Source organism: Citrus sinensis, chromosome 9 (assembly GCF_022201045.2).
Source record: "Citrus sinensis cultivar Valencia sweet orange chromosome 9, DVS_A1.0, whole genome shotgun sequence".
Taxonomy (NCBI): Eukaryota; Viridiplantae; Streptophyta; class Magnoliopsida; order Sapindales; family Rutaceae; genus Citrus; species Citrus sinensis.
Window position 1 is genome coordinate 25445625 of NC_068564.1, and position 71794 is coordinate 25517418.

At 31.5% G+C, this 71794-nt stretch overlaps 7 protein-coding genes and 1 pseudogene across 10 annotated transcripts; 7 read left to right on the plus strand and 1 right to left on the minus strand.

The window, feature by feature from the left end:
* Positions 1-18292: 18292 nt before the first annotated feature.
* Positions 18293-22828, plus strand: LOC102607729 (calcium/calmodulin-regulated receptor-like kinase 1). 2 transcript variants are annotated; one of them, XM_006475225.4, is made up of 8 exons: positions 18293-18557; positions 19325-19692; positions 20278-20431; positions 20818-20944; positions 21508-21593; positions 21685-21756; positions 21871-22074; positions 22202-22828. In XM_006475225.4, exons 2-8 carry the CDS (start codon positions 19373-19375, stop codon positions 22535-22537), a joined length of 1299 nt encoding a protein of 432 aa, XP_006475288.1. In that variant the 5' UTR covers positions 18293-18557; positions 19325-19372; the 3' UTR covers positions 22538-22828. The 2 variants fall into 2 exon arrangements, with proteins under 2 accessions (XP_006475288.1, XP_006475289.1); XM_006475226.4 differs by having other exon boundaries at positions 18293-18540.
* A 374-nt stretch (positions 22829-23202) lies between these two features.
* LOC102608232 (50S ribosomal protein L24, chloroplastic) lies at positions 23203-25856 on the plus strand. Its single transcript, XM_006475227.4, has 4 exons — positions 23203-23383; positions 24417-24455; positions 24956-25186; positions 25412-25856. The coding sequence occupies exons 1-4, from the start codon at positions 23279-23281 to the stop codon at positions 25616-25618; spliced, it is 582 nt and encodes a 193-aa protein (XP_006475290.1). The 5' UTR covers positions 23203-23278; the 3' UTR covers positions 25619-25856.
* Positions 25857-27386: 1530 nt separating this feature from the next.
* Positions 27387-33277, plus strand: LOC102608808 (putative anthocyanidin reductase). Of its 3 annotated transcripts, none has more exons than XM_006475230.4 (7): positions 27387-27508; positions 28719-28880; positions 31658-31822; positions 31919-32136; positions 32222-32381; positions 32630-32840; positions 32928-33277. In XM_006475230.4, the coding sequence occupies exons 2-7, from the start codon at positions 28745-28747 to the stop codon at positions 33082-33084; spliced, it is 1047 nt and encodes a 348-aa protein (XP_006475293.1). In that variant the 5' UTR covers positions 27387-27508; positions 28719-28744; the 3' UTR covers positions 33085-33277. The 3 variants fall into 3 exon arrangements, with proteins under 3 accessions (XP_006475293.1, XP_052290265.1, XP_024953193.1); XM_025097425.2 differs by lacking the exon at positions 27387-27508 and adding an exon at positions 29254-29354 and having other exon boundaries at positions 28732-28880; XM_052434305.1 differs by lacking the exon at positions 27387-27508 and having other exon boundaries at positions 28611-28880.
* A 1670-nt stretch (positions 33278-34947) lies between these two features.
* LOC102608520 (uncharacterized) lies at positions 34948-37365 on the minus strand. Its single transcript, XM_006475228.4, has 2 exons — positions 36162-37365; positions 34948-35697 (listed from the first exon to the last, which is right to left on the minus strand). The coding sequence occupies exons 1-2, from the start codon at positions 36856-36858 to the stop codon at positions 35066-35068; spliced, it is 1329 nt and encodes a 442-aa protein (XP_006475291.1). The 5' UTR covers positions 36859-37365; the 3' UTR covers positions 34948-35065.
* Positions 37366-42781: 5416 nt separating this feature from the next.
* LOC102616009 (hypothetical protein) lies at positions 42782-44020 on the plus strand. The gene is made up of 3 exons (XM_025097821.2): positions 42782-43348; positions 43460-43662; positions 43819-44020. The coding sequence occupies exons 1-3, from the start codon at positions 43244-43246 to the stop codon at positions 44018-44020; spliced, it is 510 nt and encodes a 169-aa protein (XP_024953589.1). The 5' UTR covers positions 42782-43243.
* A 4759-nt stretch (positions 44021-48779) lies between these two features.
* LOC102609655 (histone H2A.6) lies at positions 48780-50077 on the plus strand. The gene is made up of 2 exons (XM_006475233.4): positions 48780-49065; positions 49676-50077. Exons 1-2 carry the CDS (start codon positions 48877-48879, stop codon positions 49889-49891), a joined length of 405 nt encoding a protein of 134 aa, XP_006475296.1. The 5' UTR covers positions 48780-48876; the 3' UTR covers positions 49892-50077.
* A 10155-nt stretch (positions 50078-60232) lies between these two features.
* On the plus strand, positions 60233-61738 carry LOC107176581 (uncharacterized). Its single transcript, XM_015529365.1, has one exon. It carries the CDS (start codon positions 60233-60235, stop codon positions 61736-61738), a length of 1506 nt encoding a protein of 501 aa, XP_015384851.1.
* A 6319-nt stretch (positions 61739-68057) lies between these two features.
* The window catches only part of LOC102616284 ((E)-beta-farnesene synthase-like), a 5430-nt pseudogene continuing 1693 nt past the window's right edge, over positions 68058-71794 (plus strand).

Below are 71794 nucleotides of genomic sequence, written 5' to 3' on the forward strand. Positions count from 1 at the left end.
ACTTTTTATTATTCTATGCTAATTTATAAATTTATTGTAACTATTCGTGTGAATGTCTATCCATATAAAAGAGTAAAATAATATATATATCAAGCAACAAAATATCAAAAATCTTAATACATATATTTAGTAAAGAAAATAAAATAAAAAATAAAAAAATGCAGCAATAAGCTTATAATAGAAATCATTAAAATTGTATGCTAAGAAGATCATTTATGAACACATTTTTATTTTAGTGATAGAGAATGTAAAATACTTGAATAATTGAACTTACTAAGAAGAAAAGAACAAGTATATGTAATAGTGAAGGAAATAAACTAATAAATTATGAAAATGATATTAATTCTTACTATATTGTTTTGTAACTTTATAATATTAATGATGTTATAATATATTGGCTAACTTTCTTTCTTTTTTTTAAGTTAGACCAAACCATTACATTGTTTATAATAAGTTAAGGCAATAATAACATCCTAGCCTGGTAGTAGCCCCTAATGATTTTTGTTTATTCAATAAATATATAATTTAATTATTTTATCAACTAAGTCTCTAAATATAATTGAAAAAAATTAAGTTGAATTTGGGACATACTTGAAAATAAAATTAAAATTTTGTTATTATTTGAAGAATTATAAAAACAAAAAGGATGTAAACTCGGTTTGCTCCAGGCATAGGTCTACCATTGCCCGTCTATTGGGGTAGATAAAAATAGATATATATTGTCATATGTTGAAGCAAAGATCTCACCTGTTAGTAAGCACAAATTGTAAGCTATAGTCAATAGATTTGTTGATTGAATCATAAAGTGTAGAGGTAGGTATATCTTCTCATATATTAGGGTAGAGATGCCACCTCTTGGTACGCATAATTTCCTGAGTAATGTTTAATAGACTTCTAGGCTTAATTATAAAGTGTATAAATTCATATTCTCATCCATTTCAGATTGTAAGGGTGTGTTTGGTATTGTTTTTATATATAGTGTTTTTTATTTAGTTTTGTAGAACAAGAATGATTGGCTTTTGATAAAAATAAAAACATGTTTCGTAACTCGTTTTTAAACTAATGTCTGAAAATGATAATTGTAAAAATGTGTTTGCCAGTTTTTCTGAAAAAATAATAAAATTCATTTGGCGTATATTTTTTTAAAAGTTATATTTTGATAATTACATTATAAAAATATATGTACTTAATTTTAATACGTTTTCAAAATAAAAATTTAGATAAAATTTAAGAAAAATATTATCCATTGATTTTGTAAATTACCTAAGTTTTTAAAGAAAATAATTTTGCATTTAAATGATTTATGAGAATTTTAAAGTTTTATTTATATTAATTATGCTAAATTTATTTTTTATTAATAAGATAGTTTTTTATTATTTTATTGATATATGCATAGCATTTTTCCATTACAAATATACTATATTAAAATAAGCTATTTATGTAACAAACACGGGGGAACTATTAGATTTTTGTTGTAATTATTGCATTATAAATATGGGACCCCTAATAGCATAAAACAAAAAGGTAAAAAACGCCAATTTAGCATTCTCTACATTTATAAAGAAAAAGTGGAAATCAAGAAATTTTTATTTTGTATTTTTTGTTTATGGTTCAAAAATACATCCACCAAACAAGTTTTACACTTTTAAGTTTTCAAAAAAAACAAAAAACGGTTAGCCAAAAAATGATACGAAACACACCCTAAATATCTATATATTGTTTACTGTTTAGTATAAAAGCATTATTTTGAACATTACTCAAATTTATATCTGACTTCAAATGATTAGTTATTGTTGTTTTACTTGTTCAGGAAAACTTGCAACATTATCTTGAATCCACATTTTCCAAGCTACTCAATGTCATGATCGACTTGACTGTTCGTGGGTCTTACTTAACAAGTTACTGTACTCTTTAGTTAATGAAATTTCATAGTTATTTTACCACGGCAAAAGAATTGTGCTTCATTTTATCAAATCTCATATATATCGTCAATTTAATTCGCAATATATATTCAATAAATACCGAGTTACCCACATGAATTTACTTGAATGCCTCGGGATGGTCATAGTTAAAGAAAGTGATTAAAAGTTAACATCCCTAATCCTGGTTAAAACAAATTAAAATTAATCACTGTTTTTAAAAGAGGAGAGAGATGACCACGCGCGGGGATGGGCGGAGTAGCCCATGGGTATTGTCGTATTTGCCCCTTGAAGCACGCAGAACAATATAAAATTATAAATCAGTTAAAGCCCAACGGCTCAACGGGGGTTGACCGACGACGCTCACGCGAAACACACGTGAGTTTCGGCCAGCTCAGAGCCTTAGGCGCGTAAACCTAAGTGATGTTAGCGAAATGCCACTAATCAAGTATGTGGCACAAGATAAAGAGACCTCTGTCCTATTTTGACTCCTTTGACCTGACGTGGCGCGCACGCGTTCACTCCCTCTCTCTCATTTTTATCTCGCAAGCGCTCACGTCACAAGCTATTATAATTGGTCAGTGTGAGCTTGCCGAAACACTGATTACGGCTAACACTTGAGACATGTGTTGTACTCAAAACTCACTGTCAGTCTATGTGTATCAATTGTCCGGGACTGGATCGAGTCAATATCTTTAAACAGCTTTAAAAACTTATTAATAATAAAGACTAAAAAGTTTATTGGAGTTTAAAAAAAAAATCTATAAATTATCTACGCTGATGTTAAAATTTTTGTGCCGGTCATTAATAAATTGTAATTTTGAAAATTATAGGAATGATAAAATCATCTACAGGATTAGAGCTTTATGTGGCCTTATCCTAAATGAGGTGAATTTTAAATAATGTTTAGAAAATGAGGTGGAAAATTAGAGAAAAATAATTCTTAGATTCTTAATGGGGTAGGATTTGGTTTTTTCTTCTTCACTTCACCTCCACCCTAATCTTCATTATATGTAAATATTTTTTTTCACTAATTTTTGTTTTTACAATTATAATATTGATTAATAAATTATCTTTTTTTTAACTTAATATAACTAAAAGAAAACCCTACAATATAATTCTCATTCAACCTTAAAACATTAGTTTATTTATAAAAGAATGATAAACTTTATGATCATAGGCTATATGAATATGATAAAGAGAAGATGAAGCCGTCAACAAAGAAGGATTTGAAACCATGCTATATAGTTTTTTTGTTTTTTTAGTTATTATTTATCCAAACATTTTATAATTTGGATATCAATTCAAAATATTATTTCAAATTTTTAGATTTTTTTAATAATTAAAATACTTTATAATAGGGCGATGATTTTATTTAACTCTCTAATTTTTTATGTACTAAAATTAAGTATTCATACTTGTTATAAAAATAATAATAAGTGAGAAATGGGTTAGGGATGTGGAAATCATTTCCTGCACGGGAATTTCTCATCCCCACCCAACTAAACAGGGAGGGGAATAGGGACAAAACTTTTAATGAAGTGGGGAATGAGGTAGGCTTCTCTACTCCCACCCCATCCCATTGTCATTCCTAGAAAATGAATCAGACTCAACAATAAGAGTTAATTGTCTTATTAATAAGTGACAGAGATTAATTTTCTCATTAACGTGTAATGCATTTTCGTGTCATTTAAGAATTTTTTTTTTCATATATTAAACTTGTACTTATATCTCAAAGGTCAAGATTTTACAATGACAAAAAAGATATGCATGGAACTTAATATACTTGAATAAAATGAAAGAAAAGCGTGTAAATCAATTAAAGAAAAGAATCGTATTAACATTTGAAAAAGCTAAAGCTTTAGGCATTAATTTACAAACTAATCATGATACACATGGTTAGGAATACGTCAATGTTCTCATAAGATACAAATTTTAAATAAGAAAGTGATTATATCATTTGTCATAGCGTTTCCGCCGCCCGGGTGGGGGGCGGAATATGTAGTATAATAGTATAAAGCGAAAATTGAATTTAGTGGTATATTTAATATTTTGGAGTCGTCTTTAGTAATATTATGATTGTTTATAAATAATCCAAAACACATTTGTATTGTTTTATCGTTTTTACTAAACTTACGTGGAGAGACCCAAATATACACACACACATACTAGTGTTTTCATGGTATATAATTAGGGTTTATTTGAGATTTTTTTAAAAAGAAAAAAGAAAAAGAACTATTTTATTCAAGAACCCTTTTCAAATAATCAAGTATTATTAAAGTATGTCTTTTTTTTAATGACTTTATATTTAACCGCTAATTAGAAGACATATCAAAAGTGAGAATCTTATGAATTCTTCTTTTGCCATCATCAAATTATAAAACAGGATATGGGACATGCATGCAAGTGGAAGGTAAATGGGACTAAAATTTTCTTTTGCGGATATTGCAAAATCTAGAAAAAGATAATCTTTTAAAAAAGAAGTTGTTCTCATTAGAAGCACTTTTTTTTTTTTTTTAATTTGTATGGTTGAAGTACAAAGGGAAGCACTTAAGTTAATTACAAGTGGCTTGGTTGTTTAAAGTTGGGTTAACACATAGATTGATGTCTATCAATAAAAACTTTATCAACATTCTTTGCACTTTAATTTTGATATTCATACGTGCGCATCCTTTAAAAAGATTTTGCTTTCAAGTTTCAACGTTATTTGATTATTATAGTAAATCTAGTAGAAATCTTTATCCAAACTAAATGAATTACAGTTTGATAAAAGTAATTAATGCATTTTTATTTCCATCGGCAAATTATAGGACGACAAATATTCATGCGCAGAATAAACATGAAAATTGTGAAACCGAATAGATAAATTACATTATTCATTTGAGAATACGCATGATTCACTTAGTATATTATAGAGAGATTTAAATGATCCAAAAAAAATGAATGAATATAATTAAATTTAGGAAAGAAAATGTTTTTTTTTTAAACCCTCCAGTAACCATCTATAAATAATGTTTAATCTTTCATATGTATTCTCATATGCTTTCTTGTACGATTTCTCTTAAAAGCATCAAAATAATATTTTTAAAATGAAGAGGTCATAAGAAATTTGTAATTTTTTTTTTTTCGAATATGTTCTTGTCTGTTCAAATCAAACACAATTAAAACGTCAAGTATTTAACCATCTCTTTAAAAGGCAGCCTCGAATATGCTAATTAATTGCATCCATACTAACACCTTTCGCATAATTTGATACAACGGCTGGTTTCATATGATTCTACTCTTCAAAAACAAGTTGATTCGAAACAAATAAATAAATAAAGGGTCATTCTATAATGCTGTAACTAAATTTACGGCATTGATGCCGTAATGGACGTGGACCGTTAGATTTGAATAAAAAATCTCTACCATTAATTCTAAATAAATAGGTAACCTGTTACCTAAGTAGCAGGTAATTACTATTTTTTGTTCAAGTTCTAGGTTACATTTACCAATTTTATGTGTGATTTACAAGTTTTATGAAACTTTTACAAGTTAATGTTGATTTACAAGTTTTATGCAATATTTACAAGTTTTTGTTTCATTTACAAGTTCTTCTTACAATTTACAACTCTAACATTAATTTACCTATTTTTTCATTAATTTACTAGTTTTATGTGTGGTTTACATATTTTATGTTTTATTTCACACTTAATATGAATTTACTAGTTCTATATCATTTTTCTAAGTTTTTGTTTTGTTTACAAGTTTTTCGTACAAATTACAACTCCAGCATTAATTTACTCATTTTTTCATCAATTTACTAGTTTTATGTGTGATTTACACATTTTTTATTTTATTTCACAATTTACTAGTTCTCTGTCAATTTACTAGTTCTATGTCATTTTTATAAGTTTTTGTTTTGTTTACAAGTTCTTCGTGAAAATTACAATTCCAACATTAATTTACCATGTTTTTTTTATTAATTTATTAGTTTTATGTGTGGTTTACATATTTTTTGTTTTATTTCACACTTAATGTGAATTTACTAGTTCTATGTCATTTTTCTAAGTTTTTGTTTTGTTTACAAGTTCTTCGTACAAATTACAACTCCAACATTAATTTACTCATTTTCCATCAATTTACTAGTTTTATTTGTGATTTACACATTTTTTGTTTTATTTCTCAATTAATGTCAATTTACTAGTTCTATGTCATTTTTATAAGTTTTTGATTTACAAGTTTTATGTCATTTTTCTAAGTTTTTGTTTTGTTTACAAGTTCTTCGTACAAATTACAACTCCAACATTAATTTACTCATTTTTCCATCAATTTACTAGTTTTATGTGTGATTTACACATTTTTTGTTTTATTTCACACTTAATGTGAATTTACTAGTTCTATGTCATTTTTCTAAGTTTTTGTTTTGTTTACAAGTTCTTCGTACAAATTACAACTCCAACATTAATTTACTCATTTTCCATCAATTTACTAGTTTTATTTGTGATTTACACATTTTTTGTTTTATTTCTCAATTAATGTCAATTTACTAGTTCTATGTCATTTTTATAAGTTTTTGATTTACAAGTTTTATGTCATTTTTCTAAGTTTTTGTTTTGTTTACAAGTTCTTCGTACAAATTACAACTCCAACATTAATTTACTCATTTTTCCATCAATTTACTAGTTTTATGTGTGATTTACACATTTTTTGTTTTATTTCTCAATTAGTGTCAATTTACTAGTTCTATGTCATTTTTATAAGTTTTTGTTTTGTTTACAAGTTCTTCGTGCAAATTACAATTCCAACATTAATTTACCATTTTTTTCATTAATTTATGAGTTTTATTTGTGGTTTACATATTTTATGTTTTATTTTACACTTAATGTGAATTTACTAGTTCTATGTCATTTTTCTATGTTTTTGTTTTGTTTACAAGTTCTTCGTACAAATTACAACGCCAACATTAATTTACCATGTTTTTCATTAATTCACTAGTTTTATGTGTGGTTTACATATTTTTTGTTTTATTTCACACTTAATGTGAATTTACAAGTTCTATGTCATTTTTATAAGTTTTTGTTTTGTTTACAAGTTCTTCGTGCAAATTACAATTCCAACATTAATTTACCATGTTTTTCATTAATTTACTAGTTTTATGTGTGGTTTACACATTTGTTTGTTTCATTTCACACGTTATGTCAATTTACAAGTTGTATGTCATTTTTCTAACTTTTTGTTTTGTTTACAATTTCTTCTTGCCAATTACAACTCCAACATTAATTTACCCATTATTCCATTAATTTACTAGTTTTATGTGTGGTTTACAAATTTTTTGTTTCATTTCACACTTAATGTCAATTTACAGGTTGTATGTCATTTTTCTAAGTTTTTGTTTTGTTTACAAGTTTTTCTTGCCAATTACAACTCCAACATTAATTTACCCCCTTTTCCATTAATTTACTAGTTTTATGTGTGGTTTACAAAGTTTTTGTTTCATTTCACACTTAATGTCAATTTATAATTTCTATGTCATTTTTCTAAGTTTTTGTTTTGTTTGCAAGTTCTTCTTGCAATTTACAACTCCAACATTAATTTACCCCCTTTTCCATCACGTTACTAGTTTTATGTGTGGTTTACAAAGTTTTTGTTTCATTTCACACTTAATGTCAATTTATAATTTCTATGTCATTTTTCTAAGTTTTTGCTTTGTTTACAATTTCTTCTTGCAATTTACAACTCCAACATTAATTTACTACATTTTCTATCAATTTACTAGTTTTTTTCTATTTTTAATTTTTTTTAATTTTGTAGACCAATTTACCACTCTAACACTAATTTATCCGTTTTACCTTCAATCTACGAGTCATACGTGTGGTTTAGAAATTTTTTGTCTTATTTCACATTTATTTGGAATTTGGGTTATTTAGTTTAGGTCAATTGCCTCAACTTAAATTCAATGTGAAAATGGTTAAAGAGTTGGATTATTGACATTTTATGATTTAGATAGAATGATATAAGGGTGGGCATGAGTTGGGTTTGATAGGGTTAGTGAAATTCTAACCTGGTCTACTTTTTAATGAGCTGAGATAAAATCCATCCAACTTAACTAAATAAACTTGTTTAACCCAATTTTACCCAAACCTTATATCGTCTGGTTAAGTTGATTAGGTTGAAGGTCAAATCAAAATTTTAAATTGAACAATGAAAATGATATAAAACTTGAAATGAAACTTATTAAAATCAAATATAAATCTTTTATAACATGAAATTTTCATTCACTATATAGTGTACGTAAAGAAAGTTAATAAATTAACTATCTTTAAATTAAGAAAATTTCCACAAAAAGCATATAGACTTTATTTCTCCTACATCTCCTTTTCCAATTCCAAATTCAAACTTTTTAGATAATTAGCTAGCATCATATACAAAAATAAAATGAAAGTGATATATAATTATGTGCCATTAAGTATTCACTAAAAAATAAAAAGAAATTAAAAACAACTTACTTTTATATTAATCTTATAAAATAATAAATTTACTTATAAGAGAGTGTGATTTTGGTTTTGGAATTGTAGTCTAGAGTAGCAGATGCAAGAATGAAATAGCCTCTTCTATTAAAAGATTAAAAAGAATAAAAAATTAGATAAGCCATTTAAGTCTTTATAATTTTGCAATTGAGAATTAACACATTATCATTATCCTTCTTCTTCTTCTTCTTCTTATTATTATTATTATTATTATAGATTTGGTTGGGTTAGACTAGTTAATTATAATTGATCCAGCCCAAACTAATTATTAATTAGGTTTGAAAAAAACAGACTCAATTAAACCACAATAATGTGCTCATGGTGCATTTACTAATCAGTAATCAGAACAGGCTACAATCAAAATCAAGAATGTGAATAAGAATAAGTTATTTATTTGAGCTGTAGAAATTGAAGTCGGAATGAGATTCATTTCCATCGATGTGTTTAATTTGTCTTGAAATCGGAATGAATTATCATAATTTACTTAAATGCCCTTTGTTGATTATTGTCAATTGGTGGTGGTAATAATAATAATAATAATAATAATCATCATCATCATAATAATAATATTTATTAAAATAGTATTATAATTATGATTACTAATTCATTATTGTTATTATTTATTAATTTCATGATTTTGTTATATGATTATTATTTATGAAAATATTATTGTAATCAAACTTTATAATTATTATTAAAATAATAAGTTATTATTATTAATATTTTATTATATTATTATTTAGTAAAAATATTATTATATTTATAATTTTGTTGTTATTATTATCAGTATGAAATTATTTCATGATTATTTATTATAATATTATTATAATTCTAATTCATTATAATTTATTAATCTTTTATTATTATTATTTATTTAATATTATCTAATTAAAATTTATAATAATTAATTAAAATATTTTTATAGTTATTATTTATTAAAAAAATTCAATATTATAACAATTATGGCACCCTCCCATATCATAGCAATGACAGGACCGGAGGTTATGTACCCAATCAGAGCACCAAAGAAAGGCTTTGACAACAAATCCTCATAGTGCTTCTGAGCAAAAGGGCGGTCCACAGTCATAAGCTTCAAACCCTTCAAAGAGAAACCCTTCTTCTCAAATCTGCTGATGATTTCAGCAACGAGCCTCTTTGGACCCCATCGGGCTTGATCATGATGAAAGTTTGTTCCATTTCTTTGAGATTCAGAGAAACCCAATTGTTTGAGAATTGAGTGAAATACCACCACTTATAGGTGAGAGAATAATGCATGCTCTATATATATACAAATTTGCTGTCTTGGTCAAAACAATGCAAATGCGATAGAGGAGAATCAGTAAAGAATGACGAACCCAGCCCGGTTCTCCTCTTGACTCCTGACGCCGAGTCGTTATCGTCGGACCGAAACCACTTCACGAACACGAACCTAGCTGCTTCACGAACACGAACCATTGTAGAGCTTCTTTCTCACTTCTTTTTGGCTCAAACAGTTTTCAAAGCAAAGATTGCAGTAAAAGAGGAACGATCGAGGAAACAAAATTCGGGTTAGCCAGCAAACCCGATTGCTTCGAAAATACAAAATCCGGCGTGCTACGATTTTTAGATTCGATTCCGGGACCTTCGAATTATGACCAGACTTTGATTCTATTTGGACTTTCGTAGATTTCAATTTTAAAATATATATAATTTTGAAATTTTAACCGGTTATTTTTTTTAAATAAATGTTTAACCGGTTGTAAACCTGTTAATGAAATTTTTTTAAATACTTTTATTATATTATAGTTATTAGGTATCGTTGATCTAATCCAATGGCCCACGTTTATTACGGTATCAATGCCGTAAATTTATTTACGGCATTATAGAATTTTCCATAAATAAATAAATGATGAATTCCAAAGGCATCAATGCATTTTTCAAATGCAGCTTAATAATTAAACTCGGATTCAACATGTTTTCTAGAAGCAGCTGCCCAACATCTGTTGAGTCGGCAATTGAAATAAATTGGATAATTAAAAAAAAACAACAAAAACTATTCATTAAAAATAAATGAGTAGCAATTTTTTTTAAAAAAAAAAAAAGAAAAAATCACGAGTATTTATGTCGGTCAACAGAGACAGCAAAAATCGCATCTCAAAATTCATCACGTGCCAAATTCGAAAGCCGGAAGTGAGACAGAACATCGGGAGAGTGCGTTCTCATTGCGCACTTGGTTTGAACAAGACAAATGAATAAATAGATCGTTGACACGTGTGAACGAGAGCTGTACGTAATGCTTTGGTCACTTGGGACCCACAATAGAGAGGGCCCAGAACTACCAAAAAGAGAATGGTAAGCGTGGGTCCTAAAAAAAATATACGGCTAAAAAACCTAGGACATGAGGCAAAGTCAAACATAACTATATGTGACTACAATATAGTCATGTACATTCTTCAACAGCAGAAGAAAATGAGGCACTCATGTCGGCTAAGATGTCCGTTACAGAATTGTCTTCACCCGGTACGAGTACCGTATCGAGTATATGTTTTTTTTTTTTTTCATTTGTTCCAATGTTAGTGAAATTGTTACTCTTTTAGTGGTTTGGGTGTGCATATAACCCATGAATTTATCCAAACTCAAATCAAATGAAATGATTTGTATTGGGTAAATTATAAAAATGAGTTAGATTTGAATTTTTATGAAAGAAACCGTTTCATAATAGTTTAGGTATGGTTTACCCATGAGTCATGAACAAATTTTCAAAATTCAAGGTGATTTGTCAGTGAAAAATAACTTAAATAAATAAATGAAAACAAATTAATTTCATTATTTTCAATTCCAAAATCTTGTATGATCTGATCACAAATTGGTCGTAGAGAGTGTAACTATTGAAGCTCCTGAACCAGAGCCCAAACAAATTAATTCCATTGCTTTCCTTTTTATATTAGTTTTATGTATTTATTTCTAAGAGCTGTAAGAAGGAATCTTGTTTTAGGTTAGATTTTGGCTATCTTTAGGTGAGAATTTCAAGCCAAATTTTTCTTGAGGCTGGACTATAAATTCGTTTTTATTTTTTTAGCTTGACATGTATGGTGGACTACAATTTTGATTTGATTTGATTTTATAATATGATCTGATCGTATAATTTTAACCAAATGTGGAAGTTTATTATTAGAGTTTATGTTCTTATTTATTGAGAAATAATGATTTTCGTGATTGAAATTTATTCTAATTTTTTAGTATTCTTTAATTTAAGGATGAAGTTATTGTAAAATCTATTTTTTATAATTTTTTATCCACTATATTTTTTCATATTTTAATATTAATTTAGTAATTAATAACAATTAATAATTATTATAATTTTGATATAATTAAATTTATCATAATTAAAAAATATTTTGATCATAAAATTCAAACCAAACCCAAATGGGTTGGTTTGGGTTAGATCTAAATTTTTATAATTTGGTTTGGATTGACTTAAAACCAAACCCAAACCAACATATGCCCACCTCCACTTTTGGTAATTGTTTCCAAAAGAAAATGTAAACAATGCATATAATGATGTATGAATTCACATGTTTTAATGATTAAGGGAGACTATGAAGTCTTTTTTTAATGATCTAAGCAATCCACTCAAAATCATTTTCATAGTATCTTTTTATAACCTATTCTATAAGGTTTTCAAATCAAAGTTAACTAGTGCAATATCTTAAGAAAAGGATAAGTCGGAGCTTCTTTGATTAGGACAAGGCATTTAATATGAAAAATTTTTAATTGATGCTTATAGATTTTTGTCATGTGAATAATATTTGCATGGTCAATTAGAGAGAGAAAGGAAAAAGATCTTCGATCAACTTTAAAGATGTTGATTGATTTTCTTTTCAAAAATAAAATACTCTAACCACTTATTAATTAAATACTTTTTTTTTCAATCCATAGCAATATTGATAACAATCACTATGATCTAGAAGAATATTGCAATTAAAAAATTGAAAAAGTTTAAGAGTTTTCATGAAAAAAAAAAAACAAACAAAAACAAAAGAATAAAGGGAAAAGAGAGAACATAATGCTCCAAAGTTAATTTTAATAGGTCATCTTGCTTCTAATGAACGAATATTAGGCTTGTTGTGTACGTGAATTCGCTCAATGTTATATGACCAATGGCCACTACATTTTGTCATGTAATGTGTCTATGTACATAAGCAGCTTAAGATATTTTTTCTTATTGCGAATAAGCATCACATATATTAAACTAAAATTCTTTTAATTAAACCGGTTGTGGCCTTTGCCTTTGCAATGGATTCAATATTCATTGAACGTCTATAACCGTATGATCGTTTAAATCCCCGGTAGGCTTTTTGATAACCCTCAAAATTTCACATAAAATTGTTCCTTTTTAATTGAAATTACCTAAATAACCAAAGTCAAATTAATTCATTTTTTGTTTTGAACGGAAATGCAATTAAACACATAGATAAATTAGTCTTCTAAAAACAAAATGTACAACCAATCCATTTCATAATTTACATTTATAATTCTAATTTTAATTCTTTTCTTTAGAGAAAATTATAAGAATTTAGAGATACAACCAATAAAATTCGAAAGGGAGGTTAAGAGCTCCATTCTTTGAATCCCGGAATCTCTCAGCCCATTCAGGCAATACCGAGACCAAATTTAAGAAGCCCATTATTATTTGTGTGTAGCCCAATAAAATGACTGGACACTAAAAACTTGGGCTATCGGCTGGACACTGTTGCTAAATCCTAAACTTGAGCTAGAAAATAACACATCATCCACAATTCCTTGCTTCAGCTTTTTCTTTTCGGGATTCTCACTTCTTCGCATTGATTTTTCTCACCAAAGAAAAGAACCAACCCAAAGCTTTTTATTGAAAATTCACATTTATTGATTAATCATTTATATCAAAATAAACAGTAAACATATGGCCCAAGAATTTGATGAATGGTTTTCAAGTAATTTTTTGACTGATTGTTCCAATTCAAATCCTATAGTATGAATGCTATTTTGCCCACAATCCTAGAGTATGACATGGAAACTCCCAAATTTTAAATAAAATACATCGAGACTCACTTTTTTTTTTACTATAATATACTTTATATATAGTAACTAAAAATTTTAATTTTAATTTTTTTAATAAATACCAATATAATTTAAATAATTTAATTTTTCTAGTAGACTAATAATAGTAGAATTATTTAATATATATACAAATACAAATATATATTTTTAATATAGAAAATAATATTTAAAATACAAATTATTATAATTATTTTAGTAATATATTTGTATTCACTATAAAAATTTTAAATAAATCTTTGTGTTAAATAGATTTTACAATTAATAAATATATCTCATATATCAATAGTATTAAAATTATTTTACATAATATTGAAAATAATTTAAATTTTTATATATTTCTTTTAATATTATGTTTTTATTTATTATTTAATATAATAAAGATCGTAAAGTATTAAAAAATATGGATGTCGTTTTTCCTTTAAAAAAAAAACATAAAACATTTGAATTGATAATTGTTCTCATATATATTCAGCTATTGTAATTTTTTCCCCTCTTCTTCTTTTTGAAAGTCATTTTGTGATCTATTTACAGTACTCAATCCACTTGCTTCTGCATCCAATTCATTTGATTGTTGAGGCGACCTGGCTTGAGTCTTTAAACCAAAATTGAAGTTGCGTTGTGGGGAATTGATAAGAGAACAAATGCACATGCATCCACATGACTACATGAGACATCCACATGCTGCATGGCCCATGCAATTACAGGGCTTTGCGTGAATCTGATGAAACCATAAATACACAGGCACAAAATTGATACTAACTTTGCCTCCAAGTTTACGTGAGAGCAATCAATAGTGCCCGAAAATTGATTAGAAATACAAATATGGGCATGAATAAACTAAAATGCATGCATCATGGGTTCATGAAGTAATATTAATTCTCATATTATAGCTATAGGAATCAATTTGGTACTTTACTGGTTCCCCACTCCTGGTACTCTCCAATAAGTCGTGAGAGAAAGCACATGTATGGTTACTTCATTTAAACATTACATAATATAATTTCTTTGATTATTAATATATGAAAGATTTTAACTTTTTTCAAAGTATTGTCTCTAAAAAGGGATTACTGACAATACTTCCTTAATTGTTTTTAGGTATTTCTCGTTTAGACTCCGTTTGGTACAACTTATTAAATAGAGCTTATACCAATAGAGTTTTTGGACAAAAAGTCATTGGGTGTTTGGTTGTCAATTAAAAAAGTACTTTTGAACCATTAAACGGTTTGGTTGTGTAAAATTAAAAGTGCTTTTGTGTAATTAAATTACCAAAAAGGATATGTATTCATAATTATTTAACATGTAACAAAATGCACCTAAGCTATCAATTAATAAGAAAAAATCAGTTCAATCATTTCTTTAATTTTCAAAATTAAAAATTTCATAATTGATATATTCTCTTAAACAAATAATACTATCTAAATTAAAATGATAATTAATAATATAACTGAAATGTTAATGGAACATGAGAATTGTCGTATTACTTGACATCCTCCTCATAAAAAACGTTGGCTATGACTATGATTACTCTCTCAAGTGTTGGTTATGTATTAGAGATTGCAAAATTAAAGTGTTGGTATTTAAAAAAAACAAAAAGAGATAAAGTGAAGTGGCAGCAGCAATATGTTTATATGGCCTCAACAATTTTTGTTGGATAGGTTTTATACAAAGGGTATTATGTAATTAATTAAATATGTTAAGGATATTTTTGATATTATATATTTTTTTGAAAAAGCTCTCTAACCTCTACTTCCAAAAGCTAATTTACTAGTATAAGTAAATTAGCTTATTTAAGCTAAAAAAACTCTACTAAAAAAATAACCAAACACTATAAAAAATTTTAAAAAGTGCTTATGGGATTAAATAAGTACTTATGTCTTTTAAATAAGTCATACCAAATAGGTACTTAGTAATTAATAATAATAGTAATAAAATAATTCTTCATTGCACCCTAAAAATGCTAGGTATGTAAAACTTTCATGACAAGCATCTTTGACCTAAAATTTACATGAATGGAAGTGTAAACAAGAGTTGCAACACCATTTTCATAGCATAAAAAGCCAAAGATGATGTTAATTGCAACACCATTTTCATAGCATAAAAGCCAAAGATGATGTTAACTTAACACTCAAATTTAATGACATATAAATAGAATTAATTTACTCATCAAAAGCTCCAGACTCAACTTCTCTTGAGAATAGACCATTTAACAACTTTCGTGAAAAGAAAATTATTCTTCTTACACAAAACCCAAACAGACCCAGACAGAGACCCCAAATGGCTCAAATTAAATTAGTGAGAACTCGCTCAAAATCATTATTGATTTGTAAAGCAAGCATTGGAGCTCTTCGTAAGATTCTCTCCTTTTGCCACTTCCCGGTGGGGGAGGGGTGGGGCCAAACGCTACCGTTTTCTACACACCTAAAGCTACTTTTGGAGCCTCGTTTGGGCTCATTTGACCGTTTTAGTAATAATTAATACGAATATCCCGACTTATTATTATTATTATTATTATTATTATTATTATTATTCATTTTATGGAGTTGGTAAAGTGAAGAGTGATGATTCATACTGGATTATTTCAATAAGCATTAATATAACACGCTCAAATATTCAACATTTTTCAGTTCTTACCCATTTTACTTCTATAATTAGAAGCATTTTCAATTTGTAGTGCTTTCCAAATGCACGTTTATTGTGTTTAAATGCAATTTTAAAGATGTTTTCATGAATTGAATTAACATATAAAAATATTTCTTAGGAAAAAAGATACTCGTAATTAATTCAATTAAGATGCCCTAAACCTTTGGTTCACGCATGCCGGTCAAAATTGAGCTACTGATTTTCAAAGACAGATTGTTATTAGATTAACCCCACATTATACACATTAGTTAATTTCCGACAAATGACTAATCTAGCCCTTTCTAGTAACACCAGCACTCTATTGTATTGAAGTTGTTTCTAATTCGATCGATCGTGCCAGCCATGCCGATAACATTTTCATTTTCCATATAAAATAATTTATACATGTGAAATGTCAAATTACAGAGACTCCAGCTACGTCTCATTTTTTTCGATAGATATGCTTGGTATCATCTTTGCAAGACCCCACGTAGAGCATATCAAAATATTCTAATATTCAAGTATGTGACATGCCATCTTCTAGTGACTATAAATCTATATTATATAATTTTTGGATCCCAAGAGAAAAAAATATATATATACAAATTATTAAACTACACCATCAATCTCATTCTCATATACCATCAATCTTGATAAATATTTTATTTTCAATAATCAATGAAATATCAAGGTCAATTTATATTATAAGATCCTTAAGACTTTATAGATTTTGATACAGCTTATTGGTAAATAGTGTGCGTACGTACATAATAACTAATTGAAACTTGAATGAGTCATTTTCATCGAGGTGAGATGGTGGGCTTCGCATTAAATTTCTTATTTCTAGGGTTTTATAATTTTTCCCAATTGCATTAGGTGTGTTAGGTTGATAGTTAATTACCTCCTACATCAATTCATTTGAAATTTTTTCTTACCTATTAAAACTTCCACTATAGTCAACCACTTCATCTCATCTCCTTAAATAATTTCTGCCTAGACTAAAGTGGATTGTCTTTTATGCAATTATGAAGATCTTATAAACAATATGGTATCATTTGTCAATTATGACATTGTTTGATATTAAGATATGGTAACTTTTAAACTATACATGCTGTAGAAAAAAATTATAATTATAAAATAATATTTAATAAATAATAATTTTGATAAAATATAATAAAATTTTCATTATACAAGTGTAAAATTAAATCAATTTAATTTTCAAAGTATAACAACAAGTGTTCATTAAATATTTTACTATTGCAGTTTAAAAGTTAGAACTGCTCAATCTCAATTCCAAACAAAAACATATCTATACAAGTATAATTTAATATGATTTAGTTATTTTTAAATTATTTTTAAAAGGCACGCTGTCAGAAGTAAAAAGCCAAGAGTTTAATTTTCAAAAGGATGCGTTGAATTTAAGTAAGATAGAACGAGGGGCATAATAACTTTAACGAAAATTGTTTAATATTTATAAATGAATATTGTTTAATATCCTTAATTTCACTAGATGATCAATAATAAATTATAACCTGAGGATTTGGTGAACAGGTGTAAGCTTGATGTTAGGTTACCAATCTTAGCCTTCAATCACAAGAACAGGTCTTATGTCCAGTTCTAAAAGGGTCGTACCGATAAACTTTATGTGGGGCACATATTTTTGGACCTTTTTTCTAGTAAAATTATTTTGTGTCGTGTGAGTCTATGTTTTTAGATTTCATTCACAAGTGATTTTTTTTTACTTTGAAAACTGATTTATGAATGATCATTTGAATATTCGACTTGAGTAATTTTCATTAAACTATTGTGATATTTGCTAGTTATAAAATTATTTAAATTTAGAGTCCGTTTAGGACAGCTGCACTGTAGTGAATTAGATTTTATTTTTTAAAAATGGTGGTGAATTAGATTTTAAATAAATTATTGCGCATAAACTACGAATTTTGTAAATTCCTAACATCCCCACGTGTCCATTTGCACACATATAACTCTGCTCCCTGACGCACCTAATCGGACCAAAATATCCAACATAAATTCCCCAAAAGGACGCAGTCGTCATAAGATCCAAAACCGAAGGGTATTCTCGGAAACGAGAAAAATACACTGCACCTGACTCGAGGCGCGATTTTATTTTAATGCGAATAAACGGCGATGCACGGGATTTAAAAATTAAATATTCCCAGAAACATTAAAAACAAAAACAAAGTGTTTCCATTTTCTCTTTTTATTACTGCAACAACACCAACACCCCCACTTTCTTCTGTAATCCGAAATTTGATTTCTCCGCAGATCGTTTCTCGCTTTCTCTCTTCTCTTCAATTTTTTTTTCTCAGCATTTTGGCAACAACTGTACGTTGTTGGTGTTTTTGCTTGCATCTGTTTCCAAAAAAACATGTAACTGATTCAACTGTCAGGTTTGTTTTCTTAGCAGGTACTTGTCTTCTTGAAACTTAAAAGAAAAAAATATTTTCATCAATGCGTTGCCGTTTTTTGTTGTTTATTTTCCCATTTTTGCTTCGAGCAATTCAGTTTGTTTTCGTTCTTTGATCTGACGGCTTTAGTTCGTTTATTTTCTGCTTTGTTTCTTCTTCGAAACTCTGTTTGGTTGCCGAGAAAACGTAGGAAAACGAAAGAAAATGAAGAAAAAAACTGCCATTAACTTGATGAAAAAGTTCCCGTTTTAATCAAGCGTAAGCTTGTTTTGTTTTTATTATATTTTGTTTTGGTAACAGATCCATACGATTTAATCTTAATAAAAAAAAAAGGAAAAAAGCAAACTTTGTTTCTATTAGATAATTTTATTTTAGTAACTTTTAAATTTATGCAAATTAGATCGACCGTTTACTTGTCTTTATTCATATAATAAATGAGTTAATTTACTAGAAAAAAAAGGCTTAATTGTTGTAACTAATGAGAGTTATTTTGTGTAATGTGTTATCAGTTTCAAAGTAAGACGACAATTCTATTGGAATTCTAAGTTGTTGTTTGGGTCATATATATGAATTTGATGTGTGTTCGTGTGTGTGTGAATCTCGACTTTGACTTTTCGTGGGATGGAAAAATGTTCCATTTTTGACTTAGTTTTATTGATTTTTACAATGCAAATTTAATTTAAAGTTCTAAATTTGACCTTCTAGTAGGTATCAACCTTAGGTTAAAATCTCAATAAGCATAATTTGACCGGTTGTGTTTTTGCAGTTGTGTAAATGGACCGGAGGCTTGAATAGGGGAACTCAAAGCAAAGAGATGAAAGGGGAGTCATCTGGGTTGATAATTGGTATCTCTATAGGAGTTGTTATTGGAGTGCTTTTGGCAATTTCAGCACTGTTCTGTTTCAGGTACCATAGGAAGCGATCCCAGATAGGGAATAGTAGTTCTAGGAGGGCGGCGACACTTCCTATTCGTGCAAACGGTGTTGATTCTTGTAGCATATTATCTGATTCTACTGTTGGTCCGGAGTCACCTGTGAAATCTGGACGGAATGGCAATGGCAAGTCCATGTGGCTTGAAGGTTTTAAAAGGAGCAATGTGGTGTCAGCATCTGGAATACCCGAGTATTCTTACAAGTATGTTTTTCATTAATGTTTTTTAACTTACATGTTATGAGGATGCAAGATTTTGAATTTTAAGTATCATGGAAACGCTTCATGCACTGAATTTTTCTACTTGGATTGAATATTCCACTCTGAAAAGAATTGGTTTTGAATTGTCAATATCTTACATTCTGCAACCCTGAGTTTTAAATCATAATTTGGTAAAAGGTTATTAAAGCTTGAATGAGTTTTAATCCAGTCTTTCCAGTGTAATATAGTATCCTAGATGAGAAATTAATAATACTCGGTAAATGTTTGGCTTTTGTTCAATATGAGAAAATGTATGTCTTAGCAGTTAGGATGGCTTAGATTCATCTTTGTTGAAACAGTAGTAGCAATAAAGATGAGCAGGACATGCAAGCCCCTTATATAGTTGCTGAATTTACTATTATCTGCTTCTTGAACTTATATTTTGTTTAGAGAAATATATTTACACTAGCCCTGTCGATCTTTTTTTACATATTTTATTCTATTGATGGTTCTTGTGAACTTGGAAGTTTTACTTGACCTTCTTACCCGTTTGATCTATTTATTCTTTTCTTCTTTATGGGCATGCAGGGATTTGCAGAAAGCTACATGTAATTTTACGACATTAATAGGACAAGGTGCATTTGGCCCAGTATACAAAGCTCAGATGTCAACTGGTGAAACTGTTGCTGTTAAAGTGCTTGCAACTGATTCTAAGCAAGGGGAGAAGGAATTCCAAACAGAGGTAACAATGGTGAATGTTAATTGCTTAGTAATTGGATTTCAGAGTGATTGGATTTAGTATTGGTTGGAATTTGGAATATTGGACTGACTTATGTGGGCAAGATAGTTCAAGTTAGACAAAATTTGGGAATGCATGACGGCCAAATTTCAGGAAATACTAGAATCTGAGAGTTTCTCAAATCAGATTGATTGGATTTCATTTTGTAAATAATTTTTTCAAGAAATACACTATGGAATACCATGCAAATGACATTTCCTTTTTCCTGGTAGTAATTGATGATTCACCTGTGAATTAGCATTTCAGTGTATCATAATTGATTTCTTTCATAATGTTCTTTTGCATTGTTCATCAATCCTAATGTTTTGCCTTCACTTACACATTTTCAGGTCATGTTATTAGGACGATTGCATCATAGGAACTTGGTGAATTTGGTTGGATATTGTGCAGAAAAGGGCCAACATATGCTTGTGTATGTCTTCATGAGTAAAGGCAGCTTGGCTTCTCATTTGTACGGTAAGTCTGCTATCAACTCTTATGCAAAAGATTGATAACAAAATCAATTTTTATGCTGAAAAGCACGGTTGACTGGGTCTCTTATACATTTCATATGACATTTGAAGCAATTGTATTTTGATTGGCATAGTGACTGTGGCTAAAGCTGAAGTTTTGTACAATGAACTATTAAGACCTCTAAGATGACTGAAGATTCAAGTAACTGTAGGATCTGTTCCTAGTCTTCAATCCATGTCTATTATCCCATTTGATGGTTTTCAGATCTTGATCCAAAGCATATTATTGCTGCATTTTTTTAACTGTCATAGCATTTGAGCAAGGATCCCATTTTTGAAGATGCAAGCTACAAAAGATAGAAACTTTCTGATAGATTGTAGCTTACCTGTGTTGGTAAAAAATGAACTGTTAGGAGCTAGTTTTATGCATCAACTTTTTCTCAATTTTTCTGCCTCATCCCATGTGCAACATCTTGGTTGTATGCTATAGTAACTGGACGTGGACTTTGATACTTCAATTTATGTACATTTCTTCACTAAAATGATTTGGTTTTCTTCTTCATGCAGATGAAAACTATGGACCACTAACCTGGAATTTGAGGGTTCATATTGCTTTGGATGTAGCTAGGGGCTTGGAGTATCTTCATGATGGAGTAAGCAGCCATCTCTTTTAGACAAAGAATACACCTATGCATGCAAAACACGTGTTTTATGGTTAATTTCTTATTCATATACCTATTTCAGGCAGTTCCTCCAGTTATACATCGGGACATTAAATCTTCCAATATTTTGTTGGACCAGTCCATGAGAGCGAGGGTATGTCTGTTACATTGATTGATCTTATGTATTCTGTTTCCATGAACCAATCTAGCTCTGTTCATAATATTCTGCTTCTATGTTATTGATACCTTACAATTGTGGTTTAACCAGGTAGCTGACTTTGGACTTTCAAGAGAAGAGATGGTAGACAAACATGCGGCTAATATACGAGGAACTTTTGGATATCTTGATCCTGAGTACATATCTACTAGGAACTTCACTAAGAAGAGTGATGTTTACAGCTTTGGAGTGTTGCTTTTTGAACTTATAGCCGGCAGAAGTCCTCTACAGGGACTCATGGAGTATGTTGAGCTTGTAAGATCTCTCTCTTATGTTCTTTATATCTACCGTCTTGTTCTGCTTGCTAGCATGCATGCTTCTGTCATCATATAAGTTTGCTATTTCTTGTGGAGCTAATGTATTGTGATGTGATGATGAACAGGCAGCAATGAATACTGAGGGAAAAACCGGGTGGGAAGAAATTGTGGATTCTCGTTTAGATGGGATCTTTGATGTGGAAGAGCTGAATGAGGTGGCATCTCTTGCATATAAATGTGTCAACCGTGCCCCAAGAAAACGGCCTTCCATGCGAGACATTGTGCAAGTGCTATCGCGAATCCTCAAAACGAGGCACAATAGGAAGCATCACCGGAAGTCTCAATCTACCACAGCAGATGAAGTTTCCATCGACATGGAACAAGCAGAAGCCAAGACTCCAACGTCTACACACCTGAGAGAAGAATCCGTGGACAGTACAGCTGATACATATGAACTATGAAGTTCAGACAATGGCTTTTCAATTTTTCTTGTTTGTTAATTCCTTGATTTCGGTTTTGTTTTGTGATATAGTTGCTTTCTACAGGAGATGGCGGCCCAAGCCAATTCGTGGTGGTTCAAAATTCTTGTAGTGTTAGGAGAAAGGATTGTTGTATGTAATTTTGTGTAACATATTTAGGTCCTTATCTTTTTTTTTTTTTTCCCCTTCCCTTTCTGAAATGACATGATCCTAATTTTGTATATTGCACTTCAGCATAGAAAATGAAAGAAAAATTACTGAATTTTTCTGCAACTGCATTCTCCTCTCACTATATTTCTTCTAGGTGCTGGAGGTAGATTTTACATTTTTTTGTGAAGTTTGAAATAAACAAGGTGTATATAAATAAATTTTAAACAAAAAAATGTCCTTAAAAACTCAACCATTCAGACAGTGCAAGAACAAATTTAAGCAATCATACAGCATATCAAATCAAAATATTAAAAAATATATATATAATTCTCATAAATTTTTAATTTAAAAAACAAATGGAAGTAGAGTATCCCAAAGGCCCATATAGGAACGGATCTCAATGGACCCGCGTGGGACCCACTTTCTCGTGTGCTGATTAGTAAATATGGAAACGACGTCGCTTGCGACCCTGCTTATTCTCTGCTCTCTGCATTATCCATATATCACCATCTCACAAAACACAGCTCACGGTGAAATTGAAAGAGTTGGAGGGAACAAGCAGCAGCAGCAAAAATGGCAGCAATGGCTGCACTTCAAAGCTCAATGACGTCACTTTCCATCTCCTCGAACTCCTTCTTTGGCCAACGCCTCTCTTTCCCCTCTCTTTCTCCCATAACTGTAAGTTATTTTTCTCAAAATTCCTTCACTGTTCTTATTAAATAATTCATTTTGTGCCGGTGAATGAACTCGAAACTCTGAGTTTGTTATCGTAATTTGATTCCTTGTTGGTATTATTGAATTGGGTATTTGAGAAAGGTAGCTTTTTGCTCTTTATTTGGTCTTATTGAAAATAAAATGAAAAAAGCAGCAACTTGTTTTGAGTTCCATTCGCTTCTAGTATTTAGTAGCATTTGGAGTAAATATTTTCTTTTATTTTCATATTTTACTTCCTTGTTGGTTGTGTGAAATTTGTCTAGCGCTAATTGGACAAATTTGAATGTTCTGACCAAAACTGAAATTGTATATTGAACAAAAAATAAATAAATAAATAAAATCTCACTTCCGAATTGCATATTGATTTGCAGTTTAGTTTTGCTTCACATATGGTGAAATGGGTCAAAATTTTTTGTTAAAGCTGTTGAATATAGGTCTCATTGGCTGTTGTAAGAAATTGGGAATACTTACTCCCAAGTAAAACGATTAACTGTCCCTTTTACTGGAAAAAATGTGTTGTTATTTACAAGCTTTATCATTTTCAATTGTTGACATGTTTAGTCCTTTTGTTGTATGTTTTCAAACTTGAGACCTTTCCAGTTAGTTCCAAGGCACCGTTGAAAATTGAATTCATAAAATCTATGGAAATAATGTTCATTTTCTAGTTCAGGATTTTCATTTTGCGTATAGAAAAATGATAGCATTGCCCTTTTTCTGCGTTATTGCCTTGGGTTTTGATGTTTCGCTTGCATTGTTGTGTTAAGATGATGACAGTGAAGGTGACCGATTTAGTTCCACAGAAATGATCCTGCTTGTCAGCTTTCATCTCATGTGAAAAAAATGGCCATAATTTTGCAAGATGAAGTATTCTTCAAACTACCATGTCCTAACAGCCAGATTAGCTAACAATTTTCATTTTCAGTTACTGCATTCACCAAAAATCAGATTGTAGTTTCAGTAACTATATGATAATTATCTCTTTGTTTCTAACATGCAGGTCAAGCCGACAGACAAACCATGTCTCATTGTAGTGAGGGTTAGTATCTCTTTTTCCCTCTTGGTGGTGATATTTTTGCCCTTATGGATATGAAAGAATGTTGAAGTTTGTGTGAGAAAAGAATTGGGAAACGGAGTCAACACTGAGAGAGCGATTGGATGGAACACAACTCGCAGCCGTCTTTTATCACAAATCAAAATGTCCAGAAGCTCTCTGTGATGTTTTTCACATGTCTTGAAATTAATTCTGATTATAGGCACTATGTTGGCCACTTGAACCAAGTGCTACAGCAGCTACTATGGGGATGTTAACTGATTTCCCCCATCGGTGGCGTGGCCTCCCACAAAAGAAAAATGATGACTCGTTACTTAAATGAGTTCTCATAAGCAACATTGAGTTGAGAAATTTTGGACTTAATGTTAATGTCATTTTTCTTTCAAATAGAATATTTTTTTTTTTTGGGGGACCTGTTCTTGCTATCTCCTTTTGATTCTCATGGGGCTGGTTCTAATTGTTCAGATTCTGTCTTTCCTTGGCAGCTTAAACGGTGGGAAAGAAAGGAATGCAAGCCAAATAGCCTTCCAGTTTTACACAAAATGCATGTTAAGGCGGGAGATACAGTTAAAGTCATAGCCGGTTGTGACAAGGGTAAAATTGGAGAGATTACTAAGGTCTTTAGGCACAACAGCACGGTGATGGTCAAAGACATAAATCTCAAGACAAAGCATGTGAAGAAGAGAGAAGAGGAGGAACAAGGGCAGATCATTAAGGTTTATTCACTGATTTGCTATTTTATACATTAAGTTGTAGCTTTATTTTAATTTTTCGTATGCTTTAGCTACTAATGCACAAGCAACTTGTTCGTGGTTTTCTCCTATACGGGTATATTTCTAAAAGATTTAAATAACAATAAAGAAAACTCTTTTGCTTATATATTATATCTTTTTTGTTATCTATTCTGTTAAGAAATGAATATATTAAACATGGATTTACAGATTGAAGCACCCATTCACAGCTCAAATGTGATGCTCTACTCAAAAGAAATGGAAGTAGCAAGCCGGGTGGGTCATAAAGTCCTTGATGATGGAACACGAGTCCGCTACCTTATAAAAACCGGAGAAATAATTGACAGTGCTGAAAACTGGAAGAAACTGAAGGAAGCAAATCGCCAAGAGAAAACTGAAGTAGCTACTGCTGCTTAAAAATCCCCACTCATGACTTCACCTGTAACGTAGTTTCTGAAAGTTCTTTAGTATCTTGGCCACATGTCCAATTAGTTTATTATAGCTTTGTTGATTCCCATTTCCCTGGAGTTAAATAGTCATTCTGGTTTTTGGTTGGTCCAACTGCAAACTAAAACATGATTTTGTAAGCCGAACTTGTAAGTTGTTTTACACTGTACTTTGTGCAAATCTGAGATATAATTTGCCGTGTCCAGAAGCTTGAGTATCCACCATCAACTGATTTTTGAGAGTTTGTTTGATTGCTTCCACTTAAAATAATGAAAATAAAGAAGTCAAAGGGATGGAAAAAAAAATGATGTGGGCTTCCTGTTCAAGGCAATATAGTACTGAGAAAACAAGAAAGGAGCTTTTAATAGTATTACACGGCCAACCATTTGGTATAGTAATAGTGATTCACACTTGTTTGTCTCATCTTCGAGATTGAGGGTTTAAATATCCCATGTGGTTTGGGGGAGTAAAATATCGCATAATTCAGGAGCAGATGATCCTTTTCCTTAGAATTGTAATGTACTATTCCAATTTAAAGAAAAAAAAAAAAAGAAACAGTACTACATGTGAAAGTTTCCCGGTAATGAATTTAGCTGGGCTGATTAGAAAGTGCAGAGCAGTGTCACAAAGCCAAATTTTTTTCCTGTATTGAATCCAGGCCGGCAGAGGAGAGGTAAAACAACAGTATCACTAACACATGTGATCTTTGGTCCTAGTAATGAATCTGGCCAAGAAAGATGAATTGGCCGAGAGAGAACAGAGGACAAACAAATTTATATCTCATCTGAAGTCCTTCCACTGATGTATTAGGGCCCAACAAGGGAGGGAGGAAAAATAACAGTATCACATTTCAACTTTTAATGCATTTGATTTTGAGGTGAAGTTTCTGACCTCAAATAACAGTTCCATTTCTGGGTTGTTTTTAATATAAAACACTCTTTATTTACATCCTAGATGATCACATGTAAAATGTGCAGCTTGGAATTTCAGGAATTACATTTTCTGAAAGAAACTTGCCAAACTTGGAATAGTTGAAATGACATTATTTACAGCTAAAATTACCACATACGTGGACCGATTTCATTTCTCTAGGCAAATTAATTAGATCCATGATTTTTGTACCAATTAAGATTAAAATAAATCATAATTTTTGTACCGATTAGTTAAGCAAACAAAATTTTTTACTTAACTAATTCATATTTCGTAATTAATTATGAATTTTTTAAGTAAACAAAATTGTTTAACAAAATTCACATTCTAAACCAAATTCATTTTTTAACTAATCCGAATTTTTTATTTTTTTTTCAAAATTTGAAATTTATTTATTTATTTATTATTATTATTATTATTATTATTATTATTATTATTATTTGGTATTACTTGATATGGTACTAAACAAATAGGAACAAGTACAAGCCAATTGTTTACCAAAATTTGATACTAATCAACTTAATACATGTCCAGATTTGTCTCAATGTATCAAAGTTAAAATTCAGATATTTGAAACCAAATAAAACAATAAATAAATGTACATAGGAGATACTCGTAAACATAATGGTAAATGAATAATCAATTCAACTAAAATGTTTTTGGCAATTACGTTTTCTTTTAAATGAAAATTTTGGTTAAAAAAAAATCAATAACTTCTATAACCATTTTTACTTAACTAACCATATTCTTTCCGTTAATTTTACAATAACTTCCCTAGTTAAAGTGCCTAATCAAACTAACGGCGAAACATTTCTTCACTACCCACTGTCTTCTAAACTTCATTTTCACAATTTTCTCTCAAACCCGCATGCCTAGTTTAAAAAGAAAAGAAAAAAGGACTCTTAATTTTTTTCAGCCCATTGTCTATAGGTACGTGCTTTAATTCAATTATCTTTCAACTTTTCCTCGAAAGTTATTAATTTAATTCATTTACATGCTCTCGTGTGCTTATGTTTTCAATTTTAGTTTAATTCCAATTTTACAAGTTTAATTTTTCATTCTATGATGGGACTTCGTGTTGATGTTATTTTTGTCTCTCTCAAAATTGTTCGATTTTGAGGACGAAATTTTTTGAAATTAAGCTTATTACATTCTAAAAATTAAATTTCGGAACCATTAAGATTGTTAAGAGGATAATATATACATGTATCATTGTTTGCTTATCTTAGTTGTCTCCTCTAATCTCTATATGAAGAACCCTGAAAATTTGGGAAATTAGAAAAGAAAAAAAAAAGATAAAATAATGAAATTTGGCATTTGATTTTTAGATGTCATTAAAGGGTTCTGATTTGGGGAAAGAAATTACAACTGTTGGAGATATGATTAGGGAAAGGATTCGATCTGTTATTCTTGAAATTCTGTGGTGGACGAAATTTGCTAAATGTTAATACAAAGACATATTGCATGTGAATAGCACAGTAAACATGCATGATCTAAAAAACCCTCAAACTTTGCTGGATAAATATTCATGATTTTTTTATTTGTATACATCTTTGCTTGCTTCAATCACAAAGAGGAGGAATTATTTTAGAATATATCAGAGATAATACGATTAATTAATTCATATATGACATATGTATTTGAATTTTATATAACCATCAATTGTATGTTGGTGATTCAAAATAATACACATTTGCTATAATATAATTTTCTTATTATATGATTGACACGATACCTCATAGATATTCTAAAAGTTTTCTACTAAGAGAACCCAACATTTAACAATCATGCACCAATAGAATTCCTCTTAAAATGAAAGTACTAGTTCTTACACCCTACATGCATTGATTTGTTTTGTTTTCTTTTAATTATCCATATAATAAAGGACAGACATGTTATGTCACGTACCCAATAATTTAATACACAACAAAACTATACGATAAAGTTGGTTGAATCTGATTCTCTATAAATAATGTTTAGTTCCATTCATGCATTCATATGTGCAAATAATATATGTACATATATACATAGATACATACACATACACACACACACACACAAACTTTAAATAATTAATTATTTTATATTGAAAGTGGTGACCTGTTGTGAGAAGCACTTACACTTTCACTTGAATAAGCAGAAGTACAAAGTTGCAGAAACACTTCAATGGAAAAGCCAGAAGAAAGCACAGGAAGATCAAAGACATTTTGTGTAACCGGAGCAAATGGTTATATTGGTTCATGGCTGGTGAAGACTTTGCTTGAAAGAGGCTACATAGTTCATGCCACAGTCCGAGATCCAGGTTAATTTCTTACTTTAATTTATTGCTGCTTATTAGTTCTAATTTTTATCATTTTATTTGTATATATACATAATTACATGCACATAAATGACTCTGTATATTTATTTATTTTCTTTTGTTTTGATTTACAAAAGCGCTTTAAAATAATGGGTGACTGATTGAACAGCTATCAGGGTTTTGGTTCAATAAACTTATTAAGGGGGCTAATATATAAAATTTAATAAAAATGGAAAAAATTTCAGTTAGCACCCTAATATTCCCTTAAACTTCTTTCTAACCTGAAGACTTGAACCCCTCAATATGATTTTGCCCATGGAAATGGACCATTATTTTAACAAATCATTTGTCATTTCTTTATTTTGTTCGAAAACAGAGATGCTATCATGATCGCAAACCACTCTTTAGTTGAATGGATATTTTGCACCTCCTCATCTTACTCTTTGGGTGGAGAAGTTGAGTCTCCATATATGTTGAGTGAGTATATTTAGTTGTTAGTTAATGGAGAAGACTTTTCAATGAATTCCTGAATTACGCTTTAATTGTGATTTTATGATCAGTTGGGTCTTTGCAATAATGTGATTTGCATAATATTGTAATATTCAAAGCAAAAAATACTATCCTGATCTTAACTTATATATTTCGAAAATATAAATATTTTTCTTTTTTTATCGTAACTTATTATTTTATGAAACATTAATCAAGAGTTTATATCTATCAAATAAAACTTATATCATGAGAGTTTGAAGGGCAATATGGAGCTTAATTCCTTTCCTAGTTGTTTATATTCTGAACCAAATTTATCCCTAATTTGTAGAACTGTTTTTTCTAGAATTTTCTGTGGTGGCAATAAGAGATCCGGTTATTCTAATTAGTACTTATAGAATAGTAGTTGCTACCTGAAATGGTCAGTGGGCCAAAGGCCAAGTCCCAATTATAAGGTATGTATTCATGGTGGATCGAAACTGCTATATTGGGACATTTATTATAAGTTATGATTTGGAATGCACGAATATATATAAGTGAGACTCAATATACATTAAACTTTTAGTCAAACCCACTTAGAGGGTACTTGGTCCGTAATTGTATTTGCAATAGGATCAGTGTTCTTCAATCTAGTGGTAATCACAGCCCAAGCTCATTAAGCCTTCTAGAGACCCTTAATTGCATCCTAAGTTAACCTAGTCTCATAAACCACTTGATGAATAAGTGAGGCAAATTTATCCTTAAGATAGTCATGATCCTATTTGAAGAGGGAGACTAATCTCTTTATCACTAAGATAGAATAAGATCATACTTGCAATCCACTCACAAGGATTTCAATTACTTTATAAGATCATGGTTTGCCACCCATATTACCTATAAATAGAGACTTTATTCATTGTTTCGTGGTGAACCATTAGCCATCATCAACATTTATCCTAGCAACCTAATTTCTATTATTCTCTGAAATTATTAGCCATAAATAGAAACCCTGCAACCTACAATCACTATTGATCAAAGAGAACCTCTCTTTTTATCAAAACCGCCATTGAAGGCTTACCTTGATCCACAACACCCATTATTGTTCCTTTACCACCATGAAGTCTTCCCTAATCAAGAACAAGCTTATGTTCTTAATAAAATCAATCAGAACCTACAAATTTTATCTTTTTGACCAAGTTATAGTTAAAGCCACCGAATCTTTCTAGAATCACTGTTTGGTACCAGAAACACATTCACAACCTTACAATCGTAGCTTTTTAGCCACCAAAACCCTCATACACCATTTCTAAGGTCAAGATCACAGTAAAGGTGTCCCCTAGTTCACAGCCATATTTTACAACTGTAATTTTACAGTTGCATTAACCCTAAGACACCAATACAAGCTTCTCCATCATTCATTTTACATTATCTACTCCCGTAACACCATTATTAGCAAGATCCTTTTTGTTCTAAAAAGGGTCCAATCTTCGCAAGTCAACAAACCAGAAGTCAAAGTTGCAATAAGGGTATGTTTAGGCTTCACCAACGCTTAATATAAACCCTAAGACACCATCACAAGGATCTTAATTTTTCATTTTACATCATCTGCTCCATACCACCCTTTCGCACCACCACTGTCAGCAAGACCCTTTTTTTCTGTAGTCAAAGTTGCAATGGAGGCATATTTGGGCCACACCAATGCTTGGACCTTACTCTTAGAACTATACGACAGAATCAGGCGGATTTCAGACGAAGCTCAAATTACCATCTGACCCATTCCTATCTTGCCGAAGGAGACCTTCTAGCCAATTGAGAAGTGATCTATAATCTAGTGAGATTCCTGCCCAAACAAAAAGAAAAACATTTAAAAAATAGTTGGAGTAATTAATGGAAATGGAGATTTTATACATTTTCTGAATATAGATCCAAGACCGAAAGTACACTGCTCATCAATTAAAAGCAGTAAGTATTTGCCCAAGCTACTTGATAAATCGAACATTAATTTATAAAACTTTTTTCTGATGCTTGTTATTAGGGAGTAGAAAATGCTTCTAAATTTCAAATAAAATTTTGATGTACATGAGTACATTCACTTTGCTGCGATTTTATCATTAAATTAATTATTTATAGTTGATTATAGTTAGTTTTTCTTACTGTATCTTCAAGAAGACTTATTTAGCTTTACCACAAATGACCAATAGTGAAATTAAAAACAAAATAAAAACATAAAAAACAAATCCTCTGATTATTGATAGCATTTTCTTGTTCTGTTGAATAGCTATGCTAACATTCGTTTACTCACCTTAAATTTACAGGAAAGTTGCAAATTTTCTCAAAGTGGACTAGGAGTGATCGGTTGAGATTGTTCCAAGCTGATCTGCAAGTAGAAGGGAGCTTCGACAAGGCTGTTATGGGCTGTGATGGTGTATTTCATGTGGCAGCTTCAATGGAATTTGACATCAACGTAAAAGACAACATTGGTAATGCCTATGTCTATGAATCCTAGTAATTTTAGTTCATAAATTATGTGGGAAGTGGAATTTGACACACACTTGTCTTCTGTCTTGAGCTTGAAGAAACTTATGTTCAATCAACTGTCATCAACCCTGCAATCCAAAGTACCTTAAATCTCCTCAAAGCTTGCTTGAAATCTGAGTCAGTGAAAAGGGTTGTTTTAACGTCTTCGGTTAGTACAATTACCGCCAAAGACAGCTCTGGAGAATGGAGGCCTGTGGTTGATGAATCTTGCCAGACTCCTATTCATCATGTCTGGAATAAAAAAGCAAGTGGATGGGTATAGCTTCAGCATGGCCCTAGCAATATTTTGCTCATTAACTGAAACAATCTCCTATTGATTGAAACACACTTCACTTTTGCAGGTTTATGTTCTTTCCAAGCTTCTGTCAGAGGAAACCGCATTCAAATTTGCGAATGAGAACAAAATTGATCTTGTTTCAGTGATTACAACCACAGTTGCAGGACCATTCCTGACTTCAAGTGTTCCATCAAGCATTCAAGTTCTCCTGTCTCCAATAACAGGTAGATAGGCATAAATCCTATTCATGTCATGAGCATCTACCTCAATTTTGACAGTATGCAAAGAAAAAGTTATTATTCACATCTAATAAACCTGAATTTGGTCATAAAATGAATTGTGGCTGAAATATTTCTGCTTATAATACTTTCAACCTGTGTAATACAGAAACTAATAGTAACAGGTCTGTGCATACATGCATACACATGAAATAAAGAAAGTATTATAACTTGTAAATTGGCTACTTCTATAGGTGACTCCAAGTTCTTTTCAATACTATCTTCTGTAAGTAACAGAATGGGATCAATTGCTTTAGTTCACATTGAAGATATATGCAATGCACACATTTTTCTGATGGAAAATGACAGAGCCCAAGGTCAATACATCTGTTGTGTGAAGAGCTGTCCAATCTCTGAATTTATTGATCATCTCAAGTTAGAGTATCCTTCCTCAAAGATGCAGACGTAAGTATTTCTTATGATATTATAAGATAGATAACATTCATATTAGAATCATGTGATGCAGATGTTCATTTGGTGTTATGTTTCTAGGTTTGAGGGTGAAAATCAGAGTTCAGTACCTTCTGTGATTTCATCAGAGAAGTTAAAAGATTTGGGGTTTAATTACAAGCATGGCATAGAAGATATTATATGTCAAACAATCGCAAGCTGCGTGGATTGTGGCTTTCTTCCCCCCATTCTAAAGTAAAGGTAGGTGATTGCTTTTGATAACTTAAGCTGACTTCAATAGGCTAAGCTCTAATATAACTGTAAGTAGAAATAGATGATAGTATGAAAGGAACGTTCAAGTGATCATCACCTAAGTCTTCCTGTTGTTTGGTATGTGTTGCTTTCTTAGCATTCAAGTCTTGGAAATGAATAGATGTTATTAATGTTCTCAACACGTGGACCTAATCGCTAAGGGAATATGGGTGAAACTTGCTGCGTTGATCTGATTTAGACACGTCAATTGCGGCACCAAACAAATCTGCACTGTCGTATCCGTATGAAAGTGTGAATCAACAAACTTAAGTTAGTAGTTTATTATGAAAAGACTCATTAATAATTATCAAAAGACTTATTAGTTAGTAATGTTAAACTTTATTTGAGTCAAGCTACAAAGAGAGGAACATGAAGGGTTTGGTGATTTTTCAGCTATAGAACTTTATATACAAACGGGGATCATACTATTACATAGCTATGTATGCCTACTGCAGTTGAAATTGACTGAATGATCCAGCAAGAAGTATAAGAATAATTCGGAGCAATCAGGACAAATAAATGCTTCACAAGTAGTTACAAATGGTATATAATCAATATATGCAGATTTAATGTAGAAGCTACTTCCTCTAATAGGCTCAAATGAACCTTTTTTTCTTTATCACATAGAGTTTGACCATATCAATAGTACCATTCAGTAATGATATGTAGGCCATATTTGAGCATTTATCAATTTTCAGCATCCTTCTTCTTGTTACAATGATATTTGTAGAGCTGCCCAGGAGCTGCAGCAATGAAGCCCAATGCTTGGTTTCATTTGCATGCAACTACAGAAATGTACTTTGAATGGCAAGGAAAACATGCTGGAGAAAATAGTTCCAATGCATATATAGTAGAGGGTAAAGTGAGTAGGGACTGACAGAACTATAATGGGAGTTGAGGCAAAATTGTTTTCAATTTCCTAATCAAGCTCTTTCAAAAAAAAAAAAAAAAAAAATCCTAATCAAGCGGAAGATTGAAAGAATTTGATAATGGCAGACCAAGTGGCAGCCCATTGAAGTGTCTAAATCAAGCTGGGTCTTTGCCAACTGCACTAAATATCTCCATTTGTGTTCATCTACCCCCAAAACAACTCCCCATACAAAACATTAAAGACCAAAAATTGACATATTGAATCCCAAATTTCAAATTTTGAATTTCACGATCTCAGACCAAGTTATGAGGGTCAGTACTCATTTATGAGGATACATGTGCCAGAGGACCATTAAGAGTTGGTGCACGCAGATATTGCAGCTAGATAAAAAGGAAATGAAATGATTAACCCTATTCACATTTTCTAAATAGACCAATAAAATTTGCTGCCTCAAAATCCAATAGGGTGACCATAAATCATGTTATCTTCAGAATTTTGTCATTTTGTTTTGGAATTAAGCTTTGTTTGAAGCCCGTCCTCCAGCAAGGACCACACGCATTCTCGCACTCCTCCATTCACATGCCTTTTTCACTCAACATTTAGATTTGCAAGTATGCACAATAAAAAACAACCAACGTGGCTAAAAGAGTTTTATATTCTTAATTGTTTAGTTTTGTATAAGGTAATTGGAATATAAGCATGATTTAGCTAATTAGTTGAATTGTTTCCTCATTGTCCCTACAACATCTGAAGTATTAATATAAAAAAGAACACCTAATGTTTCCAATGGGCAATTGGGCATGATATACAATCTGCAATGTAAACTATGATTTGCAATCACTACTCATCCACGTGTTGTGTGATGCTAAACTAAGAGCAGGCAGATACCGTCCGCATTGCAATGCACAAACCAGACTATAATGGCAAGCGACAAAAAGCTTGAAAGAAGAATCAAAACTCTTCTAAAAAGAAGAGGAAAAATATTATAAAAGCATTCACATCACAGCTTAACTATAATCTAAAAGTGGCTTTTTTTTTTTTCTTTCTGTTTGTTTCTTCAGGGTTTGCAGATTACCACAAAACAAGGAAGCAGAGCTCTAGGATTTAGCAGATAAAGCTCCTCAATATTTGAGTATAGACCAACTTTCCCAGCCAATGAATCAAACCCAGTTTGGCCAGCCATTTCTTGTATATTCTCCAAAGGCCTGTGAACCCTCCCGGCAATGACTCTGCATACCATCAAAGCTTTCCTTATAGATGGATCGTCTTCTACAATTTCAATTGATTCAAAAGCCCTTCCACTTGTAGATGTTGTAAACACACCAATTCCGCCTTTGAGTTCTTTCTTGGTAGAGAATCCATTTCTGATAATTCGACAGACGCAACATTTTTCCAATACACAAAGACTCGAGCAACCATTTAGGCCAAGAGAGCATGCCACGGTTGTACCATAGAACCTCAATAGCTCATTCCCATCTGCGAGGCACCGGGGGTGTTTCTTTGGGAGTTTGCTTGCTTTGATCTTTACCATTTCTCTATACTCTTCAAATCGAGCTAGAGTCTTTTGCATGTTATGAACTTTCAAGACTCTCTCAATCCTACCACAATGATTCTCAGACTTTAACCAGCTGGTTCGACAAATTATTTCAACAATTTTCCTTGATGAATCCCCTTCTACAAGCTCAGTAACTGTCAAAAGAGAGTAAAGTTAGCTTCTCGATAAAGCTACTTTAAAATTTCAAATGCGAGCATTTTAGTGGCTCAAAAGAAACCCAAAAGCAAAAGCAAATGCAAAAGCAGACATTTGGAAGATCAATGACTCAATTTACCCTTCCATAAGCTTCATTTTATTTGTGGGTTTAAGTGATAATCATTGCAGACCTTTTTCATATTCTGAAAAGAATTTGCAGAAGAATCCAGATTCTTTAATAAGTAAGTAAATTTTTTTTGCCAGAAAGTAAAGCGCAAAAGAAGGAATTTGTGTGCTTAGCAAAAGTTCTCATTACATAATGTGGTCAGATGAATGTCGGTAATTTTAATACTATGAGGATAAAAGAAGAAAGTAGGCAAAGCAAACTAACAGGTATGCTTTAAAATAAAAACCACGGAATTAAAAATAATGATAATCAGTAAAGGGTTAATCAAATTCTCACCAGCATGCTTGGAGAGATGATGAGCTTCAGCAGCTTCCCATTTAGTAAACTGCTCTCCACATTTATGGCAAGTCAATGAAGAACAATCTTTAGAATCTGTCTCAATAGAAACCCTGTTGCTTGAATGAATAACATTACCACCAGCACCAGAATTTTTAGGAACTCCAAATTCAGACCCTTCTCTATCAGACAAAAAAAAAGGGGATTTTCTTGGAGGAGTTGCTGGTGCCATATAAGAAGGATTAAAAAAAGGCATTGTTGAGTGCCCTCCAGGTCCAGGCCCTGGTGTCCCTGGCCTTAATGTTCCCACGAAACTTGACCCACCACTTACATTACCACCACCGCCACCCCCACCATTGCTGCCCCCGCCTGAAACTCCATCTTGGAACCCACCACCAAGCCCAGTGATCTTGAGCTCACACCTTGAGTGACTGAGAATGACTTCATGGGTTATTGGGTTCAGAAACTCACTGCTGCCTATGGACCTTGGACTGCAACTCGGTGGCTTCTCTAAATGTCTCTTGCTTCCATGAATCACATCTTTGAGATTTGCTATTGACCTTGAACAACCTGACCTTCCACCTGCTTTTCTCGTCAAGATTGTGCTCAATTGCTTCCTTGATTTTGGGTCATGAACATCTGATGGCTCTGATTTACAATGCAAAGATCTCTTCAATGAAAACCACACTGTTGGCATACTTAAACTCCCTCTTTGCTTTCTTTCTAGTGCTTTCGGCTTTCTTGTTCAAAAACTGTACCGATTTTCACTGTAACTTTCTTCCATTTTTCATTTTCAACAGCATTTCAGCCGCAAAGCAGAACATAAAAACACTTCCCATATTTTCTGACAACAACTAGCATTCATTCAACAGCTGCTATAAAGAACACATGCGCGTTCAGAAAATAAAACCAGAGCAAAAAATCTTCATCGGCAGCACTTACAAGTACAGTGCTTTTGTAAGCAGTTCATATATAAATTGTGAGTCATTCAATCATCGATATTAAAATAAATAAATAAATAAATAAAGAAGGGTATTAGAAAGAAAGAGGGAGAGAAAGAGATGGAGACAAAGGGACTCAACTTAAAGCTCGAAAACAAAGTGAGGTATTAGATAGAAAAGGAAATTAAAAATGAAATTTAAAGGGAAATTGAAGAATCTTTGGTTCTTGGGAAACATGACAACCAACCTGAAAGAAAAGGCCAAAAAAAAAGACATGTTCAGTGGCTCTAATAAATGCTACAGTGACTAAGGAAGGCAGCACTGTGAAACAACTCAGAAAGAGACATTTACATTTGTAATTGTAATTTTTGTACTGTGTCTCTCTCCGTCTCATTTCAATTTGAAAATTTTGTACGACTGTTCAATTTTAAAATTGTATACAACTTGCCGCCGAAGTGGTGGGCTGCTGCCCTCACAATGCTTGTGAGGGCAGCGGTTCTAGCCCCCACAAAAATATTGTGGGGGCTAAATATTCTTTATATTATTTTTTCTTGTGAAATATAAGTGGAGTATGGACATTTTTTCCTGTGAGGGGTTATTTATATTGGGCATGTACTTCATAAAATTTATTGTAATAATGTAAGTCCCAATCATGTATATCTGATAGTAAATATCAGTGTAATATCTCTGCTACAATAAGCAGTTGTTGTAAATATCTGTGTAATGCAGTAATCTGATGATTAATCAGTCTCAAAAAAAAAAAAATTGTATACAACTTCACAATTCCCACTCCCAAAAGATTTTGCATCAAATTTTAATTATGATCTTGGCTGAAATGACTTTAAAAAAAAATGATTCATTCTACGCTTTCAAAAAATAAAATAAAGTTGTTTTTAAGTTTTGACCTGTAACATGTGTTATGAAGTCCGAATTTATATATTTTATATCAATTTAAAGAGTTTTACTAGTTAAACTAATTGGCAAGGATTTTAAATATTAAAAAAATAATTTCAAATTAAAGTAAAACTAATGATCAGCTTCAATGTTTTACAAACATGTTATGCCCTACCCCAATTTTAAGCAAGATAGCCTTCACTCGTCCTTTGCCGGAGTTATGGAGTTATTGTCTTTACAAGCAGTTCAAACTCCCATAAAAATATTGTGGGGGTTAAAAATTCCTTCCCAATTATGAAAGTAATTGTGTGAAGACTGTATTTTTTTTCTTAAAATAAGAGTAAAGTAAATAATACTCAAATATTTGAGAGAGTTAAAATTTAGACTCTCGTCTCAATAATTACTTGATTATAAACATATTAATAAATAGTTTTATGTAATATGAGTTATAATCTTGCACATTAATCTCTTGTAATAATAATTAAAAAAAATAAGATAACCTTAATAAAGATTAATTAAACAATGTTCCCATAATGAGAATTCTTTTAGTCTTAAATGAGTTGAGTCTCCATTTAACCAAGATCATCAATACCTAGAGGGAGCATTTGGATCATAAATGATATATTATTAATTAAAAGCGACTTTGGTGAGGTGAGTCATTAAATGTAGGGTGCTACCAAACCACTGCCACTGGAATTAAATTACAAGAACACTGTTGATTTCACATTCACTGTTTAATCTCGCGAATCATCTTGAGGTGACAATATTGGAGAATTAATTGATAATCAAATTAATCACCGTTAAAATTAATGAAAGTGGTGTTGTGTCACAGCAGGACCACACGTCTGGCCCATTATGTGTTTGGACAATAGTGATACATTGTATTTTCTTTTTGGATTTTCTGTTTATCCTCCATGTTTTCTCCTCAAATAGAGTTTCTAGCCAACCACTGAATCCTCACAATTGTAAAGGCAGTAGCTTGAATCCCATAAAAATATTGTAAGTATTTAATTCCCTTTCTCAAATTTGAATAAAAACAGTTTTTTTTCTTTTCAAAATGTGAGTGTAGTTGATTTTTCCCTTTCAAAATGTGAGTAGAGTTGACGTCCCTCAAATATTAGAGAGAGTTAAAATCTAGACAATGTTATATCTGAGTAATAATCTCATGTAATTCCAAAAAAAAAAAAAAGAGTTTATGGATAAATGCTATAATTAATAACCCATCTAATTTTCTTTTTTATTCTTGCATTTAGTGTATGTTATGATATCTTGCTTTCATTTTTTTATTATTGAATCCTTTAATAAACTTTTTTTATATGGATTACATCACATTAATCTCATAATGGTTGGTCCCTAGAGGCTTAGCTAAATGATTTTTAAGTAATTTTATTTAACTAGCATCCCAACGTCAATGGTTTTTAAATAATAGTTTTTTTAATATTATAAATACAATCAAAGAAAAAGAAAATGTCAACTAATTCAATCAAGTAGTTATTAGCATATTCCTCTACCTTTTAAACAAATAAATGAACCAAAAATAAATAAATCCTCAAAATTGTAGCAATTTGCAATTATATACATATGTTTCTTATAAAAACTTAAAAAGAGGGAAAAAAAACTTAGGTTGCCCTTTTTATTTAGATATATGACTTCAGATAAAAATAGGTTCTTTCTATTCTAATAAAATTGTCCTAGTGATAAGTTAAGAAAAATAAACAATTAAAATAAATAAATATATGAAGAAACTTAGAATCACTTTAGACTAGAAGAACAATCTGCACCTTAATCTACTTATGATTATAGTGCAAAATAAGATGGGCCATTCTTAATGATGTAAGGGTATACTTTCTGATCAAAGTTAATTCAAAATTTCCATAAATATAAATAAAGTAATAATGATGATGATAGTAGACTAAAGCACTGATATGGAAAGGGTATGTGTTTATGGCAAAATATTGGTAATTGGCGAAGCCTAGTAGCGGTGTTACAGCACAAAAAAATGGGTAGATTTTTTTTAAATGAAGTTATGAAGTAATCGTACAAGAATTTTAATGAGAATGCCAAGTTTCCCATGAATGATTGTTCATGAAAATAGGAAACAGTTCAAAGTGAACTGATTGTTCTTTGTTTAATGGCATATATCTAGAATGAAAAGGAATAATAAACGAATGATTTTAATTGATTTTGTGTGTTATCACATGTTCTCTGATTTTAATTGATTTTATGTGTTATCACATGTCCTCCAAAATGTGTTAAGAATGAAAACTAGATTTACATCTTCTCCGTAGCAATTATTAATTATTATTTGAGAAAAGAAGAGCTCAGCTCAATTATCAGCTTTGAACACTAATCTCTATAAACGCACGACTTTCTAATGCAACTTTCAAAATCAGAAAAGGTGTTGAAAAAGAGGCACTATAAAAGTTTAGATACACCCAACAAGAGATCGAGTCATTAAAATAAAATAAAAAAAAATTGGATTACAATCTCCTCAGTCCTCCCTCCCTTTTCCTTTTTATATTTCAGATGTTTTCTTTGAATTGTTTTGTCATTTTGCTGTTACGCATTAAACAGAGGCACGCTAACATATGAAATTGTTATAAAAAAAAAAAATTCATGGGTACAAATTTAAAAGTTTATCATAAAAGTACCGGTTTGAGTAACACAAACCATGAATTTAAGGGGGTAGCAGGCATGTATTGACGCACCCATTAAATGACGGCACATGATGAATTCTGAGGTTTCCATTTTGCCCATTTATTGAAGAGCTCATGATGCCGTTGACTTGGCCTTCTCTATTTTTTTTTTTTATCATTATTTTTTGGTAAATTACTCTATTTTTAAAAAAAATGGGAAGCCCCTTTCTTTCTTTCTTTTTTCTCTTTATTCCGCAAAATTAGAAAATGTAAATTGGACTTTCTTGTGTTGGCCCAGCCCAAAAAATGTAGGCTTATTTGTGATTCATGATTTCGTATTTACTATTTAGTACAACCCATTGACTCATTTGGATAAACTTAAATACCTTAGAATTATTTGTTATGTGACTACTATTAGGAGTATAATCATGTCGATCTACATGCCAGTCCATTGAACTTTTATACCTAAAATGTGAGCTCAAACACGGATTTATTTGAGCTCTCATGTGGTGCCGGTCCGATTAAATTTATAGCTACATAAAAAATAAAGAAAGAAACAAGTTTTTAATTCAAACCAAGCAATTCAATTATATTATTTCATCGTAGGTTCAAGGTATATGTTGAATAAGAGTGATGGTAAAGTTTCAAACTCTTCTATAAATTAATGTGGTCTAAATTTATTGGCCAGATGAAAGTACGAAAAACTAAAATAAATCACTTGGATCAAATTTTATTTAACCCAACTAATTGAATTACGTCACATCAATTTGTACAAGAATTGGTAACTCCATTTTTGAAATATTATCTAAGCAACCCAAGAGGGTGAATTGGGTTATCAAAAATTATGCAAAACAAACCACACAACAGTTTAAATTTAATGCCTTAATAAGAATGAAAATAATAAATTTAATCAAGCAAGATAATAAAAGAGTAAGGGAAGAGAAATCAAACATGTGATTTTTACGTGGTTCGGCTAACCGTGCTTACGTCCACGCCTCCAAGCACACCGGACTTGAGGATTTCACTATTTAAGTCTCCCAAGACTTCAAATGCTTACAATTGACTTCAAATGTGTCAATCAACCTTTACACCAAGAGATTATCTCCAATCTCTTAACCCAAGTGTATCTCAAGTGTATCACTGTAGCAGTCATTATCTCCAATCTCTTAACCCAAGTGTATCCCAACACTTACAATCACTCAAAACAAATATTACAAATGTGTTTTTCCCTCACACAAAATATATGATTACAAATCTATGCTCAATGGGTGAGTAAATGAATCAAGAACGAATTTAAAGCTCAATGAATGTTGTACTCTCAATTACAAGCTCAATGATAATGTTGTGATTCACCCTTGTTTGAATTTGATTAAGCTTATTTATAGTTGGAACTGAAAACTAGTCATTATTGACTTTCTATTCGAAGTCAGATCGCCGTTTTGACTAGTCTAAGTTACCATTGGACATAATTTCTAATTGTCGGATCGCCATTTTTAGGATGTCGGATCGTCGTTAGTGTTCAGAGGCTACTCTTCAATTCTGCTCGATGTCGGCTAGCCATTATCAAAATATCGATTAACCGTTTGCTACAATGACTGCTACAATAAACTATTTTCTAAAATTATAGTTTTATCTCAAAACTTTCAATAATAAAACTATAGCCCAAAATTTTATGAAACTTTTCAAACAAATCCATTTTCGTAAGTTCAAGTAATACTTTCGATTAGACCATAAACTTGAAAAACAACCAATTTTATAAAATCATTTTTCATTAAAATATAAAACCTTAATAATGTGAAAATAATGATTTATTTAAAATGTATAAATTAATTTGATCTTTTAAAAACTTAATCATTATTAATCTTGTTTGTTATCATCAAAATCAACATTATGGATACATATATGCTAACAATTTTCACTCTAATTTAGTAATTTATGCGGGCCAACTGACCATTAGAAAGCATATTATGCAATCGGGCTTTTAACATGCAGTGGATTTGGTTTGGAACTAACGAAATGGGCTCTTTTCCACAAAGAGGCCTATATGACTAAATATCCTCCACTAAGATTTTAATTACACCCCTTCTACAAACTTCATTCACAAAATGCGCAGCTCACTCTGAAAAAAAGTTGACACATCGATGCGGGATGCTGGAAGAGCTAACATCAGCAATGGATCATCCTTATATCATCTTGATTTTTTATCCCAATGCAAACGCAATCTAGTTTTTTTTTTTCGGAATCTTGTGAATCGAAATGGAATCAGGAATAAAAAAAAAAACAGAAAAAAAAATTCAACCAAACAACAAATTAGTGACTAGCAATATAGCATGTAAAAACAATACTACATAAAGATCATGGAGACAATAAGTTGAAACTTCCTTGTCACACTTTCCCCTCTCGTACAACATATAAAGAAAGTCGCCAGTGGTTGTACATGACTATTACATTACATATACCCCCATTTGAGCTTTTCTCTCAATGTCTTCTTCACTAGATTGAAAATCAAGGTCTGTACGTATCCTCCTTTTGATCACCATTAGCCTCCTCTTTTCTATTCAAACCGATCCATTTTTATGCCCCGTCTTTTAATTATTTGCTGCAGAGATATATGGCAAGAGTAGTAGGTGGTGTTATCGTTTGTGTGATGATAGTTGCCATTGATGTTGTTGCTGGCGTTCTGAGTATCAAAGCAGGATTAATTGCTCAAAACAAGGTAACAAAATATAATCAATGTTGGAAGAATTTTAACTTTTATTCTTTCATTATGTGTCATGCAAACGCAACTAATAAGTATATATACAATTTTGGCTGCGGCTGAACGCAGAGAGATTCTGGGTGTGGGGAAGCCGAAAGTGGTCATCACGATAAAGAAGTCTTTAAGCTCGGGCTGGCTGCGGCGGCATTGCAGGCCGTGGCACACATTGTGGCTAACTTGCTCGGCGGCTTCATGTGCATTTGTTGCACAGAGGAGCTTGAAAGATCAACTGCTAACAGGCAATTGTGGTTTGCTTCTTTGGCTTTATCATGGTGTGCCCTGTTCTTAATTCATAATTTTCTCACGGCAAATTAAAAAAAATAAAATATATATATATATATATATAACACACTAACAAATGAGTAATGTTGTTACCATAACATTAAGTTAAATATGATGAGCAACGTGCAATCATTATGATGTGCCAGGATTGTAGCGGGCGTTGGATTTGCAATGCTGATTGCAGGGATGTTAGAGAACTCGAAATCATCATTATCATCATCATCGTGTGGGAAGTTGCACAATCATTTTTTTGTCATTGGTAGCATCTTATGCTTTCTTCATGCTCTCTTATTGTGCATTGCTCTCTACGTTTCTGCAACTTTCAGCCTCAGCAATGAAAGCAGTTAGTCTTAGACATCAGCCTCATAATCCTTTTTTTTTTTTTTTTTTAATTTCAATTATTTCTGAATGTCCTTTTTGTTGATTCTCAAAGTACTAAATTCGGAAAGAAAATTCAGGGTCGTTTTTGACATCGAGTAGAAAATCAATTAGGGAGATCGACACTTTTCCTAATAAGGATTTTGGTTTGAGTGATGGAGTTTTACGAAAAATCTAAGGGTAAAGTGGGAAAATTAAAAGGCAAATTTTAAATTAATCCTCGTGAATTGATTATCGTCAATTTTTTTTTTTCTGAAAATCTCTAAGTTATTCTCATTTTTATTTAAAAGATAAGGAAAAAAAAAAGTTCTGCTTTTCTTAACAAAAATTAGGATAAGTTGAGGTTTTCAAAATTTAGAGGTGATTTGATTGGTGATAATTTGAAATTAATCCCATCCATTTTACCCAATTATCAACAATTTACACAAAATGTTAAAGAATTTGTCATATTATATAATGAGTAAATATACTACCTTAAGTAATTATCCTAATCTTTACAATCTCAATCAAGGTGATATTTATTAATTGGATGATTTAGATAGAGTAATAATTAATTTATAAGCTATGACAATTGATTATTCAATATCAATTTTCACTTCTTCTGATAACCACTGATGAGTTATCAACTCTCTTTTAACTATAACTGACATAAAACTTAACACAATAAAGTGGACTTGGTAATACTAATTTTTTTTTGTTTGTTGAAATTAACCACATTTCATTCCACGACCAAAATATTAGAGTGTAAGAGCATTACAATTTATCAAAAAGAAAAAAAGCACATTACAATTACCAATTCAACAAGATCTATTTAGGCTCCATTTGGTATAACTTTTAAAATAAAACTTATTTAAGTACAATTTTTAAAGTAGAACTTTAAAAAAATTAGTTGTTTAATTATCGGTGGGAGTTTTTATAAAACTATAAAATTACTTTAGTAGATAATATTTTTAAGGTTATCTTACGAAAGAAATGAAATAAAATTATTAAATAAATAAATGATAGTTTAGATATTTTAACATTTAAAAAAAAATTTAACCTCCACTTTTAAAGTCCAAAATTTGAGCTTTTATAGTAAAAACAAAGCAACTTATTTAATTTTCAAAACCTTTATTCAAAAACTAACTAAACAACATTAAAAGTTCAAAAAGAGCTTATATAATTAAATAAACACTTATACTTTTTAAATAAATCATATTAAATAGGCCCTTGTAAATACAACATAATTGTAGAAAATCAATTGAACTATTACTACTATGCACTAAGGAAAAAGGAAATAATGCACAAGAGATATCTTTATTAACAAATAAGCACTCAAATAATCTCAACATTGCCCCTAACTAAAATTCGATCTTTATTTCCATCAATTCTCTAATCACAAATAAGATTCTCCAAACATGCTCATTACAACCAACATGAATGTGCCTGAGATTCAATTTAAGTATTTATCAAATGTTGTGAATGAAATCGAGAACATAATCTAATATTACAACAAATTTAATTCATTGAAAAGTAAAAGACAATTGCTACATTCAGTCATTCATTTTGAAGTAAATTGTAACGCCTTTGATTTTTTTTTTCTCTTTATTAATTATTATGGTAGTTCTTAGATAGATAATAAGAAATTGTTGTTTCTTTTGGTTGGTTTATTCAAGGATTTTAGAGAATGATTCTAGGCTTTTCTAATCTATTAGTATTATTTAGAATTTTCTAGTATTACATTTATTAATTACACAAGACATGTGTACTTACATTATTACTTAGATTTGTTATGCATTTATTATTTATATATATATTTTTAATAAAGGCTTGTAGTTATTTAAAGATGCAATTATGAACATTCTTAATTACATTTATTTAAAATTTTACATATTTATTGTTTCTTTACTAAAGTTTCTTTATTTAAGTTTACTTTAATTTATTTAAGTTTGCTTTATATATATGATTACACTTATTGAAGATTTACTTTATATTTATTATTGTTTTATTAAAGTTTCTTTAATAAAGCTTATTTTTAATTTATTATTACACTTATTAAAGTTTTTACACTTATTAAAATTTTACGTTATATTTATTTTTTTCTTTAATAAAGCTTATTTTAATTTATTATTACACTTATTAAAGTTGCTTGATAGTTATTGTTGTTTTATTAAAATTACTTTGTTACAATTTACTTTACATGTATAATTGCATTTATTATTTGCTTGCTTTGAGTTTGTTGAATCTTGAAAACGTGGACTTGGAGAAAGAAGCATAATTATTCAACTTCTTTCATTATTCATCTTTCTTCTCTCTCAACTCCAAAAATCTAAATTCTAGATCTCTCATAGCAACCTTCTCCAAATCTTCAATAGAGTTAGAGATCTTACTTAATTTGGAAGCTTCTTGATTTGTTGAGTCTTTATTGCTTATGTTTATTGTTTTGAATACATGTTTAACTTGAAACTCTAGTTGTATAAAACATGTTATAGAATTCTCTGGACAGTATGTATATTTTGTATTAAATCATGGCCATCGAAAATGATTTTTGAGAATAACCTTATCTTTTTATAAACTAGACATCCAGGGCTTATTGAATAAATTTTTTTTCATAAGATTTGACTTTATTTTCGATTTTATATAGATTTTTGAATCTGACACTGTTGCACTAGAAAACTGCTGTTCCAGCAGAATGACCAAATTCACAAACTTATTTATACCGTAAAATGAACTCGAAAAATTCTAAAATTTTAAACAAAAGTTAATATATCTGTCAAGTATTTCCAGTTTTAATTTCATAAGTTTCTCATTAGTACATAATTTCATAAAAATCTTGGAACCAATACTGTTCTGTTAAGGCATTGTGAGACAGTTTTGAGTCTATCAAGAAACAAATAGTTTTGAAAATGTTTTTGGTATCGGATCCTCCTGAAAATTTTAGAGGAGACACCTATGGATGTCTAGAACAGATTTGCATGATATCATATCGTTTTGATGATTAGATTAAGAGTTAAAATCTATAGAATCAGACTTGTACCGGCATGAATTAGAAAATCAGGTTCTCGAAATAAGTTGTTATTAATTATGTCTTGTATCTTTTTAAGGTGTTGTAGATATTTAAGGTTTTTAAAAGCTTAGAGGTGTGTTTTAATTATTACCTTATCGAGGTAAGTAACTCTATTCCTAGTGTACTGGATATGTATAATAATTTTGATATTTTAATATTATTACAAGTACATATTTTTCTTAGTTCTTTGTAACCAAATTAATTTATGTAATGTTTTCAAATCTGAAAATTATATTATTTTTATGGTTTTAAAAAAAATTATAAATGCTTTAAATGTGTAATTTATTTTTGCTAAATAATTATATCTTCGAAATTGTCTATAAAATGTTGGAATGGAAATTGTTCTGCAAGCCTAAATCATTGTTACGATCTTTTATGAATTCAATATGAATGTTTTATTCGTATTTGATTTAAGATTATCAATGAAAATCATGCGAGGACCACCTCTTGAGACTATATGGGGGCCACCTCTCGATGGCTAAATGCCACGAAGTGCCACGTGTAATTTGTAACAAATGAAAAATGAATTTAAATGTTTTGGCTCATTGTCTGTGGTTATTATGATTCTTATTCTGATCGTATTATACGATATAAATATATATATGTTTTGTACCAGTATTGAGTTTCTGTTCTGAGTGTGCACATGATATTCTGATTCTAGCCGGGTCACCGGGACTATAGGCGACACTATGTGACATGAGCTAGTTTTTTGTTTTCTGTGAATGTGTTATATGATTTGTTTTCGAAAGTAACTATACTTTGATATTTTGAATTATTTTGAATTTATGTTATTTTATCATGATATGTCGCTTTATGAAATTTATGAATTATGATATATGTTTTACTAAAAAGAAAGCTTGCAATATTTTTGGTATCAATAGGCCTAGTGAGTTAGGAATGATTTTACTTACCGAATTGATGGCTCACCCCTCGTCATTACTTTTTGCAGATTAAATGACTTGTTCAGAAGTGTGGTTATCTTTGGAGCTAAAGATTTATTTACTTGCTAAATTGAATAAAGGAAGGATGAATTTCTTTGGCCTTTAAGTTTGTTGGTCTTTTGAATTTGTATTTGGAGAGTTTGAGGCATTTGTTACTTTTATGACTTGGAAGAAAATGTCTAATATTTGATTTGTGAAATTTTTGATCTGTTTAATAAAATTTGAGGTATTTTAGTTCGTAATTTTTGTGTAAGAATTTTTATTTTGTTAGTAATCTCATATTACAACGTGCTCCGCACGTGTTAATTTTGAGGTGTTACATAAATTATTTTCAATTGATTGAGTACCAAATTTATTTACATAAAAATACGTGTTGCAGTCACATAAGAGCTTTTAAAGTCCCCTTTACTATATAAATTACTATTTAACAGATGATATTTCTACAGATAAGTATTGTTTTCATTTTTTCTTCAAAGCATAGTAATTATAGAAAGTTGCCAATGGCAATTTCGTCAATTTGATGAAAAAATCCCATTGATCCTCCCGTCACGACACGTATTCAATCCAATTTGAACCCACCCACCAGAAGCATCAACGCTCTAAAACTCAAAAGCGGTGAACCAAAAGTAATCAGATCTCTACCGTTCGTTTTCTCTTAATCTGACGGATCTCCATCTCGATCCGCGTACTCCACTCCCATTTGACAGTTCCTCGCCACTTAATCTCTTTATAAATACCCCGAAGCGCCCCAATCTCATTAAAACACGCCAAGCCAAGCCAAGTCTCAACCTTTTGCTCTTTCCATTTTCCTTTCTTCGTTAAGAGCTTATTCACTTGAGATGGCGGGTCGGGGCAAGACTCTCGGGTCCGGGGCGGCGAAGAAGGCCACCTCACGTAGCAGCAAAGCGGGGCTTCAATTTCCCGTCGGTCGTATTGCCAGGTTCCTGAAAGCCGGGAAATATGCTGAACGGGTCGGTGCCGGAGCCCCGGTTTATCTCGCCGCCGTCCTTGAATATCTCGCCGCTGAGGTATCGCCTTTCTCTTTCTTTCTCTCCTCTTTCTTCGCTGTTAGAGCATAATCGATTTCCTTGTTTCAGATTCTTATGCTTGTTTGTTGGGTTTTAAAAGATGTTTATTTATCCATTTTTTTTAATTGTAGATCTAGGGTTTCTGAATTTGATATTTTTATGTGAAAATTGGCTCTTATCGTCGTAACATATTAAACTTGCATCTTAACTTTTTAATTTTTGTGTAGAGTTCAGTTTTTATTGTAACGTCTGGAAATTGTTAATATTTGTGAAATTAGGGTTTCTGCGGATCTGCATATATGATTTTATTTTATTTTAACTCTAATTTTGCCTAATTCTTTTTAAAATTTTTCTTTTTTATGGATAAGTCATTATTGTATTTTAGTTATCGCTCTCTGAAGTCAGAATATTGTGCTATAATCAAATTCCTCTGCTTTTATTGTGAAATTAGGGTGTCTATTTTGATCTGTGTTATACATAATGTGATAGCAGAAGATGCATATTGGTGTCCTTTTATTTGACATTTGATCTTGCTTTAATTGTTCTTGATTTGAGCATTTTGTTGATGAAAAAAAAATCTCAAATTTTAATCTTGTCTGATTTTGTACAGGTTTTGGAATTAGCTGGAAATGCTGCAAGGGACAACAAGAAAACACGAATTGTCCCTCGCCACATCCAATTGGCTGTCAGGAATGATGAGGAGCTCAGCAAGCTTCTTGGGGATGTTACCATTGCTAACGGTGGTGTGATGCCCAACATCCACAACCTTCTCCTTCCCAAGAAGACTGGAACTTCAGGGTCCAAGGCTGCTGATGAAGACAGTTAAATTCTCATCACTAGAAGAGTCAAAGTGATGATCAACACTCTTTGTGTTAATTGTGCTATGTGACATTTGCCTTTTTAGTGTTTGTTTAGTTAGTTTGTTGTTTTTGTGGTTGTAGTTAGGATTTCAAATAGCTATGTTTGTGTATAATTTCTCTCAGTTGCTTAATAGAAGAAGAATTGCTTTTTACTTTTCATGCACACTAATCTTCTGCCCTCGCTAAAAGAAAAATCATATATTACTTGCAAACTTGCTCAAAAAATGGCCATAAATTAGCTGTGGGGGTTGTCTTTAAATAAGAAGCTTTGGTACTGAAGGTTTGAAGGTTGAAACCCAAAGTTGTGTCGCCATTTCTGAGGAGGCTGGTCGGTTGATAAATTCACCCATGTTAACACCAAAATTAACGGGTACATATATATGCAGAGTTTAATTGAATGCTCACTTGATTTAAAGTTCCCAAACATCCTTTTAACTGAATATTTACTAAAGATTGGAAGTTCGAAAACTGACGAGCAATGAGAGGTGTAAATAAAGCCCTTGGGCAATAAATAGATGGGCCAAATAACTGGGCGCTGTGGCCTATGAACGTGCGCAAATTGCAGATTCAATAGCACAAAACTCGAACCCAAACTATTTCTTTTTAGTTACCATTTTCTTATAAATTTTGCAAAAAATAGAGGCATCATGTACTTATAAATAAAAAGATGCTAGCAAAGATCTCAAAGAGGGTATATCTTTGCCTTGTTGGGATGTGCAGTGAGTGGGAAGGCTTCTTTACAGCATGTACCAGCTCTCTCTACGACAGAGGCTGAGTTCATTGCTGCAACTGAAGCTACAAAACAGGGATGAAGATGTTGCTGGGATTTACGGAGTGCAGTGCAGCTTACCAAGAACCAAGTTTATCATGAAAGGCTCAAACACATTCATTTAACTAGAGATCTAATCCAGATGGTGCCCTCATTCAAGTTCATGGAATTTTTGGACTTGATAGACTGGGAATTACAAGTAACTGATACTAGTGAAATTGTTGTAAGTAATTAAGCTACAGGTTTGATGATTTGTGAACCAAGGTGGAGATTTATGAAAATGTGATTCTCCTCAAATCAGTTAAAGCAGTTAAAGAGGGTTTGGTGACGTGGCACTATGAGATGGCAAGTGGGGTAGATTTTTAGTTGGGTAAGCAAATCGCAGGCTTTATAAACAGAGATGAGGACTGATTGTTTCACTTTCTTTGTGCCTTCGTTTATTAGTAGAGAGAATTGGAAGCTGTTCTTGGTCTCAATCTCTTCACTTTAATTCCTACTGTAATGGTAACGCAAAAACATCCCTGCTGGTCACTTGTGGCCATTTGCGTGGGTTTTAAGGCCAGTTTATACAATTTTAAATGTGGAACACCTGGGCCCCCAAAAAGACATTTTCTTTGTAAAAAACAAGTGACCGAAGGGCAGTAACACACATAAAGAGAGACACTCAGAGAGTCTTGATTTGATGTCCCCCACGAGGGGGATTGAGGGGGGTAATGTCTGGATTAAAGGGGTTCGGGGGAGAGGGGGAGAGGGGTCCCTCTCCCGCCGCAAAAAAAGCGCCTTTTCAAAAGGCTTCCCCGCTCTTCCCCTTCCTCCAAGGCCGCTATTCCGACAGGAATAGAGTAAGGCCTTTACCTCCAGTTCTTTTTCCGTTGATTGCTTGTGATTCACATTTGATTCTAAGACAAGCTTAGACTGAGTCTTGAATGATCTTGTATGGTGATTGTGCATATTAAGCTCTTGATTCACATAAACAGTTTAGTTCAACCCATTACAAGGTCTTGATGGTGTTGGTCTAAATCATTGTACCAGAAATTATATGCTCGCAATGAAAGTTGGTACTTGAATTTTTCCGAGTTTCTTATTCTAGGAACGACATATCCAAATCATGTTAGTTCCGAAAGAGTCACACATTTTCAAAAGTGGGTAATTGTTTACTTTTTAAGTCGGTAAAAAGCAAATCTTGAATTGGGTACAAATGAATCTATTCAAAACAAATACATAACTAGTGTATTTGATGAAAGATACATCTAAAAACTGAAACGGTGAGTGAGATATTCTTCTTTGATTAAAATTCCAACTTGAGCGAATTGATAAACGTTGTGATATGTCTTTGCCTCAGCTCCTTCTTCCGCGCATCATCACCATCGACATGCATATAGTCTTCCAGGACCGACTCTGTAATTTCTTTTTCATCGTAATACTTTTCAAGCTTCATCTGTAATCTTGCTGCTTTTTGGAACGCCCGCTGCAATTTCTTCTCATTTTTCATATTCGCAGATTTTTCTTTGATTTTTCTTGATCGTGAGAGATATATCTGTCATTCTCAGAGCTCTCTTAAACAAATTCAAGAGGTAGTTTGGGTAGGGGATACCCGTAGCAAATCGGCTGTTTACTGACAAACTATCGGACTCTTGAGCAGCTACTGCCATCGTTTCAATTTGAAGAACAAGAACAAGACTTGATGTCTCGGAGAGTCTTGGAGAAAAATAAGCGAGAGGGTTGTTGGGTTCTTGAAAAATAAGCAAATCCCTAATGTTAAACTCTAGCCCTTATTTATAGACTCGTCACGCGCTTCCTTATTCCTTCAGGATTCTTTATCTTAGTAATGGCTAACATGATAAAATGTATTTCTTTATATTAGTAATGGCTAACATGTTGTCACAATAAATCATTTTGCAATATCATGTATGTAAATAAGAATACAGGAGGAGTATCAACAAGATTCAGTTTCTTAAATTCAATTAAAGGGGGAATCTTTAGGTTTAGACACTTGAAAAGGTGATTCATGAAATTAAGGAAATATCTCCTTTGAAAATGCAGAGGAAATTTACTTTTTACTTGATATATTATGAACTTTTTTTTTTCCCAAATCACCATGCAATTAAGTATCAAATTAAGCTATTTTCCAGGTCAATTCCATAGAAATTTACAATTTTGTAGAAGAGTAATAAATAACAACATTAATGATATACGTGTGCGTGAGCATATTAACATTTGTTAAATTTAAATAATTACCAATTAAGATCTCTGAGGATGAATCTGCAAAAGGGTCGAACAGCAAGACATCAAAGAAGGAGGACGGTAAAGACGGTGAAGACATTGAGGATGAATTCAAAGACTCTGTGGATGAATCCAGACAGGAGTTGAACAGCAAGACCTCGGACAAGAAGGACACTGAAGTTATTGAGGAGGATGAATCAAACTGAAGATTCTGACTCAAGGAAGTTGTGATCAAATTTAGCAGTCAATTGTCAAAAATGAAGGAAAAATGTTGTAAAGTAAGTTATTATTGTTTGTCTATGAACACGTATGAAATTCTCTCTATGAACACGTATGAAATTCTCAAAAGTGATAAAATTCCTTTAGTGCAAATATCCTTTCATATTATCTTTGAACTATATAAGCTTGAGGTCACCACTTTGATGTTATTTGAACTATATAAGCTTGAGGACACCATACCAACTCCAATAAAACACCTACACCCATTTTCTCTCCTGAAGGGCTCGTTCTACGAGTAGATGATCATGACCCCATAGAGTGATCTTGATCTAGATTTTATAGAAAGGCATGCTACTTATCTACTAAACACTAAGTTACCATTTTCACTTTTAATTAGTAAGTTCTTCAACATTTCTGCACGATTAGGAGGCTTCTGGATGATATTAGACTATATATAATAAGCAGTACCAGTAACTACCACATATATTTCTCATTCATGCTCTACTCTCCAATGATCTGGATACAACTTTACTTCCAATCGAAATGATCTCTGAAGATATGTTCCGTATACTCATTTATGGTTTACTTTTCTTTTTGGTATGTTATCAGCACCAGAGGAAGTCAGAGCTCAAAACATTCTGGTTATGCTTTAGTTTGAGCAACTATTTATATTTTATGGTCACAAAGAAACCACCTAGGGTGCAGATAGCCTCTAACTCTCTCTATTCACTTATAAACACGAAGGCACAAAAATAGTGAAACAGTCATGGCTTATCTTTGAATTGTACATTTATTCCACATAATTCTTGCAACTTGATTTTAGCAATGAGCTCAGAAAAGAAAATCAACGGGAGAAATAGAAGAAACAACAAAATCAAATCAATTTTCACCCGTTTAAAGATGAAAGATACGCAAAAGAAATTAATCAACAATTATTGGCCATCAAGATTGATCCACTTTTGAATCTCACTCTTTTCCTGAATCTTCCTCTGCTTGACTGGTGGTTCCTCCTTTCTTTTTGCATCAACTGGTATAAGCAATACTTAGCTAACATCCATGTTAAATACTAATAATTTTGCTTATAAACTCTGCCAATTTAACATCAAGAACAGCAGCATTCATTAATCTCACGGGAATTAAATTAAATATTACATAAACTCTTGTCCGGGGATTTTCTGATGTGTGATGATCTCATCCTAATTAAAGATGGAATTGGAATTGAAAGTAGGAATAAAGAAGAACTACTGGAGTACACTTGAGGAGATGTAATAATAATAAAAAAAGAATAAAAGGATTGGCAAGCATGTTGGTGGTGTTGTCTTAAATTAAATTTTTTCAACAATATTTTTCTTCGACGCCGTTCTTGGTAGTGTTGTCCTAAGTTGAATATTTTCAACAATATTTTCCTTCAACACCGATAATTTTGGTGTTGTCTTAGGTTGAATATTTTCAACATTTTTCTCTGACGATGTTTGCACGCATGCCTTTAATATTGGTGTTTTTATAAGTTTAATATTTTCAACCACATTTTCGTTCGATGACTTTCGCACGAACGCCGTTAATGTTGGTGTTGCCGTAAGTTGAATATTTTCAATAACATTTTACTCTGACACTGTTATTGTTGTTGTTTTCATAAGTTGAATATTTTCAGCCACATTTTCGTTCGACGACGTTCGCAGACACGCCGTTAATGTTGGTGTTGGCTTAATTTGAATATTTTAAACAAAATTTTCATTCGACGCCGTTGTTATTGGTGTTGTCTTAAATTGAATATTTTCAGCAACATTTTCATACGTCAACGTTTGCATGCATGTCATTAATTGAAAATTTTTCTCCTTCAGAAATTTTGTGCTTGTGTGGCTAAGGATTCAAAGCTCTATATCCTTCTGGGAATTCAATCCTACTTTTAAATGTCTAACATGAAGGGTAAATTTAATGTGAATTTCCAGAGGAAATACTTCTTCAATTTCCTGAAATGCCTAAACCTAAAGATTCCCTCTTTAATTGAATTTAAGAAACTGAATCTTGTTAGTACTCCTCCTCTACTGTTATTTGCATACAAGATATTGCAAAATGATTTATTGTGACAACATGTCAGCCATTATTAAGATAAAAAAAAATACATTTTATCATGGTAAATCATATCGCATAGCGTCGCATTATTATAGTGTAAATTTGTAATTTAATGTAAACATCATCATTCACAATTAACAAATTTTGATTTCATAACTAAGCTCCCTTTTTCTTCTGTCTGATATTGCAGTTACTAAACCATAACCTATAATTCTCCTATTGGATTGGGATGAATAAGTCAGATCAAATGCTCAAATAAGACTTTAAAATCTTGTGTCACATATCCTTTAGCGATAATTCATAATTAAGATTTAACTATTTTTATAATTTTTTTTATTACCATAGATAAATATTTTAACTTGTGACAAAATATTGTAGTAGTAGGTCAATACTATCTATCAATGAATATTTTTGTAGTTGCCATTGATAAATATTTTTACTAATGACAATAGTTAAAATTTTAAATACTATGACAATTGTATAGATCTCAGTTGTTGTTCGGAGCGAAGTGTTGGATAACGAAGGACCAACTCTTATAAATCTTGTTTAAATATTATTTGATAATATTTCATTTCAATATGTGCGTGCGTTATTGGATAATTTATTGGACAAGTTATTGGATAACTTGTTGGACAAGTTATTGGATAATTATTATTATTATTTAGAGGAGATTTACTTTTTACTTGATATATTATGAGCTTCTTCTTTTTTTTTTTTTTCCAATCACCATGCAATTAAGTATCCAATTAAGCTATTTTCCACTTCAATTCCATAGAAATTTACAATTTTGTAGAAGACTAATGAATAACAACATTATTGATATACGTGTGCGTGCCACGACTCATGATTCCTTGTTGGTTTAGGATAACTCTCAAATTTTTAAACAATTGTTTAAATAATATAATCAGATTATTTGAGTAATTCTAGAAAAATAAAATTTAAAAAAATATTTAAACCATTATTTTAAAATGAAATAATTTCACTAAACGTAGTATGATAATAGCCCCTTAATCGAACAATGTACTTCTAAGGATTTTACACGTATATCCTTCGGTGCTTGTGTGGCCAAGGATTCTAAGCTCTACATCCTTCTTGGGAATTCAATCCTACTTTTAAATGTCTAACGATAATCACATGAAGGGTAAATTTACTGTGAATTTTCAGAGGAAATATTTCTTCAATTTCCTGAAATGCCTAAACCTAAAGATTCCCTCTTTAATTGAATTTAAGAAACTGAATCTTGTTAGTACTCCTCGTCTACTGTTATTTACATACAAGATATTGCAAAATGATTTATTGTGACAACATGTCAGCCATTACTAAGATAAAAAAAAAAATTACATTTTATCATGGTAAATCATATCGCATAGCGTCGCGTTATTATAGTGTAAATTTGTAATTTAATGTGAACGTCATCATTCACAATTAACAAATTTTTATTTCATAACTAAATTCCCTTTTTCTTATGTCTGATATTGCAGTTACTAAACCAAAACCTATAATTCTCCTATTGGATTGGGATGAATAAGCCAGATCAAATGCTCAATTAAGACTTTAAAATCTTGTGTCACATATCCTTTAGTGATAATTCATAATTAAGATTTAACTATTTTTATAATTTTTTTTATTACCATAGATAAATATTTTAACTTGTGACAAAATATTGTAGTAGTAGGTCAATACTATCTATCAATGAATATTTTTGTAGTTGCCATTGATAAATATTTTTACTAATGACAATAGTTAAAATTTTAAATACTATGACAATTGTATAGAACTTAGTTGTTGTTCGGGAGCGAAGTATGGGATAACGAAGGACCAACTCTTATAAATCTTGTTTAAATATTATTTGATAATATTTCATTTCAATATGTGCGTGCGTTTAATAATAACTTATTGGACAAGTTATTGGATAATTATTTTTATATGATGAATTATTTTTATTATTATTATTATAATAGAGAGGAGATTTACTTTTTACTTGATATATTATGAGCTTCTTCTTCTTTTTTTTTTCCAATCACCATGCAATTAAGTATCAAATTAAGCTATTTTCCACTTCAATTCCATAAAAATTTACAATTTTGTAGAAGAGTAATGAATAACAACATTATTGATATGCGTGTGCGTGCCACGACTCGTGAGTGTATATTAACATTTGTTAAATTTAAATAATTACCAATTAAGATCTCTACACCAAAATTACCTTTCATGTTATTACCGTTAGGCATTTAAAAGGAGAATCAAGTTCCTAAGAAGGCGTTAGAAGTTAGGATCCTTGGCCACTCAAGGATTCCTTCTTAATTCAGGATATCTCTCAATTTTAAATAATTAATTATTTTTAATTACTTAAAAGTTGAGAGTTTCCTAAAGGAACAGGGATTCCTAAGGGAACAAGGATTCCTAAAGGAACAAGGAGTCACATAATGAGTCTATAAATAAGGGCTAGATTTAAAGGTTAACAATTTCCTTATTTTTCAAGAACCCGATAACCTTCTTGCTTATTTTTCTCCAAGACTCTCAGAAACTGCAACATCAAGGCTGGTTCTTATTCGTCAAATTGAAACAATGGCAGCAGCTGCTCAATCTCGACGGTTCGTCAGTGAACAGCCGATTTGCTACGGGTACCCCTTACCCAAACCACTTCTTGAATTTGCTGAAGATAGCCCTAAGAAGGACAATTATATATAACTCTCGATAAAAAAAAATTAAAGAGAAATCTGCGTATAGGAAAAATGAAAAGAAATCGCAGCGGGTATTCCGAAAAGCAGCAAGATTAGAGACAGAGCTTGAAAAGTATTACGTCAGAAAGAAAATTATAAAGTGGGTCGTAGAAGACTATACGCAGATTGATGGTGATGATCCTCGGAAGAAGAAGCTAAGGAAAATACATATCACACTCTTGATCAATTCGCTTGAGTTGGGATATTAATATCCCACTCACATTTTCAGTTTTTAGATGTACCTTTCTTTTTGTAATAAAAACATTTACTCTTGGGATATGAAACACTTCATCAAAGAAATTTTTATGGTGGATACATGTATCCACTTGATGGTTGATGCTTGATGCTTGGAGGTAACACTTTGAAAGGCAATTTTCATGAAGAGATTTTAGTAATTATTTAAATTTTATACCTTTTTTTTATATTGATCAAATTCACATCTCCTTCTAAAATATTTTCATTGAATGCTTTCAGCAATGGTCTCCTAAACTTTGGATGAGATCATCACACATAATAAAATACCCGGACAAGAGTTTATATAATATTTAATTTAATTCTCGCTTATGATTAACAAATGCTGCTGTTCTTGATGTTAAATTGGCAGAGTTTATGAGCAAAATTAGTAGTATTTACATCGATGTTAGCTAAGTTTTGCTTATGCCATTAATCTCAATTGTGTCTTTGCAAGCACTGTGGACTCAAGAACTTGATCCGGAAAGAAAGGAGGATCAACCTGTCAAGAAGAGGAAGATTCAGGAAAAGAGTGAGAGTCTTGGTGTTGCTATAGATGATGAAAGTTCGAAAATGGATCAATCTTGATGGCCAATAATTAATTGTTGATTAATAATCTCTTGCGTATCCTTCATTTTTAAAAAGGTGAAAATTGATTTGATTTTGTTGCTTGTTCTGTTTCTACCGTTGATTTTCTTTTCTGGGCTCATTGCTAAAATCAAGTTGCAAGATCTTGTGATCCATTTATCTTTCCCTTGTGTAATAAGGAGATGTGCAAAAGAAAATATGCGGAATAAATGTATCATTCAAAGATGAGCCATGATTAATGTCAAAAAAAAAAAAAAAAGATAAGCCATGATTGCTTCACTAGTTTTGTGCCTTCGTTTATGAGTGAGTCAAGAGAGTTGGAAGCTGTTCTTGTCTCAATATCTCAATGTAATAATTCCCTCTGGTATTGTAACAAAAAAATACCTTATTAAAAAGCAATCATATTAAGAAATATTACCATATTAAATAAAAGAAAAAAACTGAAATTTTCAATCTTGAATTCATTCTTCGTTAATAAGGGCTCTATTTTCTAATACAACCATTGATTAATTCAAACCAATAGAACTAATAAGAACTACAGATTCTTTTCACTTCCCCTAGCTTTCTCAGCCGCCCGACAAAAGGTAGACCTTCTAAACTCCAATGAATCACTCCAAAGAAATCAATAAATTAATCAAAAGTCTAAGAACAGCTAAAGGGCTAAAAATTAAAATTACCTTTAGGGGCTACGGTTAAATCTTCTTTGAAGCGGGTTGGACTTTTGACATCCCCACAAAATTCCTTTTAAAACGCTTTTTTTTAAAAAAAAAACTGAATTCACCTCAATAAACTAATACAAATTTATTTATTTATTTTTTGTTTTGAACGGAAATAAAATTAAATGCTTGATTTTTATTTTAACAAACTTTTTACACCAATCCATTTCATAATTTATATTTACCAATCTATTTCATAATTTATATTTACATTTTAAATTTTAATTGAAAAATAAAAATTATAAGAATTTAGAGTTATGAATATAAAAATTAAATAATAAAATTTTTCAATGACCTTCGCTCTGCCATAACAATAAAGCTGAAAATGACGCTGTCTGTATAATTCTGTACGCCATTTGAACAAAGTCTTTCTTTAATCATTCATCGTAGCTACTAATTCAAACAACACCCGCGCTTAGGCCTCGTTGGAGCTTTTCAATTGCCTTTAATTCTGCCATAACAATAAACTGAAAACGACACAGTCCGTATAAGTTTGCGCGCATCATTTTAGCAAATTGTTTTTTAAATCGCTCGCAGCTACTAATTTCACACAATGCACCTTCATTGGGCCTGGCCCTCGATAGATTTTTTCAATGATCTTTCGATTCAACTATCACAATGAGCTGCAAAACAACATCGTCTTGTCATTTTGTGCGCACCATTTAAGCAAATTGTTTCGTATATCGTTGACAGCCACTACTACTAATAATTCACACACAATACGCCTTCATTGATTGTCTTTTCATCAAGCAGCTGATAAGCGCTATGGATGAGTTGAGATCCAGCAGTGGCAGCAATTCCTTGAACTCATCAGCATCAAGCTTCTCTGTGGCTTCAAGCATTTCAACCAACTCATCCACAAAATTGAGTTGTTCAGGTACCTTAACTTTTACTCCAACTAAATTGTTTGCTGATTCTGAAGAGAAAGTGTTGCCTAATGATTCAATTAAGTTAGATGATTCATCGGGTTCTGAAGTTAATCAACCAATAGTATATATTATGAATCACGTGGATGACTTAATTGATAGTGATATTAAGGATGATGTAGTAGAATCAGATAATGTGAACAATGATGAAGATAATTCGAGTGATTCTGATGAGGTGGACAATGAGCAAAATTCAGATGATTTTGATAATGTTAACAAAGTGGACAATGGGGAAAATTCAGATGATTCTGTTGATGTTAACAATGATGAAGATAATTCGAGTGATTCTGATGATGTCGACAATGAGCAAAATTCGGATGATTCTAGTAATGTTAACAATGTGGATAATGGGGAAAATTTAGATGATTCTGTTGATGTTAACACTGATGAAGATATGGCTATTTCTGATGTAACTTGGCAACATGATGGCGAGGACTTACGCTGTCCATTTATCTGTGCTTTGATGAAGAAGGTGCCCCCAAAGAAATTTAAGATTCCTTTTAGACAAAATAGGGAATCTGATAATAGATTGGGGAAAGTTGCAGAGATTTTGAAAGAAGTTAAGAGGGAGCTAAGACAACATGCAAAATCTGAGGGAAGTAGATTTTTGAATGAAGATGATGTGGATGCAACTTGTGCTTTTAATGACAATGACTTTAGTCTCTATCATTTGATGATGAATGAAAGCGTCGCTATAAACGATGTTCGCATTGATAAATTGATAGACATTGAGAATCAATTAAAGGAATCAAAGAATACTGTTAGGGAAATATTGGAGGAGATTCGAGAGCTATACTGTGTGGGTGGGGATTCTGCCCGGGGAATGGAAATGGATGAAAATGAAGATTTTGAAAGGGACAAACAAAAACCTGAGAATGAATCTGAAGAAGAGTTGAACAGCAACACATTGGACAAGGAGGACACTGAGGATGAATCGGAAAACTCTGAGGATGAGTCTGTGAAAGAGTTGAACAGCAAGACATCGAACGAGGAGGACAGTGAAGACAGTGAGGATCAATCCGAAGACTCTGATGATGAATCTGTGAAAGAGTTGAACAGCAAGACATCAAACGAAGAGGACAGTGAAGACAGTGAGAATGAATTCGAAGACTCTGAAGATGAATCTGAAAACTCTAAGGATGAATCTGCACAAGAATTGAACAGCAAGACATCAAAAGAGGAGGACAGTGAAGACAGTGAGGATGAATCTGAAGACTCTGAGGATGAATCTGAAAACTCTGAGGATGAATCCGCACAAGAGTTGAACAGTAAGACATCAAACAAGGAGGACAATAAAGATACTGAGAAGGATGAGTCTGAAGACTCGGAGGATGAATCATACTGAAGATTCTGACTCAAGGAGGTTTTGATCAAATTCAGAACTCAATGATTAGGAAGTCATTTAAATGAATATTCAAATTCAACAGTCAATTGTGAAAATGCAGTTTCTTCTCTCTTTCTCCCTCTGCACAATGCTTTCTATATTCTTAGCAAGGATCATTTTGTTGACTGAAGGAAAAAAATTGTAAAACAAGTTGTCATTGTTTGTCTATCATCATGTATGGAATTCTCAAAAGTGATAAAATTTGTTTAGTGCAAATGTCCTTTCAAATTTTTTTTGAAATATATCCTTTGATGATACTTGAACTATATATGCTTGAGGTCACCAGACCAACTCCAGTAAGACACCTGAACCTATTGTCTCTCCTGAAGGGCTTGTTCTACTTGTAGATGATCATGACCTCATAGAATAATCTTGTTGCGGGTATACTTGACAAAGTAAGTGCTATTGCCAATGTATTCTAGATTAATGGTTTAAATGCATGCTGCCTATTTATTAAACACTAAGTTACCTTTGTCACTTTCAATTAGTAAGTTCTTTAACATTTTTGGATGTTGTTAGACCTAGACACGATAGTCAATACCAAGAATTTTACTTCCAATTAGTATGATATCTTGAGATATGTTTTGTATGCTCATTCATGGTTTACTTTTGTTTTTGGTATATTATCAGCATCAGAGGAAGTCAGAGCTCAAAACTTTTCAGTTATGTTACGCAACTATCTATCTTTTATGGTCACAAAGAACCCACCTAGGTTGCCGATAGGTGTATGAGGGTTGAGCTGGTTATGCTTAAAATAAAATGCTTCTTATCTGGCCTACTTACCTTGTTGCAGGTCAGGCATTTGGGGTGATTCCGGTGACAGTTCTGGATTCTAGCAGCTCAGAAAATTATAAGTGCATCCGTGCATTTTTATAGTTACTTCACCTTGAAGTTTAAAGTTTCATAAACAACTGCTTAGTTTTGCAGATATTTGCCACCTATTGGCTTTAATATAGTTAATTTGTTAGTGCTAGCATGTACTAATTGGATCAACTTCTTACAGTGCTAGCATGAGACTCTCTCTCTTTTCCTGAATCTTCCTCTTCTTGACAGGTGGATCCTCCTTTCTTATTGGATCAACTTCTTACAGTGCTAGCATGTACTCAATTGAGATTAATGGCATAAACAAAACTTAGCTAACATCGATGTAAATACTACTAATTTTGCTCATAAACTCTGCCAATTTAACATCAAGAACAGCAGCATTTGTTAATCATAAGCGAGAATTAAATTAAATATTATATAAACTCTTGTCCGGGTATTTTATTATGTGTGATGATCTCATCCAAAGTTTAGGAGACCATTGCTGAAAGCATTCAATGAAAATATTTTAGAAGGAGATGTGAATTTGATCAATATAAAAAAAAGGTATAAAATTTAAATAATTACTAAAATCTCTTCGTGAAAATTGCCTTTCAAAGTGTTACCTCCAAGCATCAAGCATCAACCATCAAGTGGATACATGTATCCACCATAAAAATTTCTTTGATGAAGTGTTTCATATCCCAAGAGTAAATGTTTTTATTACAAAAAGAAAGGTACATCTAAAAACTGAAAATGTGAGTGGGATATTAATATCCCAACTCAAGCGAATTGATCAAGAGTGTGATATGTATTTTCCTTAGCTTCTTCTTCCGAGGATCATCACCATCAATCTGCGTATAGTCTTCTACGACCCACTTTATAATTTTCTTTCTGACGTAATACTTTTCAAGCTCTGTCTCTAATCTTGCTGCTTTTCGGAATACCCGCTGCGATTTCTTTTCATTTTTCCTATACGCAGATTTCTCTTTAATTTTTTTTTATCGAGAGTTATATATAATTGTCCTTCTTAGGGCTATCTTCAGCAAATTCAAGAAGTGGTTTGGGTAAGGGGTACCCGTAGCAAATCGGCTATTCACTGACGAACCGTCGAGATTGAGCAGCTGCTGTCATTGTTTCAATTTGACGAATAAGAACCAGCCTTGATGTTGCAGTTTCTGAGAGTCTTGGAGAAAAATAAGCAAGAAGGTTATCGGGTTCTTGAAAAATAAGGAAATTGTTAACCTTTAAATCTAGCCCTTATTTATAGACTCATTATGTGACTCCTTGTTCCTTTAGGAATCCTTGTTCCCTTAGGAATCCCTGTTCCTTTAGGAAACTCTCAACTTTTAAGTAATTAAAAATAATTAATTATTTAAAATTGAGAGATATCCTGAATTAAGAAGGAATCCTTGAGTGGCCAAGGATCCTAACTTCTAACGCCTTCTTAGGAACTTGATTCTCCTTTTAAATGCCTAACGGTAATAACATGAAAGGTAATTTTGGTGTAGAGATCTTAATTGGTAATTATTTAAATTTAACAAATGTTAATATACACTCACGAGTCGTGGCACGCACACGCATATCAATAATGTTGTTATTCATTACTCTTCTACAAAATTGTAAATTTTTATGGAATTGAAGTGGAAAATAGCTTAATTTGATACTTAATTGCATGGTGATTGGAAAAAAAAAAGAAGAAGAAGCTCATAATATATCAAGTAAAAAGTAAATCTCCTCTCTATTATAATAATAATAATAAAAATAATTCATCATATAAAAATAATTATCCAATAACTTGTCCAATAAGTTATTATTAAACGCACGCACATATTGAAATGAAATATTATCAAATAATATTTAAACAAGATTTATAAGAGTTGGTCCTTCGTTATCCCATACTTCGCTCCCGAACAACAACTAAGTTCTATACAATTGTCATAGTATTTAAAATTTTAACTATTGTCATTAGTAAAAATATTTATCAATGGCAACTACAAAAATATTCATTGATAGATAGTATTGACCTACTACTACAATATTTTGTCACAAGTTAAAATATTTATCTATGGTAATAAAAAAAATTATAAAAATAGTTAAATCTTAATTATGAATTATCACTAAAGGATATGTGACACAAGATTTTAAAGTCTTAATTGAGCATTTGATCTGGCTTATTCATCCCAATCCAATAGGAGAATTATAGGTTTTGGTTTAGTAACTGCAATATCAGACATAAGAAAAAGGGAATTTAGTTATGAAATAAAAATTTGTTAATTGTGAATGATGACGTTCACATTAAATTACAAATTTACACTATAATAACGCGACGCTATGCGATATGATTTACCATGATAAAATGTAATTTTTTTTTTTATCTTAGTAATGGCTGACATGTTGTCACAATAAATCATTTTGCAATATCTTGTATGTAAATAACAGTAGACGAGGAGTACTAACAAGATTCAGTTTCTTAAATTCAATTAAAGAGGGAATCTTTAGGTTTAGGCATTTCAGGAAATTGAAGAAATATTTCCTCTGAAAATTCACAGTAAATTTACCCTTCATGTGATTATCGTTAGACATTTAAAAGTAGGATTGAATTCCCAAGAAGGATGTAGAGCTTAGAATCCTTGGCCACACAAGCACCGAAGGATATACGTGTAAAATCCTTAGAAGTACATTGTTCGATTAAGGGGCTATTATCATACTACGTTTAGTGAAATTATTTCATTTTAAAATAATGGTTTAAATATTTTTTTAAATTTTATTTTTCTAGAATTACTCAAATAATCTGATTATATTATTTAAACAATTGTTTAAAAATTTGAGAGTTATCCTAAACCAACAAGGAATCATGAGTCGTGGCACGCACACGTATATCAATAATGTTGTTATTCATTAGTCTTCTACAAAATTGTAAATTTCTATGGAATTGAAGTGGAAAATAGCTTAATTGGATACTTAATTGCATGGTGATTGGAAAAAAAAAAAAAAGAAGAAGCTCATAATATATCAAGTAAAAAGTAAATCTCCTCTAAATAATAATAATAATTATCCAATAACTTGTCCAACAAGTTATCCAATAACTTGTCCAATAAATTATCCAATAACGCACGCACATATTGAAATGAAATATTATCAAATAATATTTAAACAAGATTTATAAGAGTTGGTCCTTCGTTATCCAACACTTCGCTCCGAACAACAACTGAGATCTATACAATTGTCATAGTATTTAAAATTTTAACTATTGTCATTAGTAAAAATATTTATCAATGGCAACTACAAAAATATTCATTGATAGATAGTATTGACCTACTACTACAATATTTTGTCACAAGTTAAAATATTTATCTATGGTAATAAAAAAAATTATAAAAATAGTTAAATCTTAATTATGAATTATCGCTAAAGGATATGTGACACAAGATTTTAAAGTCTTATTTGAGCATTTGATCTGACTTATTCATCCCAATCCAATAGGAGAATTATAGGTTATGGTTTAGTAACTGCAATATCAGACAGAAGAAAAAGGGAGCTTAGTTATGAAATCAAAATTTGTTAATTGTGAATGATGATGTTTACATTAAATTACAAATTTACACTATAATAATGCGACGCTATGCGATATGATTTACCATGATAAAATGTATTTTTTTTTATCTTAATAATGGCTGACATGTTGTCACAATAAATCATTTTGCAATATCTTGTATGCAAATAACAGTAGAGGAGGAGTACTAACAAGATTCAGTTTCTTAAATTCAATTAAAGAGGGAATCTTTAGGTTTAGGCATTTCAGGAAATTGAAGAAGTATTTCCTCTGGAAATTCACATTAAATTTACCCTTCATGTTAGACATTTAAAAGTAGGATTGAATTCCCAGAAGGATATAGAGCTTTGAATCCTTAGCCACACAAGCACAGAATTTCTGAAGGAGAAAAATTTTCAATTAATGACATGCATGCAAACGTTGACGTATGAAAATGTTGCTGAAAATATTCAATTTAAGACAACACCAATAACAACGGCGTCGAATGAAAATTTTGTTTAAAATATTCAAATTAAGCCAACACCAACATTAACGGCGTGTCTGCGAACGTCGTCGAACGAAAATGTGGCTGAAAATATTCAACTTATGAAAACAACAACAATAACAGTGTCAGAGTAAAATGTTATTGAAAATATTCAACTTACGGCAACACCAACATTAACGGCGTTCGTGCGAAAGTCATCGAACGAAAATGTGGTTGAAAATATTAAACTTATAAAAACACCAATATTAAAGGCATGCGTGCAAACATCGTCAGAGAAAAATGTTGAAAATATTCAACCTAAGACAACACCAAAATTATCGGTGTTGAAGGAAAATATTGTTGAAAATATTCAACTTAGGACAACACTACCAAGAACGGCGTCGAAGAAAAATATTGTTGAAAAAATTTAATTTAAGACAACACCACCAACATGCTTGCCAATCCTTTTATTCTTTTTTTATTATTATTACATCTCCTCAATTGTACTCCAGTAGTTCTTCTTTATTCCTGCTTTCAATTCCAATTCCATCTTTAATCCTGAAAAAATATTTACAAGATAAAAATTAACATTTTCCGAATTAATTTAACATAAAAATATATTTGAGGAGTATAAAGATAATTTAGAAGTGATGAGTGCATTAATGGACACAATAAGTGTAAAACTAATAATTTTATCCTTATTAAATGTATACTTTTTATTGTCAATCAATATTCAACCTAGGACAACACCAACATTAACGGTGTGCATGCGAACATCGTCGAAAATTTTTTTTGTTGAAAATATTAAACTTAACACAACACCAATATTAACGGCGTACGTGCGAACGTCGTCAAAAGAAAATATTGTTTAAAATATTCAACTTAAAACAACACCAACAGTAACGGTGTCGAAGGAAAATGTTGTTCAAAATATTCAACTTAAGACAACTCCAACATTAACGGCGTGCGTGCGTGCGTGCGTGCATCGTCAAAAGAAAATGTTGTTGAAAATATTCAACGTAAGACAACACCAACATTAACGGCGTGCGTGCGTGCATCGTCAAAAGAAAATGTTGTTGAAAATATTCAACGTAAGACAACACCAACATTAACGGCATGCGTGCGAACATCGTCGAAAGAAAATGTTGTTGAAAATATTCAACTTAAGACAACACCAACAATAACGGAGTCGATGGAAAATGTTGATGAAAATATTCAACTTTAGACAACACCAACATTAACGGCGTGCGTGCGAACGTCGTCGAAGGAAAATGTTGTTGAAAATATTCAAATTTAGACAACACTTCCTAACAATAGAGATTGTTATGTTAAGGTGACCTAGCTCTCCAAAACTAACCGTGGTTAATTTGGTAGATTAAAAAAGCAGACCCCACTAGAGGTCTTTATCAATTTAAAGCAATAAAATGCAACCTGCAAAACCCATACTTCTGCCCATATAAATACTTGAGAGCACATGCATACCTTCATCACGCCATTGTTAGCTAGCACTTAAAGAAATCGTTAATTTCAATCTTTGTTGTCCGTCTTCAGAAAGATGTCAACTCAAGAAGTTTCATTAGAGAAAAATGTTCGTAACGCAGCAGATTTCCATCCTAATATATGGGGAGACCATTTCCTCACATGTCCTTCTGAGGTCATTAAACATCTCATTACCAATTATATACATTCATAGAACATGCATGCATGCTCATTAGTGTTTTTTTGCATACAGATGATAGATACTTGTGAAATACAAGTATGCAACCCAAGAGGGGGGGTGAATTGGGATTCTAAAAAATTATTCAATTTATTAAATAAAAACTTAATACAATTATAAATCAGATTCAAAGCAATAACAATTAAGATGATCACAATATAAAAAGATAAGGGAAGAGGGATTCAAACACCGAGATTTTTACGTGGTTCGGCCAACCTCGCCTACGTCCACGCCTCCAAGCTTTCCGGGCTTGAGGATTCCACTAAGCAAGCCTCCAAGGCTTCAAATGCTTACACTTGACTTCCAAGGTGTCAATGGGCCTTTACAACAAGAGATTATCCCCAATCTCTTAACCCAAATGTATCCCAACACTTACAATCACTCAAAGTAAAAGATTACAAACTGTTTTGCCTCTCACAATATATAAGATTACACAATGATGCTTAATATGTGAGTAGATGAAGCAAGAATGTGTTCTAAGCTCTATGAAGATTGTATTCTCAAATATTAGCTCAAAATGGTCGTGTTGTGATGAATCTTCTTTGAATTTGAATGAGCTTATTTATACTTGGATTTGAAAATCTAGCCGTTACAAATTGTCGGACAGAAAACGGTTCGCCGTTAACCATTAACGGTTAACCGTTTCGGTTGGTCAAAGTTACCGTTGGGCCAGATTTCAAATAAACGGTTTGCCGTTTAGGATTGCCCCTTCGCCGTTAACTTCCAGAGACCTGCAAGAAGAGCATTTGTTATCCATTTACACTAAACGGTTAAGGACTTGCATGAAGTAACGTTTCTGGATATTATCGGTTAACCGTTTGAAATAATCGGTTAGCCGTTTGTCTCCAGTAACCTGCAAAATGAACATTAGTTAATCCGTTTTCATTTAGCGGTTAAGGGATTGCATAAAGTGGCTTCTCTGGGTATTATCAGTTGACCGTTTAAAATAAACGGTTTGCCGTTTGGCTCCAGTAACCTGCACAACAATTCAGCCTTATCAGTTTTCGTTAATCAGTGCCAGAGGAGGACAACCATCAATTCTGGACGTTATCGGTTAACCGTTTAAAATAAACGGTTCACCGTTAGGTTCCAGTAGCCTTCCCATCTTGGGTGATTTCTGTTAAGCATAACCGGTTAGAGCTTAGGTAATATGTTGCTCTCTGGTGATAATCGGTTAACCGTTTAAAATAAAACGGTTTGCCGTTAATTTCCAGTAGCCTCCCTATCTTTTGTGTTTTCCGTTTTTCATAAACGGTTAGAGGTTTAGGGAAAATGTTTGCTCTCTGGCTGTTATCGGTTAACCGTTTAAATAAACGGTGAACCGTTTATAACCAGAATTGCATTTTAAACCAGTTTTTGCAGAGAATCCTTTTTTTTTTAATTTTAAAGTCCATCTTTTATGAAGCATGAATGGAATGATTACTAAGGCTCTCGTTTATTAAGAAATAGCTCCAATACTTTTATCAAAAATCATTTAAAATTTGTTATCATCAAAATCAATATTATTAACATATTTATGTTAACAACTTGGACTCAACAACAGCACAAAGAACTGGAAGAAGAGGTGAGGAGAATGATGGCATCTGATGCCGATAAACCTGCCCAGAAATTGTGCTTGATTGATGTTGTCCAAAGGTTAGGTGTGGCTTACCACTTCATAAAAGAGATTGATGATGCGTTGGAGAAAATAAGTCATGACCCTTTTGATGATAAAGATGATATCTACATTGTCTCTCTTTGTTTTCGATTGCTCAGGCAGCATGGAATTAAGATGTCATGTGGTAGGAAATCTTTCTTAAGCTATGTTAATTGCAAAATCTTTCCAATTAAATATAAGATGCCGAATTGAGTCTCGATTTCCTGAATTGTTTAATGTGATTAGATGTGTTTGAGAAGTTTAAAGATGATGATGGAAAATTCAAGGCATCATTGACGAATGATGTTGAAGGCATGCTAAGTTTATATGAGGTAGCACACCTAGCCATTCCCGGAGAAGATATTTTAGATGAAGCAATTGTTTTCACGACCACTCACCTTAAGTCAATGGTAACTAATTCTCAGGTAAACTCTACTTTTGCTGAACAAATACGTCATTCTCTCAGAGTTCCTCTCCGTAGAGCCGTATCAAGGTTAGAGTCAAGGTATTTCTTGGATATCTATTCAAGAGACGATTTGCACGATAAAACTTTGCTCAATTTCGCGAAGTTAGACTTTAATATACTGCAAGCAATGCACCAGAAGGAAGCAAGTGAAATTACCAGGTAAATTAATATTCTTCTAACGTGGAACGTAAAGCTTATTTGGTGTTGTTTTGTACTTACCTCCGAGTGTATTTGAGGAAAAATATCTTATTACAATTAATTTTTTTTTAATAATAACACCCAAACATAAAGTTTTATAGTGTAATGAAATTTCAAATATATATTCTAGAATTCTTAATAGTAGTAGTTGTAGGTATTTGTGGGTTGTACTTTTTGTGTGTTGTTTGTTTGTTACGAGGTGTGTGACAAATATTAAATCAGTCTATTAGGAAATTAGGGTAATAGTGTAATTTCCAGAATTTGAGAGCCAATATTTACGAAAAGTTGGTACCAACTTAGAATGGAGGCAAATATCTGAAGTATATAAGGAAGTGAGAATATTCTATCAAAGTTATAACGTTAGGGAGATAATGGTTTATTAGCGAAAATATTCCGAAGTAAATGGTAAAATACAATTTCTTCAAAACTTAATTTCTTATTTTCCTTTTACAGAACAAATTTTCCGAATAAAATTTAGAAGATTCTCGTTTTTCACTTTAAAGATTTCGGCTTTTACCACTTACCCCTTATAATTTTCATAATTCTCATATTACCTCTTGATATCCAAATTTCATTGAAAAAAGAAAAAAAGAAAAGTGGTTTGTTTTGTGAATGGGATGGCTTTTCCTATAAAAGGTTTGACGTCAAGGAGATAATGATGTATTATATGAAAATTGTAAGAGCGTAAGTGATAAATAGGTAAAACAATTGTAAGAGGTACGTAAATATGCCAACACTTTTATCAAAACTTTCAGATGGCTCTAAGTCTTTTAGTGTTAATTAATTTATATATGATAATGAAAAATGAAACCTAATTGTTTCCTTCTCTACGTTTCTCTAATATAAAAGTAACAATTGTTATCTTAACAAACTTATAATGTAAATAGATCTTCAATTTAGCAAACTAGCTGATTTTGATTTGAAATTGAATTTCAGGTGGTGGAGAGATTTAGACTTCCTTAAAAAGCTGCCTTATATTAGAGAGAGAGTCGTGGAGCTATATTTTTGGATGCTAGTGGGAGTGTCCTATGAGCCCAATTTCAGCACTGGTAGAATCTTTTTGTCCAAAATAATATGCCTCGAGACCCTAGTAGATGATACATTTGACGCCTACGGTACCTTTGAAGAGCTCAAAATCTTTACTGAAGCAGTTGCAAGGTTTAAAACCATGCATATATAC

Excerpts from the sequence above, each read along its gene's own strand:
- LOC102609655 (XM_006475233.4), top strand. The coding sequence starts at position 48,877 with ATGGCGGGTCGGGGCAAGACTCTCGGGTCCGGGGCGGCGAAGAAGGCC. Across the intron at positions 49,066-49,675 it reads TTGAATATCTCGCCGCTGAG|GTTTTGGAATTAGCTGGAAA; the intron begins GTATCGCCTTTC and ends GATTTTGTACAG.
- LOC102607729 (XM_006475225.4), top strand. The coding sequence starts at position 19,373 with ATGAAAGGGGAGTCATCTGGGTTGATAATTGGTATCTCTATAGGAGTT. Across the intron at positions 20,432-20,817 it reads AGAAGGAATTCCAAACAGAG|GTCATGTTATTAGGACGATT; the intron begins GTAACAATGGTG and ends ACACATTTTCAG. Across the intron at positions 21,757-21,870 it reads ACCAGTCCATGAGAGCGAGG|GTAGCTGACTTTGGACTTTC; the intron begins GTATGTCTGTTA and ends TGGTTTAACCAG.
- LOC102616009 (XM_025097821.2), top strand. The coding sequence starts at position 43,244 with ATGGCAAGAGTAGTAGGTGGTGTTATCGTTTGTGTGATGATAGTTGCC. Across the intron at positions 43,349-43,459 it reads GATTAATTGCTCAAAACAAG|AGAGATTCTGGGTGTGGGGA; the intron begins GTAACAAAATAT and ends GGCTGAACGCAG. Across the intron at positions 43,663-43,818 it reads GCTTCTTTGGCTTTATCATG|GATTGTAGCGGGCGTTGGAT; the intron begins GTGTGCCCTGTT and ends ATGATGTGCCAG.
- LOC102608520 (XM_006475228.4), bottom strand. The coding sequence starts at position 36,858 with ATGCCAACAGTGTGGTTTTCATTGAAGAGATCTTTGCATTGTAAATCA. Across the intron at positions 35,698-36,161 it reads TCATCTCTCCAAGCATGCTG|TTACTGAGCTTGTAGAAGGG; the intron begins GTGAGAATTTGA and ends CTCTTTTGACAG.
- LOC102608232 (XM_006475227.4), top strand. The coding sequence starts at position 23,279 with ATGGCAGCAATGGCTGCACTTCAAAGCTCAATGACGTCACTTTCCATC. Across the intron at positions 23,384-24,416 it reads CCTCTCTTTCTCCCATAACT|GTCAAGCCGACAGACAAACC; the intron begins GTAAGTTATTTT and ends TCTAACATGCAG. Across the intron at positions 24,456-24,955 it reads CATGTCTCATTGTAGTGAGG|CTTAAACGGTGGGAAAGAAA; the intron begins GTTAGTATCTCT and ends TTTCCTTGGCAG.
- LOC102608808 (XM_006475230.4), top strand. The coding sequence starts at position 28,745 with ATGGAAAAGCCAGAAGAAAGCACAGGAAGATCAAAGACATTTTGTGTA. Across the intron at positions 28,881-31,657 it reads TGCCACAGTCCGAGATCCAG|GAAAGTTGCAAATTTTCTCA; the intron begins GTTAATTTCTTA and ends TTAAATTTACAG. Across the intron at positions 32,382-32,629 it reads TCTCCTGTCTCCAATAACAG|GTGACTCCAAGTTCTTTTCA; the intron begins GTAGATAGGCAT and ends CTACTTCTATAG.
- LOC107176581 (XM_015529365.1), top strand. The coding sequence starts at position 60,233 with ATGGATGAGTTGAGATCCAGCAGTGGCAGCAATTCCTTGAACTCATCA.